Source organism: Rhineura floridana, chromosome 14 (genome assembly GCF_030035675.1).
Source record: "Rhineura floridana isolate rRhiFlo1 chromosome 14, rRhiFlo1.hap2, whole genome shotgun sequence".
In the NCBI taxonomy this organism is placed as follows: Eukaryota; Metazoa; Chordata; class Lepidosauria; order Squamata; family Rhineuridae; genus Rhineura; species Rhineura floridana.
In genome coordinates, this window is record NC_084493.1 from 36825934 (window position 1) to 36890548 (window position 64615).

At 45.5% G+C, this 64615-nt stretch overlaps 1 protein-coding gene across 8 annotated transcripts; it reads left to right on the forward strand.

The window, feature by feature from the left end:
- Positions 1-17105: 17105 nt before the first annotated feature.
- Positions 17106-60553, forward strand: TPM1 (tropomyosin 1). Of its 8 annotated transcripts, none has more exons than XM_061595572.1 (10): positions 17108-17344; positions 18832-18957; positions 36006-36139; positions 37469-37586; positions 40554-40624; positions 40967-41042; positions 44582-44644; positions 47653-47722; positions 49384-49462; positions 52911-53190. In XM_061595572.1, exons 1-10 carry the CDS (start codon positions 17231-17233, stop codon positions 52912-52914), a joined length of 855 nt encoding a protein of 284 aa, XP_061451556.1. In that variant the 5' UTR covers positions 17108-17230; the 3' UTR covers positions 52915-53190. The 8 variants fall into 8 exon arrangements, with proteins under 8 accessions (XP_061451557.1, XP_061451556.1, XP_061451555.1 ...); XM_061595570.1 differs by lacking the exon at positions 40967-41042 and adding an exon at positions 41942-42017 and having other exon boundaries at positions 17111-17344; XM_061595573.1 differs by lacking the exons at positions 49384-49462; positions 52911-53190 and adding an exon at positions 59580-60553 and having other exon boundaries at positions 17106-17344.
- Positions 60554-64615: the final 4062 nt, after the last annotated feature.

The following is a 64615-nucleotide window of genomic DNA, read 5'->3' on the forward strand; positions in this document are numbered from 1 at the left end:
TACATAAAAACTAAATTATGCACATGTGTTAAAACATGCGTTTTAAGCACATGATATCTACATGGCATATGGCCTTAAAGTGCAAGCAGTCTGACTGAATTGTGCTCTAAATCTGGTCATATTATGGAATTATGGAATTTTCTCCCTGATGAGGTACGCCTGGCGCCAACATTGTTATCTTTTCGGTGCCAGGTAAAAACCTTCCTCTTCTCCCAGACATTTTAATATTTTAATATTTAATATTTAATATTTAATCAATTTAATACTTTTTAAATATTTAATATTTTAGTGTTGAGTTTTGTAGCTGCTTATGTGTTTAATTATGTTTAGGTTTCTAGTATAATTACTTTATTTTAAGTTGTTTAATATATATTTTAATTGTATATTGGATGTTTATGTTGTGAACCGCCCAGAGAGCTTCGGCTATGGGGCAGTATATAAATCTAATTAATAAATAATAATAAAATAAATATTAGCATTCTAGAACAAATAGCCATACTTATCATATTGATGAGCCAGGGTTATGAGCCTCGGTCTTGAAATTGGGGGACCAGGATTTAAATCTCTGCTCAGCCATGAAGCTCACTGGCTAACCTTGAGCCAATCACTGCCTCACCTACCTCACAGGGTTGTTATAAGGATAAATGAGGGAGGGGGAGAGCCACCTTGAGCTCCTTGGAGGAAAGGTAGGATGTAAATGTAATAATAGATTAAACCAACTAACCAAGGTAGACTTGAGTTCCAAAATGACCATATGCCTTTGAGAGACAAAAGCAAATCCCAAAGTAAATTTGGCTACATCTGGAATGCAGTGGTAGGAATTTGGGGAGGAGGTTGCCTTTTTATGGTGTGAGGAGAAACAACTCGAGACTGGAGTGTGTGAGTGTGAGTATGCGTGTGAGGAACAGGCAGATACTCTGACAGTGCTAGTCTATAAGGCAAGCAGCATGCATTAGTGGTCCCCCACATACACCCCCAAAAGCTGCAAAAGCTCAGGCTTCTCGCTCCTTTGGTGCCAACAAATCGTTTCTCTCCACTGTGCAGATGGGGTGTTTCAAGTAGCTAGTAGCCACCGGCCATCAATCTCCTAGCTGTCAGTGCCCATCGTCTTTAACTTTATATACAGCTGTGTCTTCATTACTAGGCTGAGCACAATAGCATTCCTGTTACAATACACTGTAATATTTAAATAATATAGATATTGGGGTGTTATATGAATTGTAATGATCTGTGTTTTTTTGTTCAAGCTTTCTGGATAGCAGCAGATAAAGTTCTTGTTGATCTGCAACCCACCTTTCCAACAAGACTTAAACATTAAACATTGTTGCCTGTTTCTCCCTTCCATGCTGAAAGAGAGAAAATTCAGAACTCTCCTCTTATAAGTCAGAAATCATTCTGCCTGAACTAGTCTGGTGTTCTTCCAACTCTTTGCCACTGTGAGTAGGAGGGGGAATAAGCAACTGGTGAAATTGTTTGGCAGGACATGTAAACAAAATGGAAGTGAGACCCTGGTTCAAGTAACGTAAAACATGTGTAGCTGTTTTCCAAAAGCTGAAGGAGGGAATGTCCTAATGCCAAATTGTACTGCTAGCTCTGCTCTGTGTAGCCGTGAACCAGTTGAGTATAGGTGAGATCTGAAATATGTGCAAGACAAAAAGCAGGGCCTTCTAAGTCGTGGTGTAATTAAGGCAAAAATCCCAGGCCCCACTCAGCAGAATGAGCAGCTGGGGGGGGGGGGAGAGAGCAAATGTAGGAGGGCTGACTTACCACATTTTGAAGTAAGTGAGGTCATGCACAGCACTATCTAAAGGGGGCAGGGACCATAAGACCATTACGTCCTGAGTCTACAACTGCCTTTTACCTATCTCCTGTATATCAGAACAAATGCCTTTGAAGAAGGCCAGCAGAGTCTCTGGTACCACTGAGGAATCTCAGAACTCTTGCAAACCCTTCAACCTCTCTCTAGTGAAAATAGGGACATGCTCATTCCAAGGATCATAGGCATGTGCACATGTACAACTCTTTCAGCCATTGCTGAGATTCTACTCCAAATGCTGTAGGCTGGCCGTATTCAGGCAATCTGAGCCAATTCTGCGCTGTTTTGTTTTCTGCAGTTGTTTGTACCTTCACTTGTACTAGAAAAGCATAACTGTCCTGCTGCAATAGGTCCTTGGCAGTTCAAAATCTACCTTTCCAGCTGTAGTGTGTAAAATAGAAGCCTGCACACTGGATGCAGCCTTAGTGTTCATGCGCAACCATTTTCAATATGCTAGAGGCAAGATGTGTGTCCAGTCCGTCTATCCACTCCATAGTTTAACTCAGTCTTTCCCAACCTTTGGGTCCCACAATGTTGCTGGACTACAACTCCCATCATTCCTGAACGTTCGCCATGCTGGCTGGGGCTGATGGGAGTTGTAGTCCAACAATATCTGGGAACCCAAAGGTTGGGGAAGGCTGGTTTAACTTCCAACGCGCCTGGGGAAACAGTAAACTCTGAAGAAAAAAGATGGGTACACAAAAGTGTGTGGCATCCTAACAATGCACAAGCTCCTTAGTCAGCTGATTGCAAATCCTAAAATGGTGCAGTAATATGGCAGCCATTCTTGGCACATATGGATGGCGAATGCATTCTGCTCTGTTTATGATTATTTTTCAAGGTCTGTGTGGTACAATACCATGCATGCTTACTCAGAAGTAAATCCCATGTGGTATAATGGTTAGGGTATTGGACTGGGACCTGAGAGACCAGGGTTCCAATCCCCACTCAGCCATAAAGCTCACTGGCTGACCTTGAGCCAGTCACTGCCTCTCGGCCTAACCTGCCTCACAGGGTTGTTGTGAGGATAAAATGGGGAGGGGAAAACCCTGTACACCACCTTGGGCTCCTTGGGGGAAAGGTGGAATATAAATGTAAGAAACATAAATAAAAAAATATGTTCAGTGAGGCCTACTCTCAAGTAAGTGCACAAGATGGTAGCCTCTATTTCTTTTAGCTTAGCCAAAGCAAGTGTAACAGGCACTGCACTGATATTTTTGTAGAGAAATATCACCTCTAAGCATGACCTTGATCATGGGGGTGGTCTCTTGCCTTCATGTCTACAATGTTACTGAGTTGTTTTATAGATGAAAAAATAAGATAAGATAAAAACAATAAAGACTTTTAAAACGTAAATAATGATGGCAATGCTAGCAAATCATTTTATCATAACTACACAATGGAAAACCAACACACCATACTAAATACTAAATGGGGGGGGCATTCCCAAAAAAGCAAAATTAAAGTCAGCAATTTGCCTGGGGCATGGACCAGAAAAAAATGAGGTCTCTTGGTGGTAAATAGGACCACTTAGAGTGGGTGTGGGGAACCTTTGGTCCTCCTGATGTTGCCGACCTACAACTCCCATCAGCCCCAGTAACCACGGCCAATAGTATTTGCTCACAGCTGAACACATCTCCCTTCCCCACTGCTGATCTCATACCTTTTAGGACCACCCATAGCAACGTGCTGGGCCAGTCACCGTCTCTACCCAACCTACAGCAAAGCATTTTTATTGGACATACCACCAAGTGGCAACGATCTACCAGCTTTTATTGCAGCTTCAAGCTGATTTCACAGAGAAATGCACTGGAGCTGCATTTCCCCAGGTTTTGGAGGAAAAGGGGGCAGAGTTTGACTAGTGTCATGTGTCTCCAACTTCAGAAAACAGCTGGAGAGGCACTGAAGCTAGCACAACCACAAGTGTGTCTCTACCTTAAGCTGAAGATGATGATGAAATTGCCTCCCAGTTCGTTACTTGCATGAAAGTCTGGGACCCACCTTGGTCAGAAACATTAACAAAGAACTAAAGTTCAAATGTCATTGAATCCCCAAGTGACCTTAGGAATAGGCGATGACTTGCGGGGGGAGTGCCCCCTTCGAAATCCACAATAATTTTCTCCAATCAAAATTGTCATGTTTGTGCAACACTCATGAATGCCTGATGACCTCAGAGGAACTTGGGGTGTGTACTCCACATCATACATCCACACCTCCAGGAGAATACCCGCTATAAGATGGCACTGAATTCCATTCAACCCAATGCTTTCCTTGTGCACAAAACACTGTCCAACATGGCACCCCCACAACAAACTGAGGGACTAGTCGCCAGCTTCAGCATAATGATAAAGAGCCTGTTGAAGGCAAATGCAGTAGTATTACGTAGTGGTTGAAGGACCTGGTTTGGTGCCTCCTTAGAATGAAGATTTAAGTGAATCTCTCAAGAAAAGCCTCCCTCCTCCACGATATTTCAAGGCATTAGCTCATGGTGTCCAGCTCCCAACATTTGCCGTGGTATCTGAGCTCAGTCTCTTGATTTACAGACCCAGGCAGGTGCAGAAGACTGCACTAAAAATACCCTCACCCTTAAGGAACTTAGCAGGCCAGCAAGGAGATACCTGCTTGAATGACAGTTTAATGGGAATGAGGCCTCCTTGGCTAACGGGGCCAGCCAGATGCAAAACCATGTTGGCCCAAATGCATAAGGCTGGGTCAGACACGTTTGCCCACACCAGTTTTGAGAGCCGGTCTCTTCTTAGCAGTCATTTAAGCAAACATTTGGAATCACTTGTGAGGGTGGCACAGAGACCTCTTAACGCACACAGCTGCAACATTCCTGGACAATTCCAAATGCTGCTTTGGAGGCAAGAGCTGGGAACAAGGCATAAGGGCCCCTGAGATCAAGTTCAAGTTCTGCTACATAGAGAACACAAGAGCTGCCTTTGCTGGATCTGACCAAACGTCCATCTAACCCAGTATCCTCTCTCCAAAGGAGAGCCTCCAAACAGGCTCTGCCAGAGCCAACCATACCCTTTTACGTGCCCTGTTGTTTGTTAACATCATGGACTGATTCTGTTCGAAGGGGAGGGGGAGGAAAGAAAGAGGAAGGAGGAGAAAGGCTTGGGAGTGATCGAGTTTTCTTTAATATTGATATCCTAGTTTTCTGCAGAAAAAAAATCAGTAAAACTAGGAAAAGGCAATAGGACAAAAATGAAAAAGAAAGTTAAAAAATCAATAGCAACAATAAAGTAGCAACAAAATCTTAGTAACAGCTGTTATATTAAATATATAAACATTCAATACAGCAGCCCTGTAGCTAGCCTTCCTTGTTAGGTGGGGCAGCCACATTTCTAGGTGGAGTATTGGGGGGAAGCACATAGCACCAGCTAATTCCCCCACCATCACTGGTAAAGAAGACATGAAGGCCAGGGGAAGGGGAAGGCAATAACCTTCCCCCTCACTTCTGCTGCATCCAGAGAATGCTGTTTAATTTGTTGAATTGTCTCATCCTTTTCTTAAGAGATCCCCAGGTGTACCAGACTCAGAAGCTTGACTGCCAATAGCTACAGTCCCCTTTCACCTATAGTCTGGCCCTGTGTTCTGATTCTTCATGAACTGAACTACTTTGGTAAAGACATTGAGCTCCTGAGATTGGCTTTGATGCTGCATTTGGTATCTCTGTTTTAGATTCTACCCAAAAAACAAACTTGGCTATACTACAAGTTTAGGGAAGGGAAAATAAATACTATAGGGAGTGTTTGTTAACTCCTCCTTGAAGGTCCCTCCTTCTAATCTTGTTCCTGGCCTTTAGATTTTCCTTTCTGTTGGACAATCAAGGGAAAATGTTTCAACTAGCTGCTATATAAAGGACTAACTAAGCAATTGGAAACTAATTGTGGAAAGCAATTGGACTGGGTTTTTTTTAATTGGTTACTGGGTTGATTTTTCTGTCCAGAAACTCTCAAAAGGCATCATGCTGAGCTGCACATAGTGGGAAAATCAGAAATTAGGCCTGAATTACAGCCTAAGTAGCTGGCCAGCCTCTAGGGCTGTTTTCATCCTTTGCAATCAAGTACTCCAGAAAAAGAAGAAAAAATAGCCACTATGATTGTGAGTATAGTGAGTGCTTTAAAGGAGTAAAAGGTAACTTAGGTTGGCCATTTATTTTCAGATCACTATCTTTATTTTACCCTTTAGCAATTAGTACCCAGCCCTACGCTCATTATAACAACTGCAGAATAAACAAACTTATTTTTATTTATTTATTTATTGCACTTGTATACCGCCCCATAGCCGAAGCTCTCTGGGCGGTTTACAGCAATCAAAAACATTAAAACAAATATACAATTTAAAACACATATTTTAAAAACAATTTTAAAAACAAGTCCAGAGGGTCACATCACTCGAAAATGCTTGGAAGTTGTTTAAAAACACTATATTAGAAGCTCAACTGGAGTGCATACCGCAGATCAGAAAAGGTACCGCCAGGGCCAAGAAGATGCCAGCATGGTTAACGAGCAAAGTCACATATACGCTCATGGGGTCTGAACTGGTGGTGACCGACCAGGAGAGAGACCTCGGGGTTGTAGTGGACAGCACGATGAAAATGTCGACCCAGTGTGCGGCAGCTGTGAAAAAGGCAAATTCCATGCTAGCAATAATTAGGAAAGGTATTGAAAATAAAACAGCCGATATCATAATGCCGTTGTATAAATCAATGGTGCGGCCGCATTTGGAATACTGTGTACAGTTCTGGTCGCCTCATCTCAGAAAGGATATTATAGAGTTGGAAAAGGTTCAGAAGAGGGCAACCAGAATGATCAAGGGGATGGAGCGACTCCCTTACGAGGAAAGGTTGCAGCATTTGGGGCTTTTTAGTTTAGAGAAAAGGCGGGTCAGAGGAGACATGATAGAAGTGTATAAAATTATGCATGGCATTGAGAAAGTGGATAGAGAAAAGTTCTTCTCCCTCTCTCATAATACTAGAACTCGTGGACATTCAAAGAAGCTGAATGTTGGAAGATTCAGGACAGACAAAAGGAAGTACTTCTTTACTCAGCGCATAGTTAAACTATGGAATTTGCTCCCACAAGATGCAGTAATGGCCACCAGCTTGGATGGCTTTAAAAGAAGATTAGACAAATTCATGGAGGACAGGGCTATCAATGGCTACTAGCCATGATGGCTATGCTCTGCCACCCTAGTCAGAGGCAGCATGCTTCTGAAAACCAGTTGCCGGAAGCCTCAGGAGGGGAGAGTGTTCTTGCACTCAGGTCCTGCTTGCGGGCTTCCCCCAGGCACCTGGTTGGCCACTGTGAGAACAGGATGCTGGACTAGATGGGCCACTGGCCTGATCCAGCAGGCTCTTCTTATGTTCTTATGTTCTTATGCATAACACAGATATGAACAACTTTACGTCTTACTGCAGGCAAACAAACATGCTTCTTTCTTGCTGGCTGGGTAGAGAACACAACTGAAACTGAAACTGAAAAGCAGAGCAAAGGAAAGTCCAAATGGTGGAGTCTAACTCTAGTCCAAAATAAAGTTCTAACATTTAACTCATCAATGGTCGTGTTACTATACAGACTGGTCGTTTCAGGATCACTTCAGTAATTACAGGGTGATTGTGATAATTAAAAGTCTACCTTCAGTCAGGGAAAGTCTTGAGTGAGGAGACTTTTGGGAGCTCTTCCAGATGAGGCTTTTGTTGGGCACTCACCCTGCCTTATTCACTGAATTTTTCAGAGGGAACTATTCTTAAACAGGGTTGCCTCCTTTTAACTGGCCTACATAAATGCTTACTCGGTTGAAAAACAGTTTTCCCCAGAACTGGTGAAACCAGTCTTACAGATGCAGTCATCAGGATGTCTCTACTTAACAGCTCATCAAGGAGGAGGGGAAGGGTGAGGACAGCCGCAGGTTGGGAGCAACCTCTCCTTCAGTCACACACATTGCACTGGGTGCATTGCAAGCCCCAAACTGAATTGCAGGAGCTGGGAAGCCCAAGTGGGGAAGGTGCTGTTGCACTTCAGGTCCTGCTTGCAGGCTTCCCAGAAAATTCATCTCGTTGGCCACAGTGATAACAGGATGCTGAACCAGATGTGCCTTCGGTCTAATCCAGCTGGAGGTCTCTTCCTGTGTTCTTACAGACAGGCTATGGTCTGAAGGCACATAAGGTCAGCACCCTGCTGAAGCTAAGGAGGGTCAGGTGTGGACAGTGCCTGGATGGGAGACCACCTGGGAACCACATGTAAGCTGTCTGAGAATTGAGCTATCTCCCAGACTCGCAACTGCAGAGCCATAAACCAGTCCTTCCTGGCAGGCAAGAGGAACCATATGTAAGCCGCCTTGGGTTTCAATCATGAAAAGAAAGGCGGGGTAGAAATGTAATAAATAAATAAAAGGAAAAATCTAGTTGCATTTCAAAACATTGTCAGTCCAGCAAGAAAGTCAGATGGACCATGTTTTTTTTCCTGTAGAAACCAGGTTAATAATATTTTATTTAGGGTCAGCCAAGAACATTTTGGTGTCCAAGACATATAATCCAAATGGCAACCTCCCAAAAGCACTTGTTCACCAACGTGGAGTCCAAATCCATGGGGAATTTCTCTTCTGCGCCCCCCACCAATTCATTTCCAAAAGGATTCTGCAGGAAAATGTACCTTACATGGATCAGACCTTTCCCTGCATATTTCTCTCCCCTTTGACACCCATCTAGGTGGCCACTTATGCATTGCCAAAAAGATGAAATTCTTTGTTCCAAAAAAATAGGACATAACTGTACATAAAAATTGCAAATGCTAACTTATATTTAAAGGTGCAAATTTAGAAAAACTTCTAAAGGGGAGATTGTCTGTTTCCCAATTTGTGGTACAATCATATAATTTAGACTCTGCTGACTTCCAAACATTGTAGGCCAGCCCTGCAGTTTGCTTAGGTGCCCTCCCGCTCATTCTGCTGAGTGGGGCCCTGGCCTTCTACCCCAAAGTCCCATCCTGATGGTACCACAGTACCTGATCCAAAGGTAGTAAAATTGGTCGGCTTGTGCTTTTTCTGCCTAGACCTCTCTCTCTCCCTCTCCCATCATTCCACCTCCTTATCACACAAGGCTTTCACTTCCCCAGCATCCAGTCTCTGAGACCAATGGGCTGTGCAGTGGAGTTACCTGGCTGAAGGTGGCTGGACAAACTGCCACTGACTCCAGGGCTGGATTAAGACATGCTGAGGCCCTCAGCCATGTCAAGATTCAGAGGCCCCATACCATAAAAAATAAAGAGAAGGTGGCTGGAAAGTGGCAAGGAGGGGATTAGGGGAGATGGTGCCTGGTGTGGAACGGGACTTTAGAATGTGTTGGTAGGCTAGCTCCCATTGTCTCCTCTTGAGGTCTGAGGTGAGGCTGGGCAATCTGTGGATGCTGTGAGTAGTCCAGCAGCCCTGGAAGGGAAGTTGGATTGGGTGTGGATTGGGATGTGGAGGCCAGGGTTCAGCATTTGGATGGTGGGTTTGACATGAAACATTATTTAAGCCAAAGCAATTTTAATAAAACCTCTTGGTGATCTCCAACATATTATAGATCCCCCTCATAATGTGAGGCCCTAAACCATGGCTTGTTCCTAAATCCAGCAGTGGCCGAGTCCTGTGCACATCTGTGAATCCAAGGAGAGGAGGGGCAGTTCCAAACGCAACAGCTAGCCCTCTCCTATCCTCGCCCTCACGGGAGGCACTGACAGGTCTGTGCAGACCACAGATGTTCCCAAATGACTGGGGGGGGGAATGGGCCTTGAGCAGTAGGCATCTGGAATTCCCCAGGGTGGGATTACAAGTATCTGAGGAGGGGGGCTGCAGTTCTCCCATGTGGGTCTTATACTGTGCAGTCCTGACGTAATTTACCTGCTGTGTCAGCTGAAGAAGCTGTGTAAAAAGAGGGGGACATTTTAGATGTCCCTTGATTGTAAGATCTCCACCCTCTTGGGCAACTCCTTCAGCAGCAAGAATGAATTCGGCTGAAATGTTTTACAAGTTGCATTTCTCTGTTCATGATTTATTTTGTTTTTAATTTATGAATGCGTACCAGATGAACAAGTTAAATTGCCCAAGATTCAGCTCCCTGGGAGCAGCGAACTCTCGATGTAAACAAAAAAACCCTCATTCACAGGTTTCAGCGCCTCACTCACTAAAACACTGAGGGTTGGCAATGCTGTGTTTTCTTACCGGGAGGGAAGGATCTCCTTACCCAGACAGGTTCTCCAGCAGTCTTCCCCAAACTGTATTCAACATCCTCTTTGCAAAGAGGAACTGAATGAGAGGTTTGTCACTCCCTAGCTTAGCAAGTAGCCAAACAGGATGCTGTCTGCAAGACGTTCGCTTTTGCCCAAGCCATCTCTCTCAGTCACGATTTCATACACAACCTTTTGCTTTTTGAGCCAGCTGACAGCCACACAAAGGCACTCCCTCTCTATTTCAGAATGAAATGGTCCTTGTTGACATAGCTGATAACCCCAGACCACCTTTCCCCAGAGGGACTCCCCTTTCATGAGTAAGCTTTGCACTGTACTAACAGGCCCACAGACTCTTAGGCCACGTCCACAAATTACATGCTCCTGATTCACATCCCATTTAAGGGAATGCCTCTAGATTATAAACTCTTGACACTTTAAGTGCTGCCCCTTAATGTGCTGCACCTAAGCAGGAAACATCATTCCCGGGATGGAAATTGGGAGACCGAAGAGATTTTGACCTTTGGGTGGGTGGGCATCCCTCCTCTGTGACACCCAGAGGGAGAGGGCAAGAAGAGGAGGCAGCTACTCCTTACTATGGACAGCAGAGGGGGGCAGCATGGAGCAAGTAAGACAATGGGGGCCAGTGGGGAGATACTGAAGGGTCCCTTAAACGTGAAACTAGCCCTGATAAGTGTCACAGTATTTTCCTTGTAGTTCCTTGACTAAAGCAGCTTCTCACCAGTAACAGCAGGGACTTCTAACAGAGATACGAACCTTGTAGCAACTCTGTCCCCATATCAGGGGACCAAACAGCATTCATCATATGCCATTGAGGGCTCCTTCACGTGCACACTTTCTGCCATCATCAGCCAACAGTACTCTCCTGGTATTTGCATAAGCTACTCACGTCATTCTCTATGCAAGAAGACACCAAGGACATCAATCAGAGGCTAAAAATGGTAATGCCCAAAAACCAGAGGAGGAGCCTTTTGATATCCCTCAGCATCCTGTAGCACCACCTTTGCTAACCTGGAGCCCTCCAGATGTACAACTCCCATCAGCTCCAGTGAGTACAGCCACATTCCCATTGGCCCCAGCATCGTATGGCTGTGCTAGCTCGGGCTGATGGGAATTATAGTACAAAACATCTGGAGGGCACCAGATTGGGAAAGGCTGCTATCACAGAACTCCAAGCCACCAAACTCCAACAAAAAGTATGTGAAGCCCCCAAAGTGCCACTGGAAATTTGCCACTGTGAAATTTCTCAGTAGATCCTTGGAATTTCTAGGATCCTGTAGAAAGTGATTTTTCCTCTTTCTGTATGTATTTACACTATTGATTTTGCTGTGCTGATTCATGGCTCTTTGTCAGGAGCAGGTTACACCTATGGCCGACTGAACCTTACTCATTTGATTGGATTCTTTGTTCCTTTGTGCTCTACCTGGTACTGTGTGACACACCTACAGATGGAGGGTGCAGTGCTCAAATGTTTTGGAAGCACTTTGTAAAAACAAAGGAGGAAAATGTTGTTGTCTTCTTTACTTTGTGTAAACAGTTGGGTGATCACAGCATTTTTCATTCATTCTTTTTCACATTTCCCCCCACCTTTCCTCAGTCCAAGGAGAAGCATGCTCCTTCCTCACACTATGCTCCCAGCTCACTCTCAGCTGAGAGGATCGTGGACGATCAGGCAGGTTGAAATGGGCATACCTGATCCTCCACAAAACAGATTTTGAAGATGTGCTCACATCACAGATGTACACCTGGAGGCACACAAAACTCTCCAATTCCTGTCATCCCCATGCCACTGTGCCATGCAAGAACGGCAAGTGTGTTGCAAGAAATTGATCAATTGAAGATTTATTCTGAGAGCCCAAACTGCCCACCTCCAGAGGAGGCTGCTTGTTGCATCTCTGTGTGATGTGCTGTTTTCACCTTGCCTGCTACTAGTCAGCTTCCGCTTGAGTCCAGTCATCCTGCTACATCAGGTGGGATTGTGTTGCTATGTTGCTGCTCATGTAGAGATGCAGCCAGATATCTCAGAAGAGTTTGCCCACTGCATCTCTGTGTGAGTCAACATTCTGGGCTCGCACATCCTTCTGATCAGATCAGTGACTCATGGAGAATAACAGGGAATAAAATTCCTTTCAGGGTGGATCATATTTCCTCTCAAATCTTTTCAGGTGTGTGAGTGATTCCTAAAATCGTATTTTGATTCTGAAAAAGGGGGGGAAAGCACATCTTCAGCTTCCAAATGTGTGAGAAATGCTGTCCTACATCACAGAGCACCAAATGGAGACAGTTTATTACCAATGTCATACTAAGCAAACCGTCAGAAATTTGGGAACGGGGAAAGTGCAGGCATATGTGGCTCGAAGCTAAATGTTTTGATACCTCCCCAGTTTCAGATCGTCCAAACCTAATTTCTGCCTCCGCCGTTGCTCATCCAGTTCCCACGTGTTGTTCCCATTAGAAATGTAATGAATGCCAAAATCCAATCCACTGGGACTTCCACCGTTGCAAAAAATTTCTCCTCTGCCCAGCCAGTGAGTAGTGAAGAAAAGGATTCCTGAGCCGCTCACCCAGGCCTTTATGATGCTGCTCTTGAAGTTAGCTGGGCTTTGATGACAAGGTTCTGTCTGATATTAATTTGTTGTGTGTGTTTTTTAAAAAAAAATCTATTTGTGTGGCTCTTTTGTATTTTAAATAATTATTAGTTCCCTTATGAGGATATTTACCTAGAAAGACCCAATATACTTTGATAAATAAATGTATTTTTACGGTCTGGAGGAGAATTCCATTTTTTAAAATCTCCTCTATGTGAAAACTCCTTGCAACCAGAAAGATCAAAGAGAAGGGTACTATCCCAGCTTTCTCCCTGCTGTGCTATTTTTCTATTTTTGGGGGTGGGGTGGGTTTCCCATAGGTAAGCATTAAACATGCGATTTCTTGCCCCATCAGTTGTCTAAATGACAGTCAATTCTTCCTCAGAATTCTGTCACCACATTCACAAGTCATTTTGCTGGATGCGTAGACCAGCCCTCACATCATAAAATTGCAGAATTGTAAGGGATCCTGGAAGTCATCTAGTCCAACCATCTACTTAATGCAGGATGCAACATCCACATCCATGACAGACAAAAAAATCATAATTTCACATATACACTCATGTGGTCTAAACTAGCAGTGACAGACCAGGAATGAGACCTTCGGTTGTAGTGGAAAGCTCAATGAAGATGTTGACCCACTGTGCGGTAGCTGTGAAAAAGGCAAATTCCGTGCTAGGGATCATTAGGAAAGGTATTGAAAATAAAATTACCAATATCATAATTCCATTATGCAAATCTATGGTGTGTCCACATTTGGAATACTGTGTGCAATTCTGGTAGCCTTATCTCAAAAAAGATATTGCAGAACTGGAATAGATTCTGAGAAGGGCAACTAGAATGATCAAGGGGATAGAGCGACTCCCCTATGGGGAAAGGAAGCAGCATTTGGGGCTTTTTCGTTTAGAAAAAAGGTGGGTAAGAGGCAACATATAGAAATGTATAAAATTATGCATGGCATGGAGAAAGCATACAGAGAAACTCTTTTCTCTCTCTTTCATAACGCTAGAACATGTGGACATCCAATGAAACTGAATGTTGGAAGATTCAGGACAGACAAAAGAAAATACTTATTCACACAGTGCACAGTTAAACTATGGAATTCACTCCCACAGGAGGCAGCGATGACCACTGTGATGCATCCTTCCCTGGCTCTCCCTGTCAGGTTCCTACCTGCTCGTGGTTACTGCCTGTCTCTAGGCACCACCAGGGACTCCACCAGTCCGGACCGCTCTCTCTTATGGTTTCTCTCCCCGCTCTAGCACAGATCTCAACAGATCCCCCTGCTAGGCAACCACCAGTAACATCCCAATACTAGTATTCCCAGAGACTCTGAATACTGGTATTGTTATTCTCTTCACCGCTGCCACCATTTGTTACAGTTCCCCTTCAGCCTTGGTCATTACCTTACCCTCCCTTCTGGTCTGTGAAACCCCAGCCAAGGATCAGGCCTTTGGTAAACCAAATTAAGTATTTATTACAGATAACAAAGCTAACAAGATTAACAAGATTTCTTCTTAAGGCACATAAGCATATGGTTTTACTCAATACTAATCCGAACTCCACCTCCCTCCTGGCAAACAACTCTAAACCCCACCAATCAACCAACCCACTCAGTTATCTTCTCCCCCCCCCCCCCGATTCCACTCTCACTCTTCCTTTTATACATTCAGCCATTTTAAACACTCAGCCAATCATCTCGCATTCTACTGCCCATTCACTCCCCCTCCTCTTTCACTCCACTTACCATGTATCTTCTAAAACAACAACACTTACCATATATACATTAATATAGGAACATCACAACCAACTTGGTGGCTTTAAAAAAGGATTAGACAAATTCATGTGCAACTGTTAGAGCCACACAACAATGGAACCAATGACTTGGGGGGCAGTGGGCTCTCCGACACTGGAGGCATTCAAGAGGCAGCTGGACAGCCATCTGTCGGGAATGCTTTGATTTGGATTCCTGCATTGAGCAGGGGGTTGGACTGGATAGCCTTATAGGCCCCTTCCAACTCTACTATTCTGTGATTCTATGGAGGATAAAGCTATCAGTGGTTATTAGCCATGATGGCTGCGGTCTGCCTCCATAGTTGGAGACTGAATGCTTCCAAATACCAGTCGCTGGAGACTGCAGGAGGGGAGAATGCTCTTGCAGTCAGGTCCTGCTTGTGGGCTTCCCATGGGCAACTGGTTGGCCACTGTGAGAACAGGATGCTGGATTAGATGAGCCATTGGCCTGATCTAGCAGGCTGTTTTTATGTCCTTAAAGAGAACTTTACAACTCAACCACCCAGCCTGCTATGATCTACAGTGCAGAATTCTGTCCAACAACAAGAGCTGATGAAGAAAACTATTGTGCAAAACCTGTGGAATGGGTCAAAATCACTTTCCATGGCCTTTTACAAAGCAACGAAAGATGTACTGACCCAAGGCAATGCAGGTGATCTATGATGCCAAGCACAGAGGGTCAACCATTTAGCCCAACAGGTTGAAAACGAGATAAACTCAAAATGCACCGGACTTATCCAAAGGCAGAACTTTGCAATGGTGACAGAATGGAATGGCATGATGTTGACTTGCATTCTTGGAAGAATGGTCAAGGAGGACACAAATGAGAAATGCTATTACTACAATGATGCTGTTGGCCTATCTCTGGCCCTGGAGTTCGAAATAGGATCTGAGCCCAAAGAACTCCCTTTCTAAAGTTTCTTTAAGATAACTACTTTGATTATTGCTACTAAATTTCTGTGGCACTTGTAACGTGCTGTGGATTATCTACACTTTATCTCATTTACAGCAAGCTCGTTAAACCCATTTAACGGATGAGGAACTAGGAGAGACACTTGCAAAAGACCACCTTTTCAATTAAATGGCGATTAGATTACCCTGTTCACACAGTCCATTTTATGTGAGCTGTATCTGGGTGTCTCTTAAGTGCCACTGCCTGCTTGGTGTTCTACCTCCCTGCAGAAGAATTGGCATGGATAGAATAAAATTAATTTATAAGAAATAAAAGAAGGAATAAAATACAATTCAAAATCAATATGAATTTTTAATACAATGGATCTAAATCCACCATGGACCACCTGGACGAAGAACCTCATGGAGCAGTGGTGGTCCACAGGCCACAGTTTGGGAACCCGGGTCTAGGTTGTTCAGAACAATTCAAAGGTGCAGCATTTTATCTGATAAAAACAAATAGGTGGTTTAAAAAACCCTCTCCCCGGTTGTATGGCTTGAAAAAAAAAAGTTTCCCTCCAGGGCTGTCTGAGAACAAACTGGTTGGGTTTTGCCGTGCAGAGCAAACTAAAGTAATTGTTTTCGCTTGCTTTCCATAGTAGTTGTACTAAATACCACTAACAGTAGTAGCAGTAGTAACAATAACAATAATAATAATAATAATTTCCTCTGAATATTTATTTGAGAATACCCCCAACAAACCCAATAGAGCTTACATTTGAGCAGACCTGCATAGGGCTGCGAATTCTAATCTGCGGTAGCCATGGCGAAACCGGAAGCAGCGCACTCCTTACTCCAGATTAGTTATTCCAGAACACTTTTGTCTCTAACTCCGCCCGCATGCAGCCCCCCCCCCACAACTAATGCCCAAGGGAACATGGTCCTCGACAGAAAAAAAGGTTGCCCCCCTTGCTCTAAAGAGCTGGGGGGAAGATACAAAACTATTTTCCTTTCAGTTTTATTCCCACAAGATCCCTGTGAGGCAGGTCAGGCTGCGAAGCACGGTCCGGCCCGAGGGCACCCGGGTGAGCGGCCTTCGCGGACGGGTCTGGATTCGAACCGGCTTCCCCCCGCTGGCTGGCGGCGAATTCGTCCCTCCCCCTGTGAGCTAAGACTCTCGGAAGAACCCGGCGGCGCCGTCGCGACCACAAGCCCCGCGTTCTCCAGCCTCCTCTGTGTCCCACCGTGCCCACCCTGACGCCGACCCGGGGAGCCCACAGGCGGGCCGGGAGCGTAGCGGCCCTCCCCGCCGGGCACTCCTCCAGCTCCGACGGGGGCGGGCGGCAGAAGGTAGCCCGCGCCGTGGCTAGGCGCTCGCCGGTCCTCCTTGGCTTTGCCGATCCCCCTTTGAAAGCCGCCCAAATGGACGGGCATGGCTGGCGCGGTGAACGCCGGAGTCCCACGCCCGCTCCCTCCCTCGGGCCACCAGCCGAAGCTGCTCCTGCTGCCTCGCCTTGCCGGGCGCTCACGCCGCCGCCGGTGCGCCCCCGCCCCTTCTCCCCCTATTTAGGCATCTCCAGGATCAAATGGCAGAGCTGCCAAGGAGCGCGCGAGAGACGGAAGGGAGAGAAAAGACGGCGAGGAGGAGGAGAGGGGCGGGGCAGGCAGGCCAGGCAGGCGGGGGCGGGCCTTTCCCAAAAAAGTACTGGCCGTGTCCAGGAATGCGCTCTGCCCCCGGGAACGGTACTTATCTGCCCGGCGCGGCTTAGGAGGCGCTCGCACTTTAGCCCGGCCGTCACTCCCAGCACAAGGCAGCCTCCTCCAGGAAGGGACCCCTCTCTCGACCGCCGTCGCCGCTCCTAGCTTTTTTTGAGGGTACTTTTGCCGCCGCCGCCGCCGCCGCCATGGATGCCATCAAGAAGAAGATGCAGATGCTGAAGCTGGACAAGGAGAACGCCTTGGACCGGGCCGAGCAAGCCGAAGCCGACAAGAAGGCGGCCGAGGAGCGGAGCAAGCAGGTGGGCGCCCCCTCGGGGGAGCGGGGGGAGGGTCTCGAACTCGTGTAGACAGAACTCGCCGCCGCCGCCGCCGCGCGCCTCCTCGGGAGTAAGGCCCGTGCCTCGCGGGGACTGCCTGCCAGCCCGCCCCGAAGAGGGGGTCTCTCCGCCCGCTCGCTTCGGGGGCTGCCGAGGCAGAGGACGGCGCTCTCTTGCCCGCCTTTTCCACGGGCTCCAAGCCAGGCCGATTTCTTTCCTGCCTCCCTGGCCCCTGGAAAGAGCCGGCGGGGAGGGCAGAAACGGGCTTGCTCCGGGAGAGGCAGTTCTGGAGGGCTGCTGGAAGCTCAGGGAGCAGGGTGGCCCGGCCCGACCCCTGGCGCCCCCAGCCGGAGGAGCAGGCTGTGCCTCTGTTTGTGCTTGGCGGGCAGGCATTACGAGCCGCACCCCGGTTGCGTGGCCAGAGAATGGTGGCAACCCCGCTGGAGCAGGACCCGGAAGCATCTTTCCTCAGGAGTAAATCCCGCCGCGGGGGATTTCTAACCAAAGATGTAAAAGACCCTGCAAGGCTGCAATCCTAGACCCCCTTACCTGGGAGTGAGCCCGACTGCACTCAGTGGGTCCTACTTCGAAGGAGACATGTATGGGATTGACCCGATATCCTCACTGACCCAGTGATCCTGCAAGCATCTACTTGGGAGTAAGGCCCAATAATCCCAGTGCCTCTGAGTTCCAAGTGATCCTAACTGGCCTTGGCACCAATCCAGCTTTAGTCATGACTAAGTCCTGCCCAACGCAAGTCATAAACTAGATTGTTCTGTTGCTTTCAACAGGACATATTAGCGGTTAATTTCAGTTGAACTGGAGTCTTTCAAGTTTAAATTGGGGACCTTTTTATTCTTAGTGATTTGAAAGCTGCTCTGGGCTGTAGAGCGGGTTTAAGAAAAATATAAATAAATTTAAAAAATTTAAGCACAGGAAGTTGACTGGCCCGGGGACAGGGCTGTTGCTAAAACCTGTTGTGTCCTGCCTCCCTAAGCACTTGTTTTATGCCTTTTCTTCTGATTCAGGTCTTATCCGTCTGCATTATGGAGTTCTTTAAGAAATACTGTGCCCACTAACTGAGGTGGGAGGGCAGGGAGGGGATCAAGGCAGGAGAATGTGCCAGGGCCCAAATGCATCTGAATGTGTTGCCTGTCTCCTCTCCTTTTGCCTCAAAATGTGTGGCTAGTTAGAGGACGACATTGTGCAGTTGGAAAAGCAACTGCGGGTCTCTGAGGATGAGAGGGACCGGGTGCTGGAAGAGGTGCACAAAGCGGAAGAGAGCCTCCTCTCTGCAGATGAGAAGGCCGCCAAGGTACTGTGCCCCGAGGATGCTAACCTTTCTCTCTCTTTTCTCCTTCTCTCTCGGTCTGTCCTTCTGCACCTGCACCTTTCTCGTGCGTGGTTATGTTGCCTGCTGCACCCGCTTCTCCCACACCTCCTCCCCCATTTTCCCACCCTCCATCCAGCTAGAGGATGAGTTGATGGCTCAGCAAAAGAAGCTGAAGGGCACAGAAGATGAACTGGACAAATACTCAGAGTCCCTGAAAGATGCCCAGGAAAAATTGGAAGTGGCAGAGAAAAAAGCCGCAGATGTGAGTACACTCCCCTTTCCATCGTCACAAACACACCGACGGCCAGCTTGTCACCCAGTTCTGTGGCAGCCTGTTTTCATCTTAGGGGATGGGTAACTCTTGGCGTAGGCATCTGGACAGGGACACCCCGTTTCCCTTGCATGATGCTAGTTACCCATCATCAAAGAGCACGGATATAATTTGTGCATTTTGGGTGCCTCCAACCTTGCAAGGTGTTACTTCAACGTAAGGGCAAAGACGTCCCCTGGGGGCCGCTATGCAGACAGAGGTTAAAGGGACCACTGATCCTGCATTTACATTTTTTCAGTCATTCAAAAGATGCCATTATTGATGCACATTAAACAGATCCAAGGGTGCTGCCTGGAATTTAAAATCTGTTGTCCTGCAGGGACAGAAGTGATCAGGGTTACAGAACTGAGGCTCCAGTGCATATGCAGATACCAAGTAGGGTACCAAAAGGTTATATGCTTAAGGACTGGAGGACATGAAGGTGGGCCAAGAATTTGAGGGTTTAAAGGTAGGCTAATGATTCTTCATTCCCAAACCCTCTTCTGGTTTTGAAAGTCAGAAGGTAACAAAGACTTGTCAAGAAAAATACAGCTCCATCTGTGAAAACTCAGCCCGGAAGATGATATTTGCTGGGTCTGCAATCTGTAGGAGAAAGATCCACAGAATAAGCATTGGGGTTATATATAGCTCAGCACTTTATATGGTATAGTGTGAGAGCTGCACCCTTTGCAGGCTCTCATCCCACCCACCTGTCTAACCCTTGACAAGATTAAATAGGCCCATGCATGTAACTCTCAGACATTTGCAGCTCCACGTCCATTGCGGTGCAAGTGACATTCTTTCCAAGTAAAGACTTCCTCCCAAGTTTAGAGCCAGTGATGCCTGTCTCAAGCAGATGACATCATTTAAACGCAATTCATTCAAAAATAACATCACTTCTTTGTAAATGTATATAAGATGACGAGTGGCTTTAGAAAGAATGGCAAAAAAGCAGGATGTCTTTGGTGTGCGAAAAGTATGTTATTATGCAAGGCACTAAATGAGGACTTGAATCAAAAAGAGCTGCTGGCTCTTTAAAGTTTGCTACACTTACGAGAATTCAGTTTGATACACTTATGAGAAACCAGTTTGATACTTGTATGAGATTGTCTTTGACAAAGGCTTGTGATATCACCCGAAAAGTGTTGGGCTTCAATACATAATTTTGTCTGTTCTTAACCTCCTGCCATCTGCTGGTGGGAGCTTGAGGGTCCCCCTCTTTTTGGTTCAAGCATTTTTGGGTGCTTCCCTCCTTGCTTTCCTGCTAAATGAGGAAAATCCAGTTTGAGTTGGAAGACAAACTTTTTTATTTCTGCTTAGTTCATTGTGTAGGTTTGAAAGAAAAAAATAGAGAAGCATCATGTGCCCAGCCTAGGAATGAATCCATTTGACTTAATTTCAGGCATAGAACCACAGAATGACTCTCTGTCTGAGAGACGGGCTGTGTGTAATCTGCTTCAGATGTGTTTTCTCTGTAAGTGGCACTCTATAGATGGGAGTCAGCATTCCAGCCAGGGATTTATTTAACTTGTTCAAAGGAACCACATATGGATCCAGGGGAGATATTCCTTATAAGGAAAAGAATGCAGACTATTTTGAAATAGCTTGTCTCGGAGGCTGGAGAGAGCCGAAAAATGCTACTGGATTCTCAGAAAGAGAGAGAGAGAGAGTTCTGCCATTTTATTTCTGATTCAGAAAGCAGAAGCATACAAGTTTGCAAACACTCAGGGAAATCTCGAGTCCCATCTACTTTCACGCAGGCCTGCCACAACCCCCCCCTTTTCACCCTGCACTCCTTAAGTGTAAGGATTTATGTTATAGAAAGAGGCATAGGGAAGTCCCGCTGTTGATTGCTTTGGAAGGTCAGCTTGCCTAGCGAGGACATTATTTCCTGGACTGATGCAGAAAAATATAAGAGCAAGCATGGGAAGGCCTCCCTGGAGTGAACCTCTGTTTACTGGCTGCCGTCAGGCAATGGTGAGGGCATTAGTCACGGGCAAAGCAGGCTGCAGTCAGCCTCCAGATCACTTCCTTTGAGACACACCGGTCTGCCTAAAGTGGGAGGGAACCATTTAATGAGTAGCTTTCCGGTATTGTTAATCATGTTGCCTGCCCGGCCTCCTCTGTCATCCAGCAAACTATTACCAGGTGCCCTTGTACTGTAAAGGTGTGTCCTACTATTCTAAACCATCACAGATCCTTCTTTCAAAACCTTTCATTGCCAGAATATTACAGAACAGGCAACCTTGTCTGAACATGTTCTGCTGTGGAAACTGGGCAGTGCCATGCTTGCTGTCTGGAGACAGAGAAAAATCAGCACTCATGCAGCCTGACCCAATGCATGTCTACTCAGAAGCAAGTCCCACAGAGTTGATGGGCTTGTTGGCTAGTAAGTGTTTAGGGATTGTAGCCTTCAAGTCCAATCTCATACATGTATACTCAAAAGGAAAACCAGTGGAGTTGTAATGGGACTTACTCCCAAGGGCATAGAATTGCCCCGAAATCTGACAAATTCATCCAGTTCTGTCGGGGAGGCATTTTGAGGGTCTATGAACAGCGAGGCCTATGGATGTGGGCAGTGTTTCATCCAAAACAGTTGTCTATGAGGCATTCCCTCACTCCCTGAAACCAGGAGGGTGACCAGGCCAGGTCTCTGCTGGCTTCTGGGTCACAGCTTTCTCCTCAAAATCTGTTTGAGTGATTGAGGCAACATTTTCCACGGGCAGATCAACTCTGGACATAATTGTGAACACGCTCCTGTCCTGTGGAAAGGAAACTGATAATTAGAATGGCTAAATAGCCTCTTCACATTTATTCAACTTCCTCTTTTAATCTACTGTGTTCATTTTTAACAGGGATATTTTATGGGCAAACGTTTGAAGCTCAGTTTAGACATGATGCAGTGTGTGTTTGAAAAAGGAACTTATATGTGCAGAAAGTCTGGAATAAGATGCAGCACTAGTGTGCCATAGATCCCTGGTATACTAATGTTGTTCGCACTATCACCAGGGACAACTCCCTTGGTCGGAAGGGAGCACTTGGCTTCAGTGCGTGCCAGGTGCTCAGGCTCAGCCAGGTAGATTGTGGAATTGTTGTCTTTAAATACACCTGGCGTCATGTTTAAACCAGGAGTAAGGAGGTGCTGGTTCCGGCTGTTCAGTGTCATGGGCAAATACTGCAACATTCCCTACTTAGCCGTGGAGCCCAACATGCACAACTCTGCAACTCATTTGGCTAAGATGTGAGGCCAACATTAAACTGCAGTTTCACATGTGAATCAGATGGATACCCTGCCTAGCCTTGGCCATAGCTCATATTGGTAGTTAAGGTTGGAGCGAGGAAACTGTTCCCTATGGGGGCAGAAGATTAGCTCAGTGGTAATCTCCCTGGGTTTTGCATGCATTCTGGGTAGCAGTGCTGGGAAAGATCCTTGCTTGAGACACTGCTGCCAGTCAGAGAAGGTAATACTGCATGAGATCAGGAGTTGGCAGAGTTTAGGTTTGCAAGATCTACCTTGTTTTTTACTAGAACCCGAGTTCACCCAGCTGTAGCCTGTTGCAAGAGACATACATTTAGAACTGACCACCTGAGTTTGCTGTAGGAAAGAGTGATTATGGTATAAGGCCTTTTCTTTTCTGCTGTCTCCCACCCCAATATTTCTGGGGTGTTCTGGTGGTTTCAGGAATTGCCTTCCTCCATGTTACTGTCATCTATGTGGAGTAAAGCAAATGTTTTGGACAGTACCTAGCACCCTGTTGTTACTAATTAAGTGGCAATAGTCAAGCAAGGAAATGGCACTAAGCAAAAGTGGAATCTGGAAGCCCTTGTATCCCAGAACAACTCTGGAATACGGAGTGTTAAATTCAAGGAGTTTCTCTTGTTTGACGTTCCTGTGTTCTAGCCAGTATTCTTTCTCGCTCTCCTCTAGCCCAACAGGTTTCTGTCTTCCCCCTATTTTTTTTGGGGGGGGGGGCAGGGGAAATTTTCCACATTCCGTTTGCATTATAACAGAAACATGTTCAGAGGCAAAGAAGATCTCTTTGCTCTCTCCCAAATGTGAGACAGGAGGAAAGGCCCCTCCCCCCCCACACACAGACAGAGCTGCACAGACTCTAATTCTGTTTACCGGTGACGTGAACAAATATACTTTTATGAACTCGCACTTCACTAAGCCTCAAAGCCCCTCCCCAATCACATACACATAAAGCAAGATGGGGGTAATAATAATATTGGCCTATCTTGCAGGCTGTTGCTGAGATAAGACACGCGAGATGTTTTTTTTTTTTATCATTAATTTTTATTCAAATTTTCAAAGACAAAAAACAAAACAAAACAAAAACAATTAAACAATAAAATAAAATGTCGACTTCCGATTTGTCGCAGATCAGTTATAAGTCTAGAATATATAACAATCCTATCTCTAAAATTATATTATAAAATCACTTTCCTCCAGTAGTTATCTTAATTAATCATCAAATCTCATAAACATTATTTTATTCTTTCCACAAAAAGTCAAAGAGAGGTTTCAATTCCTTGAAAGATATATCTTTCAATTTTTCTCCAAATAAACATATCGCTTAATCCATCTAATTCAAATCTGTTAGGCCCAATAATTTCAATAGCCATTCTTCCATTATCTATATTAACTCCATCTTCCATCTTCAATAATGCTGTTAAGTCCAGTAATTTCAATAGCCATTCTTCCGTTATTAATATCCCATAATAATCTTGTTGTCATAGCCATAGTCCAAGTAAACATATCAATTAATCCATCTCGTCAAATCTGTTAAATCCAATAATTTCCATAACCATTCTTCCATTATCAATATTAATTCCATCTTCCATCTTCAATAGTCCTGTTAAATCCAGTGGTTTCAGTATCCATTCGTCCATTATCAGTATCCCATGATGATCTTGTAGTCGTAGCCATAGTCATATAACAAGAGTCTGATGGGAATTTCCCCCATCACAAATATGTCTTTGCCATCAATTCTGAATATGTTGTTGAAATATTATTGTAAAGTCACATCTCTGCTCTGGGTGCATCTCTGCTCTGTCACATATTTGTAGTTAATTCCATAAATTTTTTCCATGTCAAGCCCCATCACATCATTCCAGTCAAAAATTCTGAATATGTTGCTGAAGTATTGCTGCAAAGTCATATCTCTGTTCTTCTTTTTTACAAAATGCACTGGCTCATCTCTTAAGAGTTTCTCCACTGTCACATATCTGTAGCCAACTCCATAGATTTTTTCTATGTCAAACTCCATCACATCATTCCAGTCCAGAAAATTATCCAAGACATTGATAACTTTACCACCAAAATCGTCATTAATTTCTTCAGAGACAACGTTGAATTCCAAACAGTCAACTTTATTTCTAACATCCATAAAATCCAAATCTTTTTCAAATTTCACATTTGTTCCAATCCCTATCCCATCAAACTCCTCTCTCACAGAATCCACTATTTCTTTAAGCTCCTGCGTCATTTTGTTAAGTTCAATTTTCATCTCCTGGCTACCCTGTCTCAGGGTTTGTTTCGTTATCTCAATCTCACCCATTATTTTCTGAAACATAATTTCTTCCATGGTCTCATTCACTTTCCTGGTTGTCATTCTTAAAACCACAGAAACAAAAATTATTTCAGCCACAATTGGGTTAATATTTCAGGCTTGCTTGTATCAGTGTAGACAATACAGCCTGCCTTATCTCTATGTGTTCAGGAATACAAAACAAACTTAGTTCCCAACATCAAAACAATTAGTGGCGTCGTGAACAAGCAGATTTGTCAAAATGAAATAGACCAAAAAAAAAAATTCCCCCCCCCTCCTCGAAATAGAAATCCCTCTTCCGTTGATATCTTTAGAATGCACCTCCAGGACAGCTTTTTGTGATAAAAACAAAGATAAGCTTTTTCGATTTCTTTCCTCCTTAATTTCGTTAGTGAAAGAGAAAAGCCAAAACTCACCTAAGAATTTCTTCACAGCTGATTCATTGACAAATCTCTTTTTTGCTGCACCAATTTAAGCCAAGTGGAAAAAGAAGATAGAAAGAAGGATGCTTATCTGCCTGTTAGAGTCCGTTTTTTCTTTAAAGAAAAGATAAACATGTTGCTGTAATCAGCTAGAGCTTGATGAAAGTCCGTCCGGCATTACAGTTTGAACTTTCTCTCATAAATAAATGAAATCCAGTCCTCCCCACAAAAACAGGCTTTGGGGTTGATCTCTACATTTCTCCCTGCCCGGGAGAAAATCTTTATCAGTCAAAAAGAGCGTTCTGACTAATTTTAAAGCTGAAAAAGCTTCTTCTGAGATGAGAGCTCGCTCAGAGGCAGCACAGGCAAAGCAACCCTTCCCGGAAGTCGACACGCGAGATGTTTTGATTGCTAGCAAATGCTAAGTAGCATTAAGACTACAATCCTAAATACATGGGAACACAGGAGGCTGCTTATGCCATGCCAGACCGTTGGTCCATTGAGCTCAGTATTGTCTACATGGACTAGCAGCAGTTGTCTAGCATTTCAGACAAGGGATCTCTTCCAGCCCTACTTTGCGATGTCAGGGATTGGCCCTGGGACCTTTTGCATGCAAAGCAAGTGCTCCACCACAGAGCTACAGCCCTTCCCCACTAGGGATTAATCTCCATCAGACTTAATGTCCATCAGACATTGTGAGACTTAAATTCTAAGAACATCAGAAGATCCCGGCTTCTGGATCAGGCCAGTGGCCCATCTAGTCCAGCATCCTGTTCTCACAGTGGCCAACCAGGTGCCCCAAAGGGAAGCCCGCAAGCAGGACCTGAGCGCAAGAGCACTCTCCCCTCCTGCGGTTTCCAGCATCAGGCGTTCAGAAGCTTACTGCCTCTGACAGCGGGAGCAGAACAGAGCCATTGTGGCTAGTAGCCATTGATAACCTTGTCGTCCATGAATTTGTCTAATCCTCTTTTAAAGACATCCAGGTTGGCGGCCCTCACTGCCTCCTGTGGGAGCAAATTCCAGAGTTTAACTACGTGCTGCGTGAAGAAACACTTTCTTTTGTCTATTCTGGATCTTTCAACATTCAGCTTCGTTGGATGTTGAGTTCCAGTGTTATCAAAGAGGCAGAAAAGCTTTTCTCTCTACACTTCCTCCCGCCATGCATAAGTTTATACCCCTCTGCCATGTCACCTGTTACTTGCCTTTTCTCTAAACTAAAAAGCCCCGAATGCTGCAGCCTTTCTTCTTTGGGGAGTCGCTCCATCCCCTTGATCATTTTGGTTGCCATTTTCTGAATCTTTTGTAGCTCTACAATATCCTTTTTGAGGTGAGGCGACCAGAACCGTATTCAGTATTCCAAATGCAGTTGCACCATAGATTTGTATAACGGCATTATGATATCGGCAGTTTTATTTTCAATACCTTTCCTCAGGATCCCTAGCATGGAATTTGCCTTTTTCACAGCTGCCGCACACTGGGTAAACATGCATAGGATTGCATTGCATATTTCCCATAATTGTAACCAGGAGCAAAAAGTGCTTTTCATTCTCATGCCCTCTCATTTAATTCATGGGTTACATTTGCTCCATTTATAGCGGCCTTTTCACAGTCTCTGTATTAGGTCAGGTGGGAGTCTGTCTTATTTTTGCACATCTGACTCTTGCCAGGTAGCCTGATCTGTAGCAGTCTGAGTCACACAAACAGCTGACTTGAGAGGATTTCAATCCAGGAAATGTTGCTGTAGCATCACTTTGATCCAAAGTATCTTGGGTGTCCCTGTGAGCCCCCCCAACATAGTGTACAGATTTGACCACCAGGTGGCGCATTTGCCCCTTTTCAAAGAAGTCTCTATTTCCCTCCCCCCAACCTCTCACCCAGTCCTACCCTAGAGTGCTTTGACTTAGTACAAATGGGAGAGGCTCCCATGGGGAGGGAGGAGCATCTTTTTCTTATTCAAAAGGTGGGGGAGGAGAATTCTAGTATTTTTCCTCTGGCACAACCACCTTTTTTGGGATTTGCAGGCAAGCACTTTAGCAATTTGCCTTTTGCACTGGAGGGCCTCCAAAGGGGGAGAGGACACTGAGCCCCTCGTCTTTTCCACCACTAGGCCCCTGACCCTTTCCCTTTAATAATGATAATCATTTAAAAAAGCTTTTATTTGGCCTACATGGCACCCAGCAGAGCTGGTGAGACCTCACCCAACCTGGCTGGAATGTCAGACCTGGGGGTCCAAGGTTCAAATCCCTGCTAGGCCATGAAGTTCACTGGGTGACCTTGGGCCAGTCACTGTCTCTCAGCCTAACCCACCTCACAGGCTTGTTGTGAGAATAAAACCAGGAGGGAGAGAGCTATGTTTGCACACCACCTTGAGATCCTTGGAGGAAAGGTGGGATAGAGATGTGTAATAAATTTTAAGAACCTTGAGTTGCCCAACGGCATATATACATATGTGTCCTGCGCCTGTGCCCTGAGTCCTGAAAGTAGCTAATGATACTCCTGGGGAGCCCCTGCCTCCGCACAGAAGGTCCTGGGTTCAATCTGCAACATCTGCAGTTTTTTTAAACAAAAAAAGAAAGCTGACGTAGCAGATGATGGGAGCTCCCTTCTGTGCCCCGGACCCTGGGGAGCCCCTGCCAATCAAAGTAGGCAGTGCTCACTTTGTTGTTATGTGCCTTCAAGTTGATTATGACTTATGGCGACTCTATGAATCGGTAACCTCCAAGAGCATCTGTCATGAACCACCCTGTTCAGATCTTGTAAGTTCAGGTCCATGGCTTCCTTGTTGGCTAGATGGACAAATAATCTGACCTAGGTAAGCAGCAGCTTCCTATGAGACAAGCAGGTATTTGCAGGTCCGAGGAAGCGCAGTGTGCAGGGGAACAGCCCTGGCAGAAAGCAACTTTCTGTAGTCCAGCGCCAGACCCTTGCCGAAGAAGGCAGTGAGGCAAGTGGCCCTTCCTTGCTGGGAACTCCCTTCCCCCCCCCCAAGCCAAGAGGGCAAGTTGCCCTCTTGAAAAACTGAGGCCAAGATCCGTCTGCGTTATGCAAGACCCAAGCTGGTCTCTGTGCAGGGTTTATTCTGATGTGCCGCTGGACACAATTTGTGTAATGTCCCAAAAAACTGTGCAGTGCAAAAGTAAGTTTTGTGCAGTTGAGCATATGGGATTTAACAAGGAGCTGGGTAGTTTCTGGAAAAAAAAGTAGATGAGAAAAGATTAAAGGAAATAAAAAATGAAGATAAACACTGGCTCCTTTCAAATCTTCATGATCTTATACTACCAGTTAGTGCTTTTTTTGAGTTTTAAAAAACAAGCTGCCAGTACTCATAGCATGATAAAAGCTCTGTGGGTGCCAGCACAAAATGGCTGGCATGAGCAGCAGAAAAAGAGGTGCAGGTAGTGGCGAGTACTGCGGATAGTGTATTATGGGACGAATTGCCTGCCTAGTTTGGGGGCTGGCGGTGCGCTGGGTGCTTGTGCAGGAGGGCAAACAGCTGAGAATCAACCCTGTTCTCTGTGTCAGGGCCAGCCCACTGCAGACAGCAGCAGGTGAGGACTCGCAGGCCAGGAATGTTCCTCCACCTGCAAACAATGCTGGCGCTATTTACTTGGCTATGAAGCTCGGCAGCAATACCAAAATAAATCCCTGACTTGCGTTAGTGGGGAGGATGCCCCATTGGACCGGGTGAAGGTGCCTTCGGATGCCCGTCCGTCGGCCCGTGCACGTGCGGGGCTGCGCAAGGGGCTGCGCGGGCGCGGGCGAGAGCGAGAGCGAGAGCGAGCGAGCCTCTCGACCTGCAGCCGAGGGGGAAAGCCGAGACGGGGCGACTCCTCCCGGCGCAGGTGCCGGCTGGCGGGGCAAGGAAGAGAAGGCGGACTTCCGGAGGCGGGAGGAGCCCAGCAGCCGCCGGTGAGCGCGGCGCGCAGGGGCTGGCCTGGTTGCCGGCCTTCTCTGCCTGCCTGCCTGCGCCCGCTGTGCCGATGGCGGCGGGGCTGAGCTCGCTGGAGGCCGTGCGGAGAAAGATCCGGAGCCTGCAAGAGCAGGCGGACGGCGCCGAGGAGCGGGCCGGACGGCTCCAGCGGGAGCTTGACGAGGAGCGGGCGCTGCGCGAGCAGGTAAAGCGGGCCGGCGCGGCGCAGGAGCGAGCGCCCATCCCCTGAGCATCGGGGCGGCAGCTGCTTCTCTGCGCTTTTGCGGAGGAGCCGTCTTCTCTCCGCGGAGGGCGGCGGCGCTTGGGCGGCCCCAATCCAGCTCGGCTCTGCGGGAGCCTTGGCAAGCGAGGCTGCTCAGCCAGGACTGGGAGAGCGAGACGCGGCCTCGGGGGCGGCGGCCGTGTCTTTGCAATCAAGGGGGCTTCTCTGCCTTCCGCCGCCGGGCTCAGATTTCTGGCCCGGACGGGGCTGCCGGGAGGGGGGCTGCTAGGGGTCTGTCGCGCCTCCGTTTTGGTGCTGTCCAAAGGGAAGGCGTAGAATCGCGCTCTCTTCTCCCCGGCGGGCCTTGGGCCGGGTAGGAGAGTGGTCATGCTTTCCCGCCTTGGGGAACAAGGGCTGCCGTCCAGGCTGCTTGGACGCCCGGGCCCGGAGGGGCCTCGTCGCCCGCTCGAACAAAGGCAGGAAGGAAGCGCGCGTTTGAGGCGCCGCTGGGAGCCGTTCAAGGGGCGCGGACTCGAGCGCCTGGTATCTGGGCAGAGAGGAGTGCCTCTGAGCACGACTAGAGTGAGTTTCTGTCACCGCTGAGCGCTGCTCGAGGGTTTTACTGGGTCTAAGGGCAGGCCTGTGCCACGTGGCCCTGAGGACCTTAAATTGGGCAACTCCAAAACCTTGGTGGGTCCTGCGGTTAACCAGTTTAAGATTTTCAGGCGCACAGGGCGGGGCTTCCAGGTGGGGTTTTTAATAGAGTATACAAGTGGTCCAAAGCCCATCACCTTGCGAAGGATGCACTGAGGTGCAAGCTTTTACTCTGGGGAATCTGGCTCCTGTAAGCAGCTCCAGTAGGCGTGCCAGCCTCACAGCCTGCATAGGAATCTGCCTGAGAGCAAGTCAGGCCATTGGTTACGTACATTCATTGCATACTGGTCAACCAGCCAGATGGGCGACTAATAAATTGAATAATAAATAAATAAAATACTGTCTGCCCTGACAGGCAGTGGCTCTCCTGGGTGTTAGGCAGGGGGCAGCCCCAGCACCGTCTGGACGTGCCAAGGATTGAACCTGGAACCTTCTGCATGCTAAGAACACGCTCTGCCTGTGGGGTAGGTTAGGCTGAGAGCCCCCTCCTTCAGGGCACCCCAGTCAAGCTTCAGAGGTAAACAGAGACTTGAATTCTTGCTGATGGGGGGGGGAGCTTGCCCCCCACCGGCATCTGATGAACAGGAAGGAGGTGAGAACCCCCTCCTGGGGGATTTGAACTTCAACAGGGTGGGCTGGCCACACCCCCTTCCAGTGGCATGGGTCAGCCAAGAGTGAGTCTGGTCTCCTGGCCAAGAAAAGTCAGCATGCTTTTGTCCGTCCCTAAATCTACCGCCTGTCCCTTTTGTCAGATGACCCCCCCAAAGTTCAAGTATTTTGAGAGATGGAGAAAAATGTATTTTGATCCACACTGGTAATTTTTACTAAACCTTTGTCACAGTCTTGTAAGTGAGCTCAAAGAAGCCTGCAGATTTATTTTTCTTTTTGGCCAAGCTGCCAAAAGGTAAGGCATAGCGCCTGCATTCCCTCGCAAGGGAGCCTCCCACCATGACTGCAGCCCCTTCTCAGCCAGCATGGAAACATCCGCTCTCTTATTTATTTGTTTGTTTATTTTATTACATTTATATACTGCCCCATAGCCAAAGCTCTCTGGGCAGTTTATAGCATCCTTTAGCAGACTGGTAAAAATGTGATAGCAGCAGCCGCCTTCTGCAAGGCAGATTGGGACAGAGTGGTCCAGCGCTGCTGCATTTCCATACCCGTTATGAACAATAAATCCCCCTTTTCTCTATGGCTGGCACAAACCGGGCCATTCATTCACCCACACGGAGTTCCTCGTTGCCTACCAGAGGAGATGGTAAACACAAGTGAGTTCTCAAAGGCTTTACTGCAGGGGCAGCCAGTGTGGTGCCTCCAGATGTTGCTGGAATACAGCTTCGTATCTTCCCTGATCGTTGACCATGCTGGCTGAAGCTGATGGGAGTTGGAGTCCAACAACATTCGGAGGTCACCACTCTTGCCCCAGCGCTTTATCTTTCCCTGCTGGAGACGGTGCTCCCACCTCGTGCGGCATCCTATCGTGCTCTATGGACATAAGAAATTGCCTTGCTCCGTCAGTCCAGAGTCCATTGAGACCACCGGCCTCCAGTCCCTGACAGTGCAGAGCCAAAGGCCTCCCGGAAGCTGCTACGATGGTGATAGCTCCACCTTCCTTGTTCCCAGCAACTGGGTATTAGAGGTGTACTGTCTCTGTGTATGGAAGCTCAATTTTTAACATGGCTCAGCTATCTATGCTAGCACAACACCCTGAAGCAGTGAATTCCATAAGTTAATGATGTTCTAAACTGATAGCATGCTTCCCTTTTTGTCTTGAAACCACAATTACTTGGCTTCGATAGATGGTTACTTCTGCCCTCTGATATTTACTGAGAGACAAATCTCTGCACATACCATCCATCAGGTCACCCTTCGGGATCAGACCCAAGCGTTTGTCTCCTTCCCACAGAGGCAAACCTCTGGAAGTCCATAAATGGGACAAGAAGGCAGTAGCTCTCCTATGCTGCCCCCCCCCGAGCAAGTGTAGTCAAATATATAACGCCTCTAAATGTGGTTTCACTTAGCTATATTGAAAAGGCCATTGCTTGTGCACTTTCCTTCCCCCTTTTATCAAAAGCTTTTCTTCATCCAGGATATTAGAGAGAGGGCATGCATGCCCTCTCTGTCGCAAATTCTTAAGCATGCTATTTGAGGTTCAGACATAGAAGAACTCCCTCTTGAATAGGGAGAACTGGCCAGACATCATAGGGATGTGGGTGATGTGCGAGCTTTGCGCAAGCTTGCTTGAGCATTGGTAACCTGTTTCATTTAGGCTACAATCCTATGCATGTTTACCTGGGAATAATCTCCATTGACTTGCTTCTGAGTAAATACGCAGAGGAATGTGTTAGTTTTTAAAAAATATCTTTGAATCTGGTTTCCTTGACTATTAAGGTTCAGTTTCACTCAACTGTTTTGCGTATGATTGTTGTACAGGTGTTCAGATCATGACTTGTCGTCATCCCCCCGGCCTCCATGCCATCAGGAACTCTGCATTCCATGGGCACTGAGTATACTCACTGGGTTGCTTGGGAGGCTCTTCTCCCTTTAGGATTTTTCCCCTAAAGTTTTTTAGCTGTTGCAAGCCTCCCCAAAATCTGATTCCTCTGGGTTGTGCTGTTTTGGCTGTATAAGCAGTGTCACCCACAGCCTGAATGTTGGAAATAGAGGGAATGTTGTATTGCTGTGAAAGGCCTCGTTGCTGTACCTGTTTGCCTGCTGGGATCTGGCACCCGCCAAGTTTGCAAAAATGATGATGCACCATCAAATTGGCACATCCAGCAGACCTGGCCCTTTTTGTGCTGCAAACATACAATTGTGCAAATATCATGTAGGGCAGATGCTTGACTTGTGACCCACTTGTTTGTTTGTTTTCTCCTTGCAAAGTACAGGTGAAAATCTTTGAGGCCTTAGGCCAGGGGTGGGCGACCTGTGGCCCTCCAGATGTTGCTGGACTCCAGCTCCCATCATCCCTGGCCATTGGCCATGCTGGCTGGGAGGTGGAGTCTAGCAATATCAGGAGGGCCACAAGTTCCCCACCCCTGCCTTAAATGGCTTTGGAAGTCAGGCTGCAATCCTATGTATGTGGATTCAGCGCAGGACTGGAGGAAACATTGCTTATTAAGGCATGCAAGTATGTATTTTCACGTTTTTCTTCCCTGCCCGTTTCTTTAAAAAGACTCAAGGCGGTAGAGAGTAATAAAATAGACAGTAATAAAAACAGGATGGATTAATTCCGTAAAGGAAGCCACAGACCTGAACTTACAAGATCTGAACAGGGTGGTTCATGACAGATGCTCTTGGAGGTCACTGATGCATAGGGTCGTCATAAGTCGAAATTGACTTGAAGGCACATAACAACAATAAAAACAGAATAAAGCAAATGTGATCCCTGACAAAAAAACCCACCACCCACCACTCAATAACTCACAGTCAGGTGAGTAAATTAACACTGTCCAACCCATTTAACAAATCCCAGCAGCGCAAAAATAACCTAGAACTCAGCCAGCAAAAATTGCATAATTAACCAAAGAAGTTTTAAAACCAAGGCCTTTTAAAGAAGCCCACAAAAGTCCCTCGCTAGTGGACTTGTTGAAGGAGAGGCCTCGGAGGCGGCCGTTCCTTCCCTTTTACTTCAGTAGGACAACCTGAGGGGGAAGGAAATAGTTGCTGTCACGTAAAGTAGCAATCATTAATCCCCAGCCCTCCCTCATAGCAAAACTATGTGGGGAACAGCAAACAGACCAGAAACTTGTGCTTTGGGAGTGCCGTTTGCTGTCATTGGTTGTTTTCTTGACCATATAAGGGAAAGTCCTGCTTTGCAGAAAGAGGGGGGTGGGAAGAGAAAGGAAAGAGAATTTGGGGCTTTTCAGGGTAGTGGCAGGCAAGCCTCTGCTGTCTTCTGCTCTGGGAACAGGAAGTAGGAAACTGACCTTTAATCATTGCAGGCTGCAATGGGAGTGAGATCAGTTTTGATGTAATTATTAACGTGCAGCGTAATCGTTTTTTCCACACTTGAGATTAGGGTTGTTTGGCAATTCTTCCCTCCCCAGAGATGAAAATACTGTAACTTTTACAGCCGCAGTTCTCAGCAGTGTATTTTGAAAATTGAACAGGAGCAGAGCACAGTGATGCACAACCCTTGCTGGCTCCATTTCAGTCACCTTGACCGCAATGCTCAAGGAAGTTCTCCTGTGCAGGCTACAACAAAGTGCCATCCAGGGCCTTGTGCAGGAGAACTTGCAAGTGGGCATTCACTGCCTTGTAATGTGGTGTCTTTTAGCTTCTGTAAGCCTGGATTTACTCCTGATGACCTTGCACTCATCTAGATCCTGAATAAGAGTGAAGCTTTGACATTAAAAAGCAAAACTATTCGCAAAAAGGCATGAAATGTGGCAGGGGTTGCATTCCTAAACATACTTATTTATTTGATTTATATCCCCCCGTTCCTCCCAGTAGGAGCCCTTCCTAGTGAGGAAGCTCCATTCTCCACAGTTGGATCTACTTCTAAGTAAACTCGTATAGGATTGCGCTGTTAACTTTTGGCAGCATTTGAAACTAAATCTTCTGGTTTGCTCTCACTTCAGATTAGACTAATGAGCGCAGGGAAGGAAGTTCCCTTTCAAACAAGGTGTTTCTTGAGCCATTGAACCCTTTCCCCATGCCAGTTTCCTTTGATGTTCTGTAAGCCCCAAGGTAGAGCAATCCTTGTTCAAACTAGGAGCATGGTACACGCAAGGTGATACTGGGATACTTGGCTACCTAGGATCATCTTTGGCAAGTGGGCCACAAGTTGAGTTGGAAGCATTGGATAGTGCCCTTTCTGGGGCAAGGGACAGGAGAGTGCCTGTGGCTTCCCTGTGTGCTGTGGTTTTGCTCTCGTTGACTCATCTGAGGATTAGGCAGCAGCTTGGCCCTGAAAAAAGAGCCAAGGGGTCCTTGGGCTTTGGCCAGGAGTTCCAGAGACCCCTGTTGTCGCAGGTTGGCTGCTTATGCCCTCCAGAGACCCCAAAGCGTTTTATGGGGAAATGCAGCCCCATCTTTCACGATTTGAGCAAAAGTCTGGAAATATATTGGGTGGCTGAAAAAAATTAGACCACTCCCTGCCTCAAGAACCTTACAGCCTGAATTGGGGGCAGCTGAGATGGTGCCCTCCAGATGTTGGTGGATTCCCAGTTCCTCTCAGCCTCAGCCAGCGGGGCCAGAGGTCAAGGATGATGGGAGTTGTAGTCCAACAACATCTAGCGGGTGCGACTTCAGCTACCCTTGATCTAAACCTCAGAAGCAGGGAGGGGAGTTGCCCCCAGGGGAGAGGGGGGCTGGACAGCCCATGGTACAGCCATGTGTTCTCTAAGTGGCAGTTGCTGTGACCAGTTCCCCACCCCCCCTCCCTGGTGCTCTTACCTTTGATCTATGTGATTCCCCATGTAGCTGCTCGCATTGTAACTCTGGAAGAAGGGAAATCTTTTAAGTTTGAGTGGACCACTTTAACATGGGCCTGTACTTCTTATTAAATGTAGTGTCCCTTTCCTGAAAGGTCATCAGCCCCAGTATCAACTCGATACGTAAATGCCAGCCTGCATTCCTGCAAAATGCATATCATGGGACAGATTAATGCAAAATCAAGCTTATTGTGCACAGAACTGCAGAGAAGACTGATTATTTGATACTGAAATTTAAAAAGTCATTTGACATCATAGTCTAATATTAAAAAACTAAAACAGGACAACTTCCTTAGCCAAATTGAGGAGCTACTCTTAGTTTGCTGTGTTTTGTAATGGGCATTAGTATTAAGTGGCTAAGTGCTAAATGTATTGCGAAAGATCAGGCTGTCAAGGTATAACATAAAGTAATTTGCACATACAAATGCATCTGAGGTTGTATCAAAATGAAAGGGCTGGGAAATATTCTGGCGGATTAGACAGGTTGGGGAGGGGCAGACACGGCCAGAGGCTACTCACCCCCTTGTAAGAATCTCCTACGCTAAGAACTGATTACTTAATGTCTCCCACTGCCCAAACCCCACTCTTTCCTTCTTTAAGTTAGCCTGATTATACCCATCCTGGCATCCTCCAGGTGTTTTGGGCCACACCTCCTGTAAAGCATGCTGCCCACAACATCTGGAGGGCACCAGGTTGGGGAAGGCTGGTTGAAATCTTCTTTGCTTTTACCATCCCATCCTGTTTCGCAGCAATCTCTGCAACTCCCTCAAAAACCACTGTATTTCCCCCACACACACACAGGCTGAGAGCGAAGTGGCTTCTCTGAACAGGCGCATCCAACTGGTAGAGGAAGAGCTCGATCGTGCCCAGGAGCGCCTGTCGACAGCCCTGCAGAAACTGGAGGAGGCCGAGAAGGCAGCAGATGAGAGCGAAAGGTGGGGATGACCTGGATGTGTTTGTGCTAACCGCAGGCGGGGGCTGTTGTGGCCCACCCGGCCTTTTGGCCTTAGCTGTGTCAGGGCCTTTCCCACATCATGCATATCTGAACACCTGTATATATATATATATGAGAGAGAGAGAGAGAGACACACACACACACACACACACACAAAAGCCAGCAAATTGCCTGTGGTTGCACGTGTCTGTCTGCGGAGGGAGGGTTTCTGCCCTTTTACACCCCTACAGGGTCTCTGTCGGCATCAAGCTGAGAATGGCGTGATTGCTTTTGTATGGAAGAAATAATGAGGTGCCTTCACCCACCCTTTGGGTTAGGGCCCAACCTGCCCCTTGTGACCCCAGCATCTACAGCAAAGGATTGGCGTTGGCCTCATCACAGCTGTACTTGCCTGCACTATTTTGCTCCATTGAATTCGGTGGGAGCAGTGGATAGCCCGGCCAAGCCAGTCCTCATTTGCCTAACCCTGCCCTGAATTCCTGGTTATTGTGACTCTAAAGTGAGATGAGGACTTTACCTATATAGGTAATACATCCCCAGACTATCTTGAAATTTAATCTCAGTACCAGGGCTGTGGAGTCGGTATGTCAAACCTTCAACTCCGACTCCTCTATTTTTCTACTGTCCGACTCCAACTCCTTCATAAATGGCAAATCTATATTTTATTTATTTATTATTTGATTTATATCCCACCCTTCCTCCCAACAGGAGTCCAGGGCGGCAAACAGAAATGCTAAAAACACTTTAAGACATCATAAAAAGACCTTAAAATACATTAAAACAAAAAAATTAAATTATTAATTTTATTTTGAAGTCGGAGTCGGTACACTTCTACTGACTCCAACTCCGACTCCACCCAAAATTGCTTCCGACTCCACGATTCCAACTCCACAACCCTGCTCAGTACCCAAAAACGCATTGAGTGGAGGGGCAAGGATGAAAAGTTTTAGCCCACAAGTGGGGAAAGGGGGTGATAGGAAGTGTGTGGCTTCTTCGCTCCTGGGTTCCCTGCTATAATGCAAAGGCACACATAGAACACTTTTAATTCTTTGGGAATGTGGGACCAGGAGCAGAATATAACTTGAGAATCTCTGTGGCCCAAGTTTCTAGTCCCTATGGTGTTTAAAGTTTGTTGAAACCTCTCTAGCCAGACAGTTGCCTGGCCATGGAAGTTTTACACATGCATGCGCTCGCACACACACACACACTCTCTGTCACTCACATATGCGTACATTGAATGTGCACAGCTCTGGGCGCAGGGCCTGCTCTCCCAGGCTGTTGCTCAGCCCTTGTGTTTGCTGCCTTTCAGAGGAATGAAGGTCATTGAAAGCAGAGCCCAGAAGGATGAAGAGAAGATGGAGATCCTGGAGATCCAACTTAAAGAGGCGAAACACATTGCGGAGGATGCCGACCGCAAGTATGAGGAGGTGGGTACTTGAGCACAGCCGAGGGCTATTGGGATTGGGATTGGTTTGGCTGCTGTTCCCGAGGAGGGCAAGTGAGCAAGGAGATCTGAGTTGCTCTGCAGAAATGGTGCGCTGGGCTGGCCCTCTGAGGCACTGCTACGGCCATGTTGGCAGTGAGGAGCTGAGCCGAGCTGCTTTGAGGGTGTTGGGAGCATTCCAGTGGTTGTGTCAAAATCTCCCTAGAGAGGGATAAACAAGTGCTGGGAGTTGAACCTCTTCTCCAGCAGCTGGTTGGGCTCACCCTGGTTGTGTTTAATCTATGCAAATGCAGCTGTAGGGTTTGCCTTTGGTTTTCCACCTTCCGAAACATTCTCCCTCCACACGCACAGGCAGCACAGTTGTGTACGGCAGCCTTCGCCAGCCTGGTGCCCTCTTGATGTTGGTGGACTACAATTCCCATCAGCCCCAGCCAGCCCAGCATGATGGTGCTGGGGTTGACTGGAGCATGGCTGTGCTGCCTGGGACTGGTGGAAGTTGTCATCCCAAATGCCTGGGGGCACCCGGTTGGCAAAGGCTGTTCCAGATGTTTGTTTGTTTGTTTATTTATTGTATTTATATACTGCCCCATAGCCGAAGCTCTCTGGGCGGTTTACAGTACCTAAAAACATTAAAAACATACAAATTTAAAACACATCTTTTTCAAAAAAAAATTTAAAACACAACTTAAACAATTTAAAAACACATGCTAAAATGCCTGGGAGAAAAGTCTTGACCTGGTGCCGGAAAGATAACAGTGTTGGTGCCAGGTGCATCTCGTCAGGAAGATCATTCCATAATTTGGGGGCCACCACTGAGAAGGCTCTCTGCCTTGTTGCCACCCTCCGAGCTTCCCTCGGAGTAGGCACCTGGAGGAGGGCCTTAGATGTTGAGTGTAGTGTACAGGTGGGTTCGTATCAGGAGAGCCGTTCCATCAGGTATTGTGGTCCCAAGCCGTGTAAGGCTTTATAGGTTAAAACCAGCACCTTGAATCGAGCTCGGAAACATACAGGCAGCCAATGCAAGTGGGTCAGAATTGGTTTTATATGTTCGAACCGTTTGGTCCCTGTTACCAATCTGGCTGCTGAATTTTGCACAAGCTGCAGTTTCTGAACTGTCTTCAAAGGCAGCCCCACGTAGAGCTCATTGCAGTAATCTAACTTGGATTGTAATCTAACTGTTGGGCTACAGCTCCCATAATCTTTTACTTATTTATTACATTTATATCCCACCTTTCCTCCTAAGAGCTCAAGGTGGCCTAGATGGTTCTCCCCTCCCCATTTGATCCTCTCAACGGCCCTGTTAGGTAGGTTAGACTGAGAAGCTGTGACTGGCCCGGGGTCACCCAGTGAGCTTCATGGCTGAGTGAGGATTTGAACCCTGGGCTCCCAGGTCATAGTCTGGCACCCAAACCATTACACCACGCTTGCTCTCCAACGCATGTCTGAGTATTGGCCATGCTGGCTGGAGCTGAGGGGTAGTGGAGGTCACCAAGCTGAGTGGGGAAGGCCCGAAGTTCAGGAGGGTCGCCATCTTCACAACATCATGGACAACCCTTTCTGTTGCCAGCTAGCTTAGGGGGACCGGAAACTCACATCTGGCAGTTGTCATCTTGCAGCGCCTCCGTAGTTCTCAGCATGAGAGTTCCACAAACTGAGTCACAGGAGAGCTGTTGTGTGCAGCTCTGTGATGTCATGACACTCACTCCTCTCCCCCCACTCCCTTGTTTGGACAAGGGTTCCAGTTTGTATAAGAGGTTAAATTGAGCCAACAGAGTTTTTAAAGAAAAAATCCTCCATGCTGGGCTTGAGCCAAATAATATCCTGCTGGGCTGGAGTTCTCAGAATCCAGTTACCTTGCTCTGATTTAAGTGAGGCTACTTTAAGCGTGTCAGTTTTAAAGAGCAAAGGTTTTTCAGTTTGGTCACTATGCAACAGTAATAGGAGTCAACTTCATTTGTGGATATTTGGAGGTGCTGAAATAAGCTCTTCCTAAAGCACAGGGCTGGCACGAAGCTGCAGGGGCCCTTGAAGGTAGTGGCGGTGGTGGTAGGGGCCTTCAGTAGGCCTGGCCACATCAGTAGTTTAGTGTGCTGTGCTTGCACGCCTGCCATCACCTAAGAGGGTTGGGGGGGTGTTGACACACCTGCTATCATCTTGGGTGATGGCAAGCACACATGAGCTGATGCAGCACCACAGGAAGTTGGGAGGCAGCCCACTCGAACGGCAGGGGGGTATTGCCTGGGGGGGGGGCTACCGCTCTGCAATCCACACCAGCATCGGGGCATGGGGACATGCTCTGCGACCCGATGCTAGTGTGGCTCACAGAGCAGGAGCTACGCCCACCAAGCCCCAGCAGCAGGGACCCCTCTCAGTGCCTGAGGCCCTTGACCAGTGCCCAACCTGGCTCCCCGCCGCTGCCGGGCCTGCTGAAACATATCAACTGTGTTCAGTAGTTCATTTCAATTAAATCTTTCCTTACCTTGGTATGTTTACATGCCTAAAACTGTTGAGAGAAAGTTGTTGAACACTGAAAACGACGACAGAATGTAGAATGCTTTAGAAATAAATTAAAATTGCTGTTTATTGCCTTGAGATGCAGTGGTGAGAGTACACTGAGCAGCAAAGAGGTGAGGCTTTATCCTGAGGGGCAAAAAGGTTTGCGAAACTTTAGGAGCTTCCCCTATATTTTTGAGGTGCCAGTGTAGTGGGAGGGAGCCTGGGATAAGGGAGCGGTAGGAGACAAAGATGGAGGAGGAAGCAGTGGCCGGGCCTGATCCACAGTGGCGTTTAGGGAAGGAGGGAAAAGGTGCTTCTGGTCCTCCTCAGTACTCCACTTGCCAAGGCCTGTGAGGCAACAGGATCTTTGCACAGTTGGTTATATCTTGCTCTTGGGCCCCTGTGTGATCTCTAGTCTTGCACGGACCCTAACCCTCTTTTCCCACTGTTACAGGTGGCTCGTAAGCTGGTCATCATTGAGAGCGACTTGGAGCGTGCTGAGGAGAGGGCCGAACTTTCAGAAAGGTGGGGGCCACCTTTTGGGCATCAAAACATGCCCCAGGCCTGGGACCCATGCACCAAGCATGACTTGGCTGGCAGCGTGTGAGCGTCCGACGTGGAACTGTGGCTGGCTGGCTTACTGTGGCAACTGAGGCCTGCTGTTTGCCTTCATGTGCCCACGTATGTGTGTTGGGAGTGTGTATTCGTGTGTGTGTGTGTGTGTCTGCATATGTCTGTGTGCTTATGCGGTGTCTGAATTGTTTCTTTTGGGGGCCTCTTCCTTGGTTTGGGTCACTGCATGCTTTTTACTCGCTCACAGATGTTTTTGTGAATGGCTCTTGTGCATTTTCATGTGTTCACTAACAGCCAAGTCCGACAGCTGGAGGAACAGTTAAGGATAACGGATCAAACGTTGAAAGCGTTAATGGCTGCCGAGGAGAAGGTATTGGAGATAATATACATACATATATATCTTTGAACCGAATGATCAGATTTTAGCCGCAACCCACATCTTTTCACTATCCTAACCTGCTAGTTAGACACCTCTTAGCGGTAGTGGCTGGATCTTTCCTGGGTCTTCCTCCTTCTCCTGTGTTTGCTTACTTTCGTCTTTGGTGTGGATGAACGTGTGTGCGCACGCATGTGTTTTTAACCTTTTTTGCAGCTGACCAAGCCCAAAGAAGAAGCTGAACTTCCTGGGATGACTGAAACGTCGTGTATAAATCAGACTTCGCCAACCAGACGGCCTCCAGACGTTTTGGACCACAGCTTCCATCAGTCCCAGCCAGCACAGCTGGGCTTGTTAGGGACAATGGGAGATGCACCCCAAACATCTGAAGGCCACCAGATTAGCTTATAATTTTTATTATAAATAAATCTGGCTGTTGTAGAAGCACAGCCGTGAATTTTAAAAGTCACGTCTGCGTTGGATGGTATGTGCAGATACAATTCTGTGAAGTCAGAAGATTGGCAGTTTTTCAAAATGCTTAAAGACCCTTGCTGTTTCAGCCCTCCTCCTCTAAAAAATAATGATGAGGCATTTTGTGCACCATCCATCAGGATTTCTTGCCTCACCCAGCCCATTGAAGCAAATGCGAGAACCTCAACAGCAAAGTGAAGGTACACTCTCTGTACAATATTATGGAGTCCTTCAAAGCAAATTTGGCTTTGTCATTCATTGATTTCTTCAATCTCAGGTGGGCTCAGCTTCTTTCAAGGCCTTTTTTTCAGCTCTGAGATTCAGTTTTCATTTTTCTCTGTCTTTTCTCTCCCCCCCCCCCATTTTTTTGCTTGACTGGCCTTCCTCCTGGCCCCTTTCCTGCCTCTGTTCCAAAATAATAGCAAATGTTCTGAACTTGAAGATGAATTGAAAACTGTGACCAACAACCTGAGATCGCTGGAAGCTCAGGCAGAGAAGGTATGGTCTAGCTGGAAAGTGCAAATGCTACACAATGGGTTTTGCAATCTAGTTCACAGAATGTTTCCTCTGAAGTAAGTCCTGTTGCCTCCAGTGGGGAATTTACTTTTGTACTAAGTACTTTTTCTGCTTGCTAGTTATTTCTGAGGCTTCAGAACCACCTTCTCAAGGTGATATCAGCAGTGAATATAATGCAAGAGGGATTTCAGTGGAAGATACCCACGACCGTTGGCCCCTCTAGCTAGCTGTGGCTAGGAGGCTGAGCTGTCAATCAGTGTCTTCCTCATTTCTGCAGCTGGAGATCCTTTCAACTGGAGCTGCCGGGGATTGAACTTGGGGCCCTCTGCATGCAAAGGGTGTGCTCTGCCTACTGAGCTACAGCCCTTCAGTAAAACAGCCATAAAAAGATTGCATAGATCAATAAACTGATAAGACACTAAACAGTTCTGGGTTAGGGTTGCGGAAGAAGCCACCGTGCATTCAGGTCCGTGTCAATAATCACTTGTGAGATGAAAACTGTTCTTCGACGCTTCTGCTGGATTTCTGAGAATTGGCAATGGATGCATTCTAGAACACACTGTAACCCCAGTGTGAAGTGTAACTTTTTTTATTATGGAACTGAACAAGAGACCTGATAGGCTGTCTTTTAAGTACCCTGCGGCAGTAAAGTATCCTGTACTTTAAAGCAAATGTCTGTCCAGTTCCCTCCCCCCCTCCCCCTGGCCTTGAAAGAAATTACATAATCCTGCAAAAACACTTGTTCAGCCCAGAGCCAAACTATGTATAAGTAAATATTTGAAAGCACCTGAACTGGTTCTGTCTCCTTGTAGTTTGAACCCCTCGTTCTGGTGTAGAGTCAGGGCTGGTCCAACTGCACGACTATTCCCCTGCAGCATTGCTAGGCCAGTAATCATTTTAGGGTCACCAGTGAAACAAGAGAAGCACCTTGGGCTGCCTTGCCATCTTGCAGGGTGCTCCTGTTCAGTGCTGCTTCCTGGAATAAGGAAGACTTTTGCAAAATATGTTCTTCCTCTCTTGACATTTTCAACAGCTGAAGAACTCTTCCCATCACCTTTCACTGCCTCTTCCCTCTCTGCCATCCTCAGTTCCTTTTAACCATTATTCCTTGGGACTTGTTTCACGTTCATGTGGACATGTAGATCTTGTTGCATGAAGATAGAAAAGGGGAACCTGCGTCCTCCAGACATTGCTGGACTCCAGCTCCCATCAGCCAACATGGCCAGCCGTCAGGGACAATGGGACCTGCAGTCCAGCATTACCTAGAGGGCCCCCTCAAGTTTCCCATCCCAGCATTAAGATAAAATAGAAAGTGAGATGCAAGGTGTAACTCTATACTGAGTCTGCCATTGTTTGAGCAACCCTGACAGCATATATTCGATGCATACAGCGGTCTTTCTCCACCCCTGCAATCTGAGATGCAGTGACTGGTTGTAGCAGGTATCATACCTGGAGCCTCTTGCACACACTGTATTGCCTAGTTACAATCTCTCCTGATGTTGGCAGTGGATTAGACCTGTTTTTGCTGGGGTAACATGAGCCCCCAGCGGTCAGGTGGCATAGGATGGTAGTTTGCAACCATAGAAAACATAAAAGCTGGCTCACCATAAAATTTAATATTTTCAGACTGAAAGCACCTTAGTTAGCCAGCAACCAGTTAAACAACAGAAATGCACAAAAAAAATGTGCAGCTGCAGCAAGTGATTGGCAGTGTGGATTGTGTCTGTCTAGTGCGCCTGCCAACCAGCCATACCCTTTCAGAATACTCCATTGCACCCCCCAACCTGGTTTTCCATTTTTTGATGTAGTGCTACAAACGTTGGGGCTCCACCAAGCCTGCTGATACCTCTCTGTTTTGGGTGTGGATGGTGCCATTTTGGCTACATGAACATTGGCACTTGCTCCTGAACATCAGAATTAAGAGGGAAAGATTAAAGGGAGAGGGGGAAGACCCTGAGGCCTCTGTTCAACCAGGTTGTGTCTGGCAGTTACACATTTTAATTCTCAAAACAGACTCTTCCAATGTGTGTATGGTGATTGTGTACCTGGAAAGCTTATTCCTAGGTAAGCATCCATCGTATGAATTCTCAGAAGGCCATTTTTGCCTGTAAATGGGGGCTGATTACATATTCCTTTCTCTAAAACATGTTAGGGCTGTATGCAATTATAAACCAAGCGGGGGGAACATCTGTGACTTGAGATGTTGTTGGACACCAGTTCCCATTAACCCCAGACAGCATGGCTAATGGCCAGGGATGGTGGGAGTCAGAGACCAGCAACCTCTGGTCTGGAGGGTCAGATTTTGCCTACTCTTATAGACTACTTCAGTGTTAAAGCACTTGGCTTACAACAGGCCCTGATTTAGGCTTGTACAATCAGATCTGACCACTTATTTCCGGCATTGTAATTTTGCTGGATCCCTCCCATGCAGCTGTTTTTGGTGCACTTTTCACTTGTGGTCACAAGGATGCTATATGTTGCCCAGTGCCATGTTTTCACATTTAACATGAACACTAATGCCTGCCATTGGTTTGTTTGATCTGCAGTACTCTCAGAAGGAAGACAAGTATGAAGAGGAGATCAAGGTCCTTACTGACAAACTGAAAGAGGTAAAAATGCAGCTAGGTCCTCAGGTTGGAAGCTGGTCCTCTTTTCCCTGCAGCTTCAGCTTTTTAGAGATTTTAAGAACATAAGAAGAGCCTGCTGGATCCAGCCAGTGGCCCATCTAGTCCAGCATCCTGTTCTCACAGTGGCCAACCAGGTGCCTGGGGGAAGCCCGCAAGCAGGACCCGAGTGCAAGAACACTCTCCCCTCCTGAGGCTTCCGGCAACTGGTTTTCAGAAGCATGCTGCCTCTGACTAGGGTGGCAGAGCACAGCCATCATGGCTAGTACCCACTGATAGCCCTGTCCTCCATGAATTTGTCTAATCTTCTTTTAAAGCCGTCCAAGCTGGTGGCCATTACTGCATCTTGTGGGAGCCAATTCCATAGTTTAACTATGCGCTGAGTAAAGAAGTACTTCCTTTTGTCTGTCCTGAATCTTCCAACATTCAGCTTCTTTGAATGTCCACGAGTTCTAGTATTATGAGAGAGGGAGAAGAACTTTTCTCTATCCACTTTCTCAGTGCCATGCATAATTTTATACACTTCTATCATGTCTCCTCTGACCCGCCTTTTCTCTAAACTAAAAAGCCCCAAATGCTGCAACCTTTCCTCGTAAGGGAGTCGCTCCATCCCCTTGATCATTCTGGTTGCCCTCTTCTGAACCTTTTCCAACTCTAGAATATCCTTTTTGAGATGAGGCGACCAGAACTGTACACAGTATTCCAAATGCGGCCGCACCATAGATTTATACAACGGCATTATGATATTGGCTGTTTTATTTTCAATACCTTTCCTAATTATCACTAGCATGGAATTTGCCTTTTTCACAGCTGCCGCACACTGGGTCGACATTTTCATCGTGCTGTCCACCACAATCCCAAGGTCTCTCTCCTGGTCGGTCACCACCAGTTCAGACCCCATGAGCATATATGTGAAATTCAGATTTTTTGCTCCAATATGCATAATTTTACACTTGTTTATATTGAATTGCATTTGCCATTTTTCCGCCCATTCACTCAGTTTGGAGAGATCTTTTTGGAGCTCTTCGCAATCCCTTTTTGTTTTAACAACCCTGAACAATTTAGTGTCGTCAGCAAACTTGGCCACTTCACTGCTCACTCCTAATTCTAGGTCATTAATGAACAAGTTGAAAAGTACAGGTCCCAATACCGATCCTTGAGGGACTCCACTTTCTACAGCCCTCCATTGGGAGAACTGTCCATTTATTCCTACTCTCTGCTTTCTACTTCTTAACCAATTCCTTATCCACAAGAGGACCTCTCCTCTTATTCCATGACTGCTAAGCTTCCTCAGAAGCCTTTGGTGAGGTACCTTGTCAAACGCTTTTTGAAAGTCTAAGTACACTATGTCCACTGGATCACCTCTATCTATATGCTTGTTGACACTCTCAAAGAATTCTAATAGGTTACTGAGACAGGACTTTCCCTTGCAGAAGCCATGCTGGCTCTGCTTCAGCAAGGCTTGTTCTTCTATGTGCTTAGTTAATCTAGCTTTAATAATACTTTCTACCAGTTTTCCAGGGACAGAAGTTAAGCTAACTGGCCTGTAATTTCCGGGATCCCCTCTGGATCCCTTTTTGAAGATCGGTGTTACATTTGCCACTTTCCAGTCCTCAGGCACGGAGGAGGACCCGAGGGACAAGTTACATATTTTAGTTAGCAGATCAGCAATTTCACCTTTGAGTTCTTTGAGAACTCTCGGGTGGATGCCATCCGGGCCCGGTGATTTGTCAGTTTTTATATTGTCCATTAAGCTTAGGACTTCCTCTCTCGTTACCACTATTTGTCTCAGTTCCTCAGAATCCCTTCCTGCAAATGTTAGTTCAGGTTCAGGGATCTGCCCTATATCTTCCACTGTGAAGACAGATGCAAAGAATTCATTTAGCTTCTCTGCAATCTCCTTATCGTTCTTTAGTACACCTTTGACTCCCTTATCATCCAAGGGTCCAATTGTCTCCCCAGATGGTCTCCTGCTTTGAATGTATTTTGAATGTATTTTGACTGCGTGCCATGAAGAATACCTTCTGCCCAAGTAAACCGAGTCGTGCTTTGCCGGAGAGCTTCGCTCGGCTGTTGTGACATTTCCATTCTGTTGAGTAGGAAACATCCCCAGTGGACTAATGTGGTACTAAAAAAACAACATAGGCTTGTAGCCAATGTTAGCCCTAATCAGTGTAGACCCGTTGAAAAAGATAGGCATACCTAAGCTTAGTCCATTAATTTCAGGAGGTCTGCTCTGAGTTTAACTTAGTTGGATACAACCCATGGAGATAATTGCTGCCCTGGAGTCTTTTGAGAGGAAGGGCTGGATATAAATAATAATCATAAGTTTAAAAGGTTTAAAAGGTGTGCCGATACTGTTTTTAGTGCAGGGGTTTCCCACTCTTTTGGCCTGCGGAGTGTGGGGCGGAGCACCCTAGGTGCTCAGATTCCTGCTTTTGTAGGATGCGGACCTCCTCCCTGCTCTCTCCTGCTCTGTTGTGCCCCAGTCCTCCCTTCACCCACCTCCCGGCAATCTGCTTTTCCTTCATTTCTCCTGAAGCAGCCCAGATGTAAGAGGCAGGACTGTGGAGTCGATATGTCAAACCTTCGACTCCTGTGTTTTTCTACTGTCTGACTCTTGACTCCTTCATAAATGGCAAATGTATAAAATTTATTAATATTAATAAAATAATATTAATGTTACTATTAAAATATTTTATTTTGAATTCTGAGTCGGTACATTTCTACTGACTCCGACTCCACCCAAAATTGCTTCTGACTCCGCAGCCCTGGTAAGAGGGGCCTGAATAGGTCATTGGTGAAGTTAAACCTGGGCCTATGAAGTGGATTTCACTCACCTGTCAAACTTTTACTTGAAAGTGACATTTTGGGGACATGTTTTCTCCCTCCCTGCCCCCAAACTCCTTGCACCATGTGGAAGCTTCCCTTTCCTGGCCCCCCAATATTTCCTGTGGGTTTTGACCTGCGCCTATGTGTGTATTTGACTCCAGGCTGAGACCCGAGCTGAATTTGCAGAGAGGTCAGTAACCAAGCTGGAGAAGAGCATTGATGACTTAGAAGGTACGTTTCTTTCTTTGCATTCCTTGCTTAACTGAGAAGGCCGAGAAGGCAATTAGACTAATACTGGTAAACATTTATTTATTTATTTATTTAAACATCTGTAATATACTAGTGCCACTAAGTAGAAGTTGGCTGACCTTGCTGGCATTTCTGTGTCCAAAGCAGAAGTGACCACTAGGTGAGGGAGAAAGATTGCTCGCTGACCCTGTCTCTCATGAGCAGGGCACATAAATGGCTGGAAATGAGGCTTCAGAACGTTTCATTGCTGGCTTTAGATGGACAAAGTTCTGCTTATGCATCTTTCTCTTTTACTTCTGTCTCTCTTGGTGTCTTGAGACTTCCTCCCCATGAATATTGACCACCTTCTTCTGCAATCTTCCACTGTCAAAAGTAAACAAGTCTAATAGAAAATGTTGCTGTGAGCGCCTTAAGTTCACTCGCTGAAAATGTCAGCCAAGGGAGGCATTGCAGTTGCTCCAATTACGAATGTTGCAAATTAGCTTCATTTTCTGATGGAAATGAGTGAAGGTCAAGGCAGCTATTTGGTGGCACCCACTAACTAATCTGCTAGTGACATTAAAAGCATTGTTTGGGAGTTAATGGAAAGCATCTGTCTAGCTACATGCACAGTTTGCTTCCAGTCTCTTAGCAAACCCTTGGGATTTCCCCCCGCCCCCCCGTTTGTAAGGCTGTCTTGGGAGATGAAGCAGTTGTTGGAGGTAGTTTGCGCCCTTTCTCCTGGATCATCCCCCCCCTCCGCTCTCAGTGTAGGAAGGGGGTGCTGCTGGGTAGGAAGGGGGTGCTGTTATGTTTGAGGAATGGTGCGGAGTTGGAGGTTTCACCATGCTGGGTGTTCATGAAAAAAGGGTTGTTCTGCTACTTCTGGGGGAAAGAAAGGAGTCTTCCAGTCTGGGAGTTCCTTGGTGCCTGCATTGTTCTTCCTGTGGTGCCGAGCTGCTATCTGAACCAAGTCTAAGAGGTGACCTCTAAGAGCTGTGCAAGTTCCATGATGCAATTCCAAAATCAGAAGCAGCAGGAGGAGAGATGAGGACTTTGACAGGTGCTAGGAAGACGTTTACTTTGGTGAAATGCGAGCACGAGGTTGGGGAAGGCTGGTCTGGGCTATGCAACTTCAGACTGCAGAGATGGGGCAGCTCAAAAGATGGAATGTTGCTCTGTGTATGTAGAAAAGTGGGCTGTAAGGGTGGGTATAGACCAGACGCAGATATCCTCCACTTTTTATTCAGGTTTAATGGAAAGCTAACACGAAGGAGAATTTTCCGTGTATCACTTTGCCACAATTTGCTTGCTTGGCTTGCTGATGAATGCATTATTATTATTATTATTATTATTATTATAATTTCCACCCCCTTCAGCTCACTCCATTGTTTGAATTCCTTCTGAATTTGTTTGACTTCTCTCTCTCTCTTCTCTCTCTCTCTCTCTCTCTCTCTCTCTCTCTCTCTCTCTCTCTCTGTATTTTATTTTGCGCTCTCACCTTCACCGTGCCACATGCCGCTGCCTTCTGCACTCCCTTCTCTTCCCTCCTCACTGCTGTGATTTCTGGACGGTGTTTGTTTCCATCACTCCTGGTCCCTCGGGTCACTGCCTCCTCCTCCTCCTCCTCGCACTTCATCTGCATTCCCCTTGGTGACTCTCAGATGAGTTGTATTCTCAGAAAATGAAGTACAAAGCCATCAGCGAGGAGCTGGACCATGCTCTCAACGATATGACTTCCATGTAAATGGCCTCCCGCTTCAGCCTGTGCCTACCTTCCTTTGCCCTCTGGGTGGCTCAGTGCAGCCTTGCAGGTTAAACTTGCCCACTCTTCATTGCAGGGTTGGTCTCTCTCTCTCTCCAACCTGATGCGACTCTTTCTTGTTTCTGGTGTCAAGCACTTTAAGAAACAAAACAAAAAAACTCCCCTTTTAAAATAAAAGTAAGTTTTTGATCTTCATCATTTCAGAGAGAGTGTTAATATTTAGACAGTAAGAAATCAGAGCACAGAGAACTTCTAAAAATGTCTCCTAATCATTTCTGTGCCCACTTCGTCATTTCAAGGGGCATGAGGCATTGTCAATCAGGAGTGCATTGGCTGACACCATATTCATGATACAAATGGTTGATAATCAGCTGTGAGCTTCCACAACTGTCCAGAGTGATTCTTGGTGCCTCCCTCTAATGATAGAGATTTGGCGGCCTGTGAGCTTTACCTCTTGCAGTAAAGAGTGGGCAGGTGTCGTGCCTGGATTGATTAGTTTCTCTGACATCTCTGCAAGGCTCACTTTTACTTGATTGTGTGTCTCCCCTCTTCTCCCCTGCACCTTTTTGGACTTCTCCTTTCAGTTATCTTCTGTTCCAGCATTTCTAAGGTTCTCCTCCCAATTCTAGTAATTTTCTAAGGTTGCTGTCCTAATCTTGTCTACTAGGAGATAAGCTCAGTTGAAACCAGTGGAATGTGCTTCCTAGTATTACATGCTGCCCACACATTTTTTTAACATATTAGACCCTAGTTATCAGATACCTTTCCTTGCATTCCTGCTATGTAAGAAGTTCAGTGTAGTTAAGAAACTTTGGTGCATGTTTCTTTAAGAGTGATAAGGATTTCGTAGAAGAAATTGTGGACTTCCAATGACACTGAATGTTGGAAGATTCAGGATGACAAATGGCCTTAGAGGTCCCTTCCCACTCTACGATTTTGTGAAATTGTGGTCCACAAGTGTCGTTCAGGAGGTCTGCAGGGTGTCCACATAAAATATTCATACTGATTTTTAACTACACCTTTATTGCTTCTTTTATTTTCTTATATTGTGTTTTATTGTATTATAGTGTGAATTCTGTGGAATGTAAATTGTAACGCAATAAAAGACAATATAAGAAATAAAAAAGCAATTAAAATACAATTAAAAATCATGTGGCATCTAGCACAGGGCATTACAATTGCTACAATAGGCAGAAAAATCACTGGGTGGTCCACCAAGACCCTTGGTCATGGGAAAAAGAGTGTGGGAACCACTGATTTAGATAAGAGAGCAGCAGCAGACTTTAAAACTAGATAGCCTTAAAAGCCTGTCTAAACAGGTCAGTTTTCAGAATCTGCCTGAATGTAGAAAAGATAGCGCCTGAGGGACTTTGCCTGCAACGGCATTCCAAAGTTTCAGCACCACCCACTGACAAGGCTGTCACTTGCACTCGCCCACCGAATTGCTCAGGGTGGTGTGTGATGAAGTAGTGCAGGGACCACCAACCAGGCACCCTCCAGATGTTGCTGGACTCCAAACTCCCATCTTCTGTTCCTATTGGCCGTGTGGGCTGGGAGAGATGGAGCTGGAGTCCAACCATATCTGGAGGGCCCCACATTGGTTAGGCCTGAAATAGGTCTGACACTTTCCTGAAGAAGGAGCTATGGGGCACTTGATCTGTCTCTTGATCTGTCCCACCCCTCGGGTTCAGCCTGTAAAGTGCTTTGGTTATTTCTGTGGAGATGGTTGGCATATTCTGATGGTCGGTGTGAGCTACTGTAACTCTTAGCCTGCTTCCTATTGGTTGAGCATTGCACGGAGATGGAAAGCAGATTGTTTGGAAATAGTTATTCTCTAGTTAGGGAAAGGAAAAAGGCATAGAAATTACTTAAATTGAATATATCCATGAAGCTGAGTCTTAGAATACTGTACCCATCAACTCAAGTAGCCCATGAACAGTGGACGTTGTTGCGTGTTTTGAGTCTGTGAGTTTGGTCTGCTTTATAATATTTTAAGAAATGCTGAACAGAAGTCAACTATACTGTTCTGAGAACTCATAACGGCATGCTAACTCATTTTAAAACAAAAAAACAGTAAAAGGGGAAACCTGAACATACTTCCCAAATTGCACAGCTAGATATTTTACAGAATTTCAGTACTTTTAATTTCTGCATGTTGACTGAGTATTGCAGACTAACATAATAACCTTTTTTGTTTGCAAACAAGAGGAAGGGGGATGTTGTGTGGAGATTGAGGGGGTTGTACCACCTGGTGAAATAAAAATGCAGTTAGGCAAGGTGGGAAGGCTTGATAGAGCAGCATGGCAGTGGGAAGGTCCTGTAAGGCTCTGAATAAAGAGGGATTTCTCCCAGCTTTGGCTGAAAGTTAAATGTGCATGGCTTGAAATATCAGCAGATGAATAAATGAGACTATTACTTTAAGCAGAGCCTTTTCCAGCCTTCCCCAGCCTGGTGCTCCCTCTAAGGGGTTGGACTCCTGTCATCTCTGGCCATTGGTCATGCTGGCTGGGGCTGATGGGAGCTGGAGTCCAACAACATCTGGAGGGCATCAGGCTGCTTTTAGAATTAAAATTGGGTGCACAAAGACTTTATTTGAAGTAAGCTGCAAAAATAGATTTTTAACACCAAATAACGTTTATGTTTTGACACTGGTCTCGTAATTGTATATCTAGCAGAATATCCGCCAGGAGAACTTGCAGGGGCAGTTGACCCCTTGCCTCCAGCCAACCACCCCTTCCTGCCCCACAGTCCTTCTTAAACTGTATGCTGCAAGGGGGGGGAAACGTGCAGTTAAAGATTTCCATGAACTCAAAGTCCCCTCCCACCAAGGAGGTTGCCTGTGCTCTTCTCTTTATTGCTCCAGGGCTGCTAGTTTTTTTTTGGTGGGGGGGTTCCAAAAACGGAGACTTGCACAGGAACAGAGTGGGGGCGGGGGGTAGAGACATCCTCCTCTGCAGGCAGGTAATTCTTACGCCTAAAATCCTAGCAAATAAAGCATTTTTTTGAAAGTTAAGGTACAACTCTCCACTTTTAATGTGGGTGGAGAAGGGGCAACTTGCCCAGCTTTCAGATGTTTGGGAGGAGACATTGTATGATTTCCTTGCTGTAATACTGCAGAATCCTGCAATAAGTTTTGGGTATTGGGCTAGGACCTGAAAGATGGAGCAACTTTATGCAAAACTTGCCTGCTTGCATAAATTTGTACTGGTGAGCAAGACATATTCCAAGTGCAACCAAGAGGTTCTCAGAAACGTGGGCTTGGGCCACGCCCCAGTTTGGGAGTGCTATCAGCTCCGGCTGCCAAGTGTGTCATTAGAGCAGGATCATAGCAAGCGTCATTTCTCTTCCCTTTGCCTCTTCCCCTGCTGCCTCCACCAGTTCCATCCATTGCGCCATGTTTATCTCCTGTCTTTTATCTTCATGCAGATAAATGTCTTTGCCTCTCTCCTCCTCCAAAGACACCTTTGTTGCGCTGGACAACCCATCTTTTCCAATCTGCTGGCTGCCTCTCCGTTCCTGGCCTTGCCTTTCTCCCACAGTTTCTGCTTAGCCTTTTCCTCCTCCTCCTCCTCCTCGCATATACTCGCAGGACGTGGGGCACACACTCACTCTTTCTCTCTCCTCTCCCATTTGTGCCTTTTTGACTGTACAGAAGCCTTCCAACTTTCACTGTAAAATAAAAAAAAATCCTGCTGTCTCAGCTGTATTTCTTTTGCTGTTCCTTTTATTTATATCCATCATTTCAAGTATGAATAAAATTTTAAAAAATTGGTTTCTCGCCATTAGGGATTTATTTTCTATTTTAGTTTATTTTTGTCTGTCTCTATTGCTCCCTCCTTCCCCCCCCCATCCCATTTCACAATCCCTCTGGCTTAAATATTGCTGGATTGGAAGACGGGGGAAGGTGTCTTCTTTAAAAACTTTCCTTCTAAAGGTTTCTTTTTGTTTCTTAGCCAGACGACACTATTTAAGCTGGATTCTTAAATATTTGTTTAAAGGTGGACATTTGGGAGCCTGTAAGCTGGGGAAATGATGGAATGATCTCTGTGACAAGGTGCGCCTGGCACCAACACTGTTATTTTTTTCAGCGCCAGGTTAAGACTTTCCTCTTCTCCCAAGCATTTTAGCATGTGTTTTTAAATTGCTTTTAAAAATGTGTTTTTAAATTTGTATATTTGTTTTTAATATTTTAATTGTTGTAAACCACCCAGAGAGCTTCGACTATGGGGCGGTATACAGATGTAATAAATAAACAAACTAGGGGCTATATTAGTCTTGGGATATGGTGAAAGTCCCGCATAACCAGGATTCTGTGTGTTTATGCTGTCTGTGTGCAGAACAGCGTTCTGAGAAACACAGTTTCCACTTGAAAATAAACAAGTTTCTGGCCCTTAGGATTCTGGACGAGAGCAAAGTGGTGGTGTGAGGAGGGAGGCAACACCACATCCAACAGAGGAAGCTGGAGACCTGGACTGAGCAAAGAGCTGAGGCTGGGGTCTATAGGCTAAGAAACCAGTCATGTATTTTTAAATGCTCTCTCTTGTCTTCCCAGCTACAAAGCATTCATTCGGAAGTTTTTGATTGGAACAAATATTAATATGTCACAGGCTGAGCTCATGCTGGTCCCATGGGTGTGCTCTCATCATGGAACAGTTTGTGGTTGGGAATGAAAACATTTATGGTTTTGCTGAAATCACTAGCCAGGTGGTTGCCCTGGGATAATTGGCTGAGGAGTGATGGCCCAAATGGTTAGCCTCCTCCTAGGGCAGGGGTGGGGGAACCTGTGGCAGCTGGGCTACAGTTTCCCAATTCTTGACCATTGATCATTCTGGCAAGTTGATGGGAGTCTAGCAGCACCTGCAGGACCACAGTTCCCCTCCTCACCTGTCCTCAGGGCACTGAATCCTTCAGCAGGGCTACAGCAATGCAGAGGTTGCACATGCAGGGCTTTTGTGTCTTTTGTTCCTCTGCTTTGAAGAGGGAAAGGCTGGATTGGGTTGCTAGTTCCATTGTTCATCATTGTTACTATTGGTGCAGGAAGCTCTCATCTAAGGGTGGCACCCAATGCCGCCTTTGTGATGATACTTACCGGTACACAATACCATCTGCTCCTTTTCTTTTTTACTGCCCATGGCAACCATTTTGTGATGGCACCCATGGCATAAGAGTGTCGGCACCTCATTTTATACCATAAAAAAGCATGGTATGTAAGATCATACCCTTGCCCTGTCCCCAGATTGGTTATTCCAAAGCAACTACCAGCACCTTATTGCACAGTTGCTCCAAACTAAACTCTGCCAATGTTCTTATTAATTGTTGAGTGCAACAGAAGAAATGGGCTTCTTGTGAACAAAAAGAGAAATAAGAGGCCAATTACAAATCTGCGAGAGTGATCTAATTGAAACGAGTTGTGATATAGGCAGAATAACAACAAAAGAAGATGATGCATATCATACAAAATAATTGCTTCATCAGTGGAAAAATAGAGATGTTACAGAAAACTTTGCTGGCAAAATTCAGTTTCATTTGAATTTTCGTTGTAAATCACTCATGAAGATAAATATGAAAAGTATAATCCTCATGCGAGAAGAGACATCGCTGGCAGTGCAATCCTGTGAATGTCTACTTGGAAGAAAACCCAACCGATTTTAGTGAGGCTTACTCCTTAGTAATGGATGTAAGCTCATGTATTTGGGAGTAATCCCATTAAACACAGTTGTAACCTTCTGAATAGACATGTATAGGATTGTGCTGTATATCACTGTGCCTTGATTTACTTATGATATTCATGTATCATCATGTAGCACAAGGTTTCTGAGCTGCTTACAGTAGAAGTTCCTCAGCTGATCAAAACTTGCTTAAGACCTATTTTGCTGGCTACTGATCCCCACCTTGGAATAATATATATTGCTGGCGACAGTGGCTAGAGTTTTAGAGTGGCTTAATGTTTTTTGAATACATGTTTTATCTTAACTGTATTTTCTTGGAATTTCTTTGTGAACCACTCTGGATGTGGGGAGGAGAGCCTGGCTGGGAGTCCAGAGTCTGCGAGTTCAAATCCCCACTTGTGTCTCCTGGGTGTCAAGGGCCAGCCAAAGATCACCCCCACAGGGAGTGGCTCAGGGGTTACTTGCCCTGCCACCTGTGCAGCCGAGGGCAAGCTGCATAGCCCCAAGGAACCCAGTTGCTCCCCAGCTGACAGTTGCGGACAAGGAACGGGCTGGCTTGTGCAGCTGTGGCAAGCTGAGCAGGCCCTGGCCAGCTGGGGAGGACTAGCCTCAGAGGGAGGCAATGGTAAACCCCCTCTGAATGACGCTTACCATGAAAACCCTATTCATAGGGTCGCCATAAGTCGGGATCGACTTGAAGGCAGTCCATTCTCTCATAGGTAAGATCTTTTGTCAGTATAATGAATCCAAATAGTCTCCCCAAATGGTGTTCTCAGATCAAGGCTTGATGCTCTCCAGCTGTCTTGGACTACAACTCTCTTCATCCCCAGCCAGCATGGCCATATGATGCTGGGGCTGATGGGAATTTTAGCCCAAAACATCTGGAGAGCACCAGGTTGGGAAGTCTAGAGTAGGCCAGTCGTTTCTGATAGCAGCCCAAAGCTACTGATATGCTCATGTGGAGCCCAACATTCAAAGCAAGAGAAACTGCTCTTCCCTGCATAGCTATCGGAAAGAATCAGTCCATTGGAGCAGCTAAACCTTGATTTAAGAGAGCCTGTTGGATACGTATTTAACTCAAACAGATCTCATTGATAAACGCACTGAAGGGCACAATGACTTGAAGTTTCTTATAAAAATTGATTATATTTTTCATATGTGTCTTTGTAATACATGGGTGGTTTAATGATAACATTTCCATTTGTCACTGATGAAATAATTTGCATTATCAGTTTTGTTCTATCATCATCGTGACTTCAATTATTGCACACTTGTTACCAGGCTTCTGTTTATTTTTATGTACTTAAATGTAGACAAAGGGATGTAGAGGCAAGCCTTAACCGCTCTGTGGTCCTTTCTTTCTTTTACTTGCTCATTGCCTCATACCAAAATCTCAAGACAACTTACAAGGTAAAAAACAACAACCAGACCTTACAGTTCAGTACCAATAATGGACACATAAAAACCTTAAAAGCAAGTCAGCTGAACCACTGAAAGTCATCACATGATAATCAAACCCACGTCCCCTCAGTGTGATTCTTGTTGTGATACTCTCTCTAGTGTACATATTATCTAGTTTATTTACCTTCACTATTTCCAGGGTATTATCACATAAACACATACATATTTTAAGGAATCAGTGGGGTGGTTCTAGGCAGCTGCCCAGAAAGTTATTTTTGCCCAATGTACCACAGAGAGCTTGCATTCCATCATTTTGCTAGCCGCTATCTAGAGAGCATAATAGGACCTTTTTATACAAGTAGGAAGGCTTATATTTATTTATTTAAAATATTTCTATCCCATCCTACCCTATAATAGGGCACTCAGGGCGGCTCATATCACTTGAATCTCAACATAAGAGGTTTCAGGCTACTCTCTGTTCAACAACGGAGCCAAAAGGGCAACTACTGTTTTGTTTTTCAGCCACTTGGTTATGTAGTAAATGGAACAGTCATCTGAGTCCTTAGAACATAACTCCTGCACTGAATAATTTGTTGAGATGCCGCCAAAGATGAGAGTAGTTGGAACTTAGTTGTGTGTTGACCAGTTGAGCCAAGAATACATTCGGCTGGGTGATTCAAGTACTCATTTTCTTCTATAATGAAGATTAAATCTGTGGTACTAAGCACCTGTATTTGAAATGGAGGAAAATTTAAATCAGTGGGAGTATGTTCAGGTATATGTGTCAAACAAATGTAAAGGGTGGGTGTATGCACGCATTTTTTAACTTACTAGCCGCAAATAAAATCTGGTTGCAGCCATTGTGTTGGTAGGGGATGCCGTAACATCCTAGGACATTAGGAAGCAGGTGTAGGGAAAGAGAGGCTTGTGTTTGGGACTCTGGAATTCTAGTGACTAATTCAGTGGTGGGAGAGGTGGGATGAGTTACACTGCAGAGGGTTCTAGTTTGCCAGCATGGGGGAAATGATGCTTGACCCAGGGCTCGTCTTCCATCCTTATGAATGGTGCCTCATGACTGATACCTGACTATCTCCCAGCCTGATACCTTGATGGTGCTGCCTAGCCCTGCCTCGGGGTACATCACCATCTGCCATTGCAGAAAGGAGCAGAAGTTCTCCAGTCTATAAGCAATTGCTTTCTAATGTCCCTGTTGGCGCTGAACACGTTGCCCAACCATTGACAGTAGGCTCTTCTTCCTATCTGAGATTCTGCTGCGCGTTGAGATAGTCCCTCGCTGTTGCTGGACTCAGCTTCCATCGGCCTGAGGTAGTGCCGCAAATGGTCAGGGTTGGTGGGAGTTGTCGTCTGACAGCATCTGGAGGGCCACAGGCTCCCCTCCCCTGCCCTAACAATGCATGCCTTTTGAACTTCTGAAGTAGATGTTTTCGTCACTGGATTTCTAGAAATATAAAGCGTTTTCTAATGTCTTGCTGACAACCGACCTGTCTATTTAACTTTTTGTCTGTATCTCTAACCGTTTGTTCCTTCTGCCTCTTTCTCCTTCTTTTTCTTCTAACTCACTTGCTGACTTGCACAGACCAGCTCTACCAGCAGCTTGAGCAAAACCGCCGTCTAACTAATGAACTAAAGTTGGCCCTGAACGAGGATTAAGCTTTAGTATGAACCAACTCTTTTGAATGAATGTGTTTACAATTCATTTGATATTGAAATATGCAAGAGACCTGTGCATAGTAAGAAATATTGTCCAGTGTCAGTTGGGGTAAAGCTGGCTTGGCTTAGGGACATTTGCAAAAGTTCCCTAATCAGTTGTGCTCTGTTCTGAACTTTTCCTTTGCTGCTTAAAGACCAGCTAAGCTCTCAATGATAATTTTGCAATTACAAACAGAGAAAGGCAAGCAGCCTTCCTCCTGGAGTGGAGAGTTTTTACCAGTAACGGGAACATAGAACTTGGAAATCTGAATCTTTTGTTTAAAAGATCCATAATCATATACTCTCAGCTGGTTCATATTTTAAATCTGAATGCACACTTTTGAATCCCAGTAAAAACAGTTTTTGTGCATGGATTAAATTACCCACCCAAATAAGAGGCCACTTATTGATAACCTCTGGGCAAATCAAAGGTATGCTTGCATCATGGAAAAATCACTGTTGGTGTTTGGTTGTATGTGGTTCTGGAGCTCTCTGTGTGCTTTTGTACAACATCCCTGAAGTGTGTTTAGTGGCTTTTCTATGAAGTGTGCATGTTCCATAAAACTAACAACTGTTGTAAAATGTCGGGGGGGGGGGAGCATAGCTGCAAAAATAAGTCAACCAAGATTTTTCCAAAACAGTCTCTTCATTTTCTGCTAGATGTTAAACATCAAGAATTTTTTTTAAAACCTTGAATAAAAAATATCAAGGGAGTTGAACTGTTGCTGAAGTCCTGTCATATCAGCATTTTAAAGAACTTGTTTATTTTTCCTCCTCTTGGCTTTTCTCTGGAACTGGCTGTCTGAGATATCTTTTTACCTTTCCAATTTATTTTTTAATTTTTTTGAAAAATGATCAGGCTAGTTACATTACTCTGTTGCAGCAATAACAACAGTCTTGTGGTCCTATGGGCTTTGGGGGGGGGTTGAAGGTGCCACAAAGATTTCATTTTAAAACTAAGGTGTAGTTTAACTTACTCTTTTTACTTTGCCCCTTCTAATGGTTCTTCAGTGTTAAGTTGGATACAGTGTGAACAAGATGTTCTTGTGCTGAAAATAACTTTGTTCTTAGCTGCCTTCTACCTTTATGGGTCCCACACTTTAGGCAAAAGTAAATTTTGGGGCACCTTGCTGTTGTGAGGTGCTTTGCTTTTGCCACCTTTTGGTTTAGGGTGTTTTATCTGGGGTGGGAAATCCTTGTATGCTGTGATGGTGCACACTTCACACTCCTCCAGAATGTTTGCCTTTGTACAATTAAAATTCAGATGCTTCTGAATGGCAGTTTTTCATAACTTGATTTTTCTAATCCAAAACAGAGAAAGTGGCACATGCCAAAGAAGAGAACCTCAATATGCACCAGATGCTGGATCAAACTTTACTGGAGTTAAACAACATGTGAAAACCTTCTTAGCTGCATCCATGCCACTGTCAGTTTTGTTTCGGGTTTTTTTAAATACCTGCTTGCCATGAAACCCTCTGAAATGTGTCTTTATTTTTTTTTAATTTTCTTCCCATGTTGCCACACACAGTTTCATCTGCTAACCCCAGGCACGGAATCAGGGAAAATGTCGAGAGACTAGGAAGCTATGGATAGGTTAGGCTTTGTCATATACCCATGGTTCTTCTGTGCCATATTCCTGGCCCTAATGTTGCCTACGTTTTGTATGGAGTTCAATAATGCAAACCGTGTGCAGCCTTTGTTGCAGGTGGAAAGGCACTCTCCCACCTGTGCTGCCAACTCAGATATTAAACAGAGATTAACTCAGGAGAGGAGCAAGGAATTGAGTGTTTGACTGACATTCCGTGAAACAAAAGGTACTTGTGTGGTCCTTTGACTGGTATTTGTAAAAACTGTAGATACTCCTGCTCAGTAATTTGATTTCTTTAGGGGTGTCTCAAGCTGAAAAGGTTTGCCTTTCTAATTTGAGAATGGAACAGACCTGTAGGCCCCATTTTAAACTATTTAACACCCAAGCTGAGAATCATGTGCAATTTATGGCTCACCACAAATTGTTGGGCAGCATTTTGGTCTGCAAAAAGTCCTTCCATGGCTGTGCTTAGGATCCACTCTGCTGGGGAACAAACCAGACATTTTACATCAATGAATTCCAGTTGTGTTCTGTTTTTGTCTGAAGCTCAAGGGAATCAAATAAATTTGGTATTTGCCACATGTTTGTTTGACACACTTTTTTTGTTTTGTTTTGAGCAATTTTTAAAGAAACATATCTATGTAAACATTGTATAATTGATAATGGAATAAAAACACGCACTCTAGGACATTTTTTTAAAACATGCTGCTTTGTGATCTTTATTTTCCTATCTTAAGGATTTCTGCGTGTAGCTTTCCTGCATAGTGATGGAAATGGAAGGATAAAGGATGTAATCACTACATGAAGGATGCAAAGTGTTCCGTGAAGTGCACCCCAAACTTAATCTTCATCTTCAGCTCTTTTAAAAGGCTGAATTAAATAAAAAGGGTCAGAATAGAGTCTTGCTGCCCCCAGAAGATTGCTCAGGCGAGAATACAGCCTTCAGGCTTGGAGATTTGCCACCCCTGGTATACATCTAGGATACTGCCTCTTACATTCATTGTTTTCCTAGCCTTAGATTAGTTGGTAGAGTGAATGTGAGTTTCCATTAAACCAAGAATACAGACAGGATTGTGTTTATTGAACAGCCCGTTTCCTGGATCAGTTCACGTGCTCAGCACCGTTGACAAGAACTGCAGCTGTGTGATCAGAGTAATCTGCTTCACCTAATTGGGGATAGCAAATCTGTGGCAGTGTTTCAGAAAGCCCAGCTGTCAAGTGACCACTGCCTGAATCATTTGATTCATGTTGCCAGGGGAACCAGCTCTAAGTCAGAGATGCTTTACACATTTGGAGTCCAGCCATTGCCTTCTAGTCACAAGCAGAAACCCCCCCCCCACAAAAAAAAATTACTTTTCAACAAATTAAACTGTGTTGCTTTTTACGATGTTTAATTGATAAGGGTAGCTGGCTGCAGGCTTTTAATTGATGCTGTATAACAGCATCAGAAATGATTTGCAATTCTTGCAGCAGAACACAGACAAATTTCTCTGTACTTGATGCTGGTTGAGGAGACAGTAGGACCAGTGTGGTGTAGTGGTTAAGGTGTTGGACTACACCCTGAATGTGCCGAATCCCCACATAGCCATGAAGCTCACTGGGTGACCTTGGGCCAGTCACTGCCTCTCAGCCTCATGAAAACCCTATTCATAGGGTCGCCATAAGTTGGAATCGACTTGAAGGCAGTACATTTACATTTTTATTTCACGCAAAATGCCAGACTTGTATCACTGTTCATGAGAAGTTCCCAGTCGTGTTAACTAACCAGAGGCTGCTTTATCATAAGGCTAAGAATGACACTGCCTGCCCCATAGAGCACCATCTATCAGGGAGGTCTGTGCAAGCCCCATTGAAACAGCAGTGCTCTTGCAGTCTCTCCCATGCATTTCAAGCAGACTTTACGCAGGAGAACTCTGTGGCGCCCTTCCCTGGCTCTCCCTGTCAGGTTCCTACCTGCGCGTGGCTACTGCCTGTCACTAGGCACCACCAGGGACTCCACCAGTCCGGACTGTCCTTTATTTTATTTTTTCTCTCCCCGCTCTAGCACAGATCTCAACAGATCTCCTGCTAGGCAACCACCAGTCACGTCCTAATATTAGTATTCCCAGAGACTCTGGGTATTGTTATTCTCTTCACCGCTGCCACCATTTGTTACAGTTCCCCTTCAGGCTTGGTCATTACCTTACCCTCCCTTCTGGTCTGTGAAACCCCAGCCAAGGATCAGGCCTTTGGTAAACCAAATTAAGTATTTATTAAAGATAACAAAGCTAACAAGATTAACAAGATTTCTTCTTAAGGCACATAAGCATATGGTTTTACTCAATACTAATCCGAACTCCACCCCCCTCCTTCTCCACTCTCTCCTGGCAACCAACTCTCTCAACCCCACCAAGCAACCCACTCTTTCTCTTCTCCCCCCCAGATTCCACTCTCACTCTTCCTTTTATACATTCAGCCATTTTAAACACTCAGCCAATCATCTCGCATTCTACTGCCCATTCACTCCCCCTCCTCTTTCACTCCACTTACCATGCATCTTCTAAACAACCAACACTTACCATATATACATTAATATAGGAACATCACAAACTCCCCTGTGAATTGTGCCTCCATTTGGATTTCTCTGTACCAAAAAGTCATGGACTGGGCACAAACAACCTTTGGGACACAAAGATGGGCAAATAAGGGAGGAACTGCATAATTGAGAGGTAGACAACATGGTGCCCTCTGGATGTTGACGGCTCCATCTCCCATCAGGCCCAGTATGACCAGTGGCCAAGGTTGTTGGGAGCTGTAATCCAGTGATACCTGGAGGATGCCACGTTGCATAATGCAAAAGAGGAGAAGGAAGGGTTATTATCTTTCCATGCTACTTGGAAATGTGTCAGCCTGAATTAAGACCAGTGCAAAAGGCTGAGCCCAAGGACTCCTAGAACCACAATTCAAATGCATAGGACTATCAGCATAATGCAACCGATATTGTTGCTGTAGGTAATCTGCCAAAGTTAAACTCTCCTAAGTGAATCCAGGCTTTGTCTGTATTGGATATGAATTTGGCATATGATAAATGACTGTTTTATTGGGAAAATAGTAATGAGAATTAAAACAACAAATGCTGAAATGAATCCCACTTGGTCAGGATTTGATTGCACATCTGAAAATCATTTGGTGTGGCTTCTTGCCCAGCTCGATAGTTCAAAACATCATTGGACGTGATTGGGATGTGAGAATTTGTTCCTCTACATTTCCTGGATTCTGTGCTCCTTCATGTTATAGAATAGAATGTTAACAGCCAAATCCTTTGCTCCCATCCTGGGTTTTCATCATTGCTCCACTTACAGTGTGTCTATGTTGGTTGCTACGTTTTTGGTTTAAAAAGTAATGGCACAATCCACCAGGATGTTTCCTCCCCTTTGTTTCAGTGGAGCATGTCCAAAAGAACATCCCAATGAGCAAGGCCCAATACAGAGACGGTTTGAGACATTTTGGGGGCAGCCTGAGGCAGAAAAGCCAAATGGTGGTTATATACAGTGCCTTGCAAAAGTAATTTTGATTCCTGCATTGGACTTGATGGCCTCATAGGCCCCTTCCAACTCTACCATTCTATGATTCTACTCAGACCCCTGACCAATGCTCTCATACTGCTGAATTACAAATGGTACATTGTAATTTTGTTCTGTATGATATTGTATTTTGAAACGCTGAAACTCAAAATCAATTATTGTAAGGTGACATTGGTTTTATGTTGGGAAATGTTTGTAAGAAACATACAAAACTGAAACATGTTGCTTGCATAAACATTCAACCCACAGACATTTATTATTATTATTATTTCCATTTATTATTATTATTATTATTATTATTATTATTATTATTATTATTATTATTATTATTATTATTATTATTATTTATTTATTTATTAAATTTCTAAACCACCCCATAGCCAAAGCTCTCTGGGCAGTTTACAACATAAAAAACAAATACAATATATAATATACAATTCATATTCAATACAATTAAAAGGAAAAATACATAACATTTTAAATAAACATAACTAAACAATAAATCTCAACAATGTACATAACATAACAAAATAAATAAACTGAACATAACAGTTATAAAATATCTAGAACTATTCTCCAACGTCCCATTCTGCTTCTCCCCACCTAACCCCATCTTCTGTTACCAATAGCACTATAAACATTTCACATTTATAAACCGCTTAGTATCTAATAGATCTCAAAGCAGTTTACAACAGAATACACAAGTACAATAAAAATATCAAATTAATTTACAAAGCAAATTGAGTTGTGAGGATAAAAGATGAAGAACCGTGTACACTGCCTTGAACACGTAATAAAAAAATGGATGAGGCTGCATTCTCAGGCTGAACTTGGTGGGAGAAATTTGATTCCGTCCGCATTTGAAGGCAAATCTACCTAATTTGCAATTTCCAAGGCAAGATGAGATCTGGAACACAGCCATCCTTCAAAATGTGCACTTCTCCCAGTTTTGCAGTGTAATTCTCCAGCCAAATAATGTGTACAAAAATGCATCTACTAGTGTAAAATGTGCATGTATTTGTGAAAATAACATATGAAATATATACTATATTATGAGAAATTCGTTTGCAAATAGGTGTATAAGGCAAAATTGCATACAAACGTGATATTAGGAGAAATTTGCTCTAAAAAGTTGATAAATTTTCATGAGAGACTTTAAAAAGACCGCAAATTGTTGTGGAAACGTGAAGAACCGAATTT

What these genes read in the sequence shown, in the direction of transcription:
- TPM1 (XM_061595573.1), top strand. Translation starts at nt 17,231, where the DNA reads ATGGATGCCATCAAGAAGAAGATGCAGATGCTGAAGCTGGACAAGGAG. An exon ending in AGGGCCGAACTTTCAGAAAG is followed by an intron (nt 40,625 to 40,966) that starts GTGGGGGCCACC and finishes GTTCACTAACAG; the next exon opens with CCAAGTCCGACAGCTGGAGG. An exon ending in TAATGGCTGCCGAGGAGAAG is followed by an intron (nt 41,043 to 44,581) that starts GTATTGGAGATA and finishes TTTGATCTGCAG; the next exon opens with TACTCTCAGAAGGAAGACAA.